The sequence below is a fragment of the Halichoeres trimaculatus genome, unplaced genomic scaffold, assembly GCF_033239565.1.
Source record: "Halichoeres trimaculatus isolate MK-OKI-2021-1 unplaced genomic scaffold, fHalTri1.1 fHalTri1_scaffold_6, whole genome shotgun sequence".
Classification (NCBI taxonomy): Eukaryota; Metazoa; Chordata; class Actinopteri; order Labriformes; family Labridae; genus Halichoeres; species Halichoeres trimaculatus.
Genome location: NW_027437184.1, coordinates 36,892,688 through 36,964,776, shown reverse-complemented (window position 1 = coordinate 36,964,776; position 72,089 = coordinate 36,892,688). Strand labels below are relative to the sequence as shown.

The 72,089-nt window shown below is 41.4% G+C and overlaps 1 protein-coding gene across 1 annotated transcript; it reads left to right on the top strand.

The window, feature by feature from the left end:
- The first annotated feature begins 20,727 nt into the window (after positions 1-20,727).
- On the top strand, positions 20,728-63,525 carry LOC141791846 (uncharacterized). Its single transcript, XM_074672508.1, has 3 exons — positions 20,728-21,125; positions 58,466-58,589; positions 60,289-63,525. The coding sequence occupies exons 1-3, from the start codon at positions 20,886-20,888 to the stop codon at positions 61,944-61,946; spliced, it is 2,022 nt and encodes a 673-aa protein (XP_074528609.1). The 5' UTR covers positions 20,728-20,885; the 3' UTR covers positions 61,947-63,525.
- The last annotated feature ends 8,564 nt before the right edge of the window (positions 63,526-72,089 follow it).

The following is a 72,089-nucleotide window of genomic DNA, read 5'->3' as shown; positions in this document are numbered from 1 at the left end:
AAACTTCAAACCCTAGGTCCACTCATTGGCGGATTATCTTCCACTAGAAGTTTCTCAGGTTTGGGGGTCAAATACCAGCGCCTTTGCAGGAAAAAGCGAAAAGAGGACATAGACAACACAGTAGTGCAATTGATCACAGAAAGAACAACAATGACATGCTGGATGTCGAAATAAGGCTCAGGACACGGAATTACATGGTTTTGTAATCTGAGTTACTCATTTCAGTAATAGTGTCTCAAAAGCATAATGATTCCACAGTTTTCTTGTACCTGCATCAGAGAGTCAGTGTAATGACCCAAAACGCTTTGCAAGGGCGAGAAACACACACAAAAAAACACAATAACATGCTGGATGCCAAAACAGCACAGAAAAGGCTCAGGACACAGAATTACATGGATTTGTTATCTGGATTGCTCATTTCAGTATTAGTGTCACAATGGCATAATTATTCCTCGGTCTTTCCTGAATCTGCATCAGAGAGTCGCTGTAATGAACCAAAAGCGCTTTGTTTTAGCAAGAAAAACATAAAAATGACATATTATTTAAATGAATTTCATTTAAATGAAAGAGTCCACAGTAGTTCTTGTACCTGCATCAAATAATCATTATAATGACCCCAAACGCCCTGAAGAGCGAGAAACACCGCGAAAAACACAATAACATGGTGCATTAAAAAACAAAGCCGAAAAGGCTCAGGACACTCGAAGTGTACTCGGATTTATTCATCATTTTAATGATTGTGTCACAAAAGCACGATTGATTTGCACAGTTCTCGTGCACCTGCATCATAGAATCCAGGTTAAGCACCAAAACGCTTTGCCTTAGCCAGAAAAAACTATTAATGACATATAATTTAAATCAAACTTTAAAGTGCAGGTACACTCATTCGCGATTGTCTTCCCCTTAAATTTGAAAGTTTCTCACGTCTTGGGGTCAGATATCACAGCTTTTGCAGGAAAAAGCTTTAGAGGACAGAGAATGCAGAAATGTGCAATGACCATAGAAAGTACTACAATAACATGCTGGATATGCCAAATCAGCACAGATAAGGCTCAGGACACGGTATTACACGTATTTGTACTCTGTTTTGCTCATTTCAGTATAAGTGTCACAAAAGCAAAATAATTCCTCGGTCTTTCTTGAATCTGCATCAGAGAGTCGCTGTAATGAACCAAAACGCTTTGCGGGGCGAGAAACACCAAAAAACTAGACAACATGCTGAATGAGACAAATCAACACCGAAAAGGCTCAGGAAACGGGAAAGTACTCTGATTTACTCATTTCAGTAAGTGTGTGACAAAAGCACAATTGTGTTACAGTTCCCATGTACATGCATCATAGAGTCGTGGTTAAGCACCAAAAGCGCTTTGCTTTAGCGAGAAAAACATAGGAATGACATATTATTTTAATCAAACTTTAAACTCCTATTCGCAATTGTCTTCCCTTGAATCTGAAAGTCTCTTACGTTTTGGGGGTCAAATATCACAGCATTTGCAGGAAAATGCTATAGAGGACAGAGAATGCAGAAATTTGCAATGACCATAGAAAGCACTACAAAAACATGCTGGATATGCCAAAACAGCACAGATAAGGCTCAGGACACGGAATAACATGGATTTGTACTCTGTTTTGCTCATTTCAGTATTAGTGTCACAAAAGCATAATTATTCCTCGGTCTTTTCTGAATCTGCATCAGAGAGTCGCTGTAATGAACCAAAAGCGCTTTGCTTTAGCGAGAAAAACATAAAAATGACAACAGCACAGAAAAGGCTAAGGACGCGGAATAACATGTATTTGTAATCTGATTTGCTCATTTCAGTATAAGTGTCTCAAAAACATGATGATTCCACAGTTGTTCTTGTACCTGCATCAAAGAGTCATTATAATGACCCCAAACGCCCTGTAGAGCGAGAAACACCGCGAAAAACACAATAACATGGTGCATTAAAAAACAAAGCCGAACAGGCTCAGGGCACTCGAAGTGTACTCGGATTTATAAGCACTACAATAAACATGCTGGATATGCCAAATGAGCACAGAAATGGCTCAGGACACGGAATAACATGGATTTGTACTCTGTTTTGCTCATTTCAGTATTAGTGTTACAAAAGCAAAATAAGTCCTCGGTCTTTTCTGAATCTGCATCAGAGAGTCGCTGTAATGAACCAAAAGCGCTTTGCTTTAGCGAGAAAAACATAAAAATGACATATTATTTTAATCAAACTTTAAACTCCTATTCGCAATTGTCTTCCCTTGAATCTTAAAGTCTCTCACGTTTTGGGGGTCAAATAACACAGCATTTGCAGGAAAAAGCTATAGAGGACAGAGAATGCAGAAATTTGCAATGACCAGAGAAAGAACTTCAATAACATGCTGGATATGCCAAAACAGCACAGATAAGGCTCAGGACACGGAATAACATGGATTTGTACTCTGTTTTGCTCATTTCAGTATGAGTGTCACAAAAGCATAATTATTCCTCGGTCTTTTCTGAATCTGCATCAGAGAGTCGCTGTAATGAACCAAAAGCTTTAGCGAGAAAAACATAAAAATGACATATTATTTTAATCAAACTTTAAACTCCTTTTCGCAATTGTCTTCCCTTGAATCTTAAAGTCTCTCACGTTTTGGGGGTCAAATAGCACAGCATTTGCAGGAAAAAGCTATAGAGGACAGAGAATGCAGAAATTTGCAATGACCAGAGAAAGAACTTCAATAACATGCTGGATATGCCAAAACAGCACAGATAAGGCTCAGGACACGGAATAACATGGATTTGTACTCTGTTTTGCTCATTTCAGTACGAGTGTCACAAAAGCATAATTATTCCTCGGTCTTTTCTGAATCTGCATCAGAGAGTCGCTGTAATGAACCAAAAGCGCTTTGCTTTAGCGAGAAAAACATAAAAATGACATATTATTTTCATCAAACTTTTAAACTCCTATTCGCAATTGTCTTCCCTTGAATCTTAAAGTTTCTCACGTTTTGGGGTCAAATAACACAGCATTTGCAGGAAAAAGCTATAGAGGACAGAGAATGCAGAAATTTGCAATGACCATAGAAAGAACTTCAATAACATGCTGGATACCAAAAGAAGGATCAGGACACCAAAGTACATGCATTTGTACTCTGATTTGCTCATTTCAGTGTAAGTGTCACGAAAACATAATGATTCCACAGTTGTTCTTGTACCTGCATCAAAGAGTCATTATAATGACCCCAAACGCCCTGTAGAGCGAGAAACACCGCGAAAAACACAATAACATGCTGCATTAAAAAATAAAGCCAAAAAGGCTCAGGACACTCGAAGTGTAATCGGATTTATTCATTTTAGTGATTGTGTCACAAAAGCACGATTGATTTGCACAGTTCTCATGCACCTGCATCCTAGAATCCCGGTTTAGCACCAAAACGCTTTGCCTTAGCTAGAAAAACCTATAAATGACATATAATTTAAATCAAACTTTAAAGTGCAGGTACAGTCATTCGCGATTGTCTTCCCCTTAAATTTGAAAGTTTCTCACGTCTTGGGGTCAGATATCACAGCTTTTGCAGGAAAAAACTAAAGAGGACAGAGAATGCAGAAATTTGCAATGACCATAGAAAGCACTACAATAACATGCTGGATGCCAAAACAGCACCGAAAAGGTTATCATTTTAAAGACGCATAATGATTCCACAGTTCTCTTGTACCTGCATCGCAGAGTCGTGGTAATGTACCAAAATGCTTTGCAGAGCGACAAACACCTAGAAAGTACCTATAATTTAAAATCACAATTGAAAATCATACCGTTAGCTCTCACGCAGTTGCTTTTGTTTTTTCATCTGTTGGTTGTCAAGTGTGACAGCTACTGCAGGAAAAAGCGAAGGAGAACAATGATTAGGTGATCTGAATTTCTGCACAGTGATCCTCCTAATAGTGATGACATTAAAACAAATTTAAGATTTTGCAAATTAACCTGAATCACATTGTTTGATTGAACCAAAATAATTTTTAGAGCGAAACGAACTTGTGTATGACAAAATATTAAAAGCATTATAAGATGACACTGATTTGTATCTTTTCCTGTGTTTGCTGTTAGATAAGTGTATGAGTTAAATGTGGTCGCTAGATGGCGCCCTTGATCAATTAACAAATTGAGTACTGTTCTGACTACACCAGAGCACCAGCTGATCCACTTGCTGTCTGTAAGCAGTCTCATCACCGTCCTGGATGAGACCGATGATGGTGGTGTCGTCTGCGAACTTCAGCAGCTTCACAGAGGCGTCTGTGGAGGTGCAGTCATTGGTGTAGAGGGAGAAGAGTAGTGGAGAAAGGACACATCCTTGGGGAGTCCCTGTGCTGGTGGTCCGAATGTCCGGAATGGCCTGCCCCAGCCTCATCTGCTGACTTCTGTCAGTCAGAAAGCTTTAGATCCACTGACAGAGTGCAGGAGGCACAGTGAGCTGGGCCAGTTTGGAGCCGGGGGGGGGGGAACCACAGTGTTGAAGGCCGAGCTGAAGTCCACAAAAAGGACACGTGCACAGGTCCCAGGACGATCCAGGTACTGCAGGATGTAATGCAGCCCCAAGTTGACAGCGTCGTCCACTGATCTGTTTGCCCGGTAGGCAAACTGCAGGGGGTCCAGCAGGTCCTTTGTGAGGGTCCTCAGGTGCCCACCTGAAGACCACACCAGCCGCTCAAAGGTCTTCATGACCACAGATGTCAGCGCGACAGGCCTGTAGTCATTTAGTCCTGAGATGGTGGGTTTCTTGGGGACGGGGATGATGGTGGAGCGCTTGAAGCAGGAGGGGACCACACCCAGCTCCAGGGACCGGTTGAAGAGCTGGGTGAAGACAGGAGCCAGCTGGTCTGCACAGGCTCGCAGACAGGAGGGGGAAGCCCCGTCAGGGCCTGGAGCTTTCCTGTTTTTTTGTCCCTGCAGCTGCCGGGTCACTTCCTCCTCGCTCACTTGGAGGCTCTGGGGGGTGGGTGTGCTGGAGCCCCGGGGTTGAGATGGAGTTGAGATGAGGGGCTCAGTGTCAGTGGGTGGTGGCAGGGGGGGCAGAGTGACTGCAGAGAGGAGAGGGGCAGGTGTGAAGTGGTCCCTTTCGAATCTGCAGTAGAAGGTGTTGAGGTCGTCAGCCATGATACGCTGATATACACCCTGTTTGAGCAGTGTTCATGGAGTGCAAGAGCAGGGCGGCAAGACACCTGCAGTTCACGTGTCAGATTAAAGTCTTAAAAGTCTAATCATAAAGATTAAGCTTGTAGTGGCACTGAATAGGGTTTTATGGAGCACCCAGAGCAGCAATGAAGAAATATATTGTTGTACAGGTAGGAATATGTTTCAGTTAACACAAATAAGATAAATATAGATAACAAAGTACAACATATTGCTAGGTGCCGCTCTGTTGGTTATGGCTGCCTTTGCGGCAGCTCTCTCTTTTCTGTCCGTTTCCAGTAATTTTTTCGTCTCTTATTTTGTAATCTTTGTATTTGGAGTGGATCATTACTTTGTGTGGCTCATTTGTTGGTCAAGGACACCAAACTTTTTGTGGCTTAGTGATATTTTTACTACTTTTGCTCCTGTGTTTGTCTGGAGATCCTACATGTAACCATGGCTGCATTGTTTACATGTGAACTCAGCTGTTTGCAGCCTGTAGCATGTCAACGCTAACTGGTGTAAGGCCTGATGTCTTCCTACAAGGTGAGGAGTAGGAGGTGAGGACTGGAGGATGGTTCTCAGGTGTGAACTAAGAAGTGACGACATGGACCTGTTAGAGACCTAGACCTGTTGGATCCATCGTTATTGGATACGTAAGATCTATCTCCAATAAGATGGACAAGCTATCCATGCTAACCTAGCAATAGAGGGAATTCCAGAGGGCAGAGTAGCATCATGCTATTCACAGACATGGCTAACGAAGCTAACATCAGACACCAACGCCATGTTGGAAGAGCTTCACCTGAGTAGACAGGATACAGAAGACAGAGATGGAGCATGACTGAAAGAAGCTCAGTCCGGACCCTGAGGAGGTGGAGGCTGGCTGAACTGGAGAATGATAGACAAGCTGTCATCATCTTTTTTCTTATGGACCTTTTTGCACTTTCTTACTTTTGTTTTCTTGATTGCTGCTGCGACTTCAATTTCGTTGTACTTGTTACAATGACAATAAGTTCTATTCTATGGTGAGAAGTCAGAGTGGCACTGAAAACATACAGACCAAGAATTGTAGGAACTTATGGATAACAACAACATAATAATAATAATAATAAAAATTAAAAGCCAACCAAAACACCAGAGATTTTACTCCATTTTAAAATGCAAGACTTTAAACTTAAAAAAAAATCTCTGTTATTCTTCAGTAAAATTGATTGAGTCTATGAGAAGTCAGAGTGGTACTGAAAACGTACAGACCAAGAATTTTTTTGGTGAGTGAGGAGAAAAAGGAGGGGTATTTCACCACCTGAGTGGCTGGAGGCTCCTAGTGTGTTGTGATATGGTGCTGCCGTATTGTGATGTTGTTGTGTGGTCGTTTTGTGGTGCTGTGGTGTCGTTGTGCTGTTGTGTCAACGTATGGGTATGGATGGACAGAATGTTTATGTGCGGGTGTCAGGGTCCACGGTGGAGGGCTGGTGAGCTGGGGTACAGATGAGAGGGGGATAGGGGTGGGTTGGGACAGGGGGTTGTGTAAGAGGGACACTGGGTTTTTGGGGAGAGGACTTCTGTGGTCTCCGGTGTCTGGCCGGGTGCGCTGGGGGCTGGCACCGACTCGTGATGGGTGGTGGCCTGGGCTGGGTCCGTCCTCCCGGGTACCTGGCCGAACCCTCCCTCCTCGGGGGTGAGTGGCCCTTGGTCCTACCCCCTGCACTCGATCGGGGGCCCTGCGTCTAGCGGGGCCTGTAGGCCTCAGTCCCTGGCCCCCTGGGGTCCTCCCTCCGCAGTGTCGGGGGGTCTGCCTCTAGCCTTCACGGGACGCCCCCTCCTTGCCTCCTCCTGGCTTGGCGTGCTACCGTCTCCGTGGTGGTCTGTCTGGAGCCTGTGCTCTGTTGTGGCTGCTCGATGCCCGGATATGAGGGCTGTCTCAGTGCGTGTTTGGCCTCTGGGAACAGCGGGGCCACATCTGCATGATCACACCTTGGCATGATCACCTGACCTAAATCAAACCCAATATTCTGTGCTATCACCTGTACCCCTATATGTGTAGGTGAGTATATGCTTCTGTGTATATTTCTATATACGTATATGTACCTTTTTTACAATTGTCGTTGTTGTGCTCACTGCTACTCATGATTTCTCCAGTTCATTTCTCCACAGGTGCTTCTTGTGATTATGATGTCAAAGACCTGAGGATACTGCCTCTTTTCAGGCTCAGTAGCTGGTTGTTTTTTTCTCCTGTCTGTAGTCATTTGTCCAGTTGTTGTGGTTGCTCTCTACTGTTGTTTTTTTGTCTCTCTCTCCCCCTCTGTCTAGTCTCTTCTCTACACTCTTTCCCTTTATCACTGTTTCTTTCCTGATATCACCTTGTTCTGGTTAAGCAGTAACCTTCAAACTTGGCAATATACGGGAGGGAAACTGTATGGATACATGTATGTGTATGTATATATATATGTGCATATATACGTCTGTGTGTGTGTGTGTGTATGTATATATATGTATGTGTATTTATGTATAAAGTATATATCAAAAAACACTAATAAAGAGTACAATTTTAACACTCAAGGGGAGCCTTATACACTAACGGCTCCCTTTGGAAAAGCAAATGTGTTCTGCACAATACGGCAGCCAGACCATAATTCTGTTGTCGTGACGCTGAACAGGACAAGGGGAAAAAAGAAAAAGAAAAAAAAAAAAAAGAAAGCCACCAAATCATCAGAGATATTACTCCTTCATTCTACAGTGTAAGACTTTAAACTTTGAAAATCTCTATTTTCTAAAATAAAATTTCTTGAATGTTTTTTGTAAGTAGTCAGACTGGTACCAAAAACATATGGAACAAAATTTGTGGGAACTTACGGATAACAAAAAAAATTGAAAGCCACCACAACATCAGAGACATTACTATTTTATTTGAGGATCCTAGACTTTAACATTTGAAATTTTTGTTTTTCCACACTAACTGCTTGATATCTTGTGTGTGAGAAGTCAGAGTGGTGGTGGCCGAAAACATACAGAACAAGAATAGTCAAACTAATGGATAACAAAAAAATTGAAAGCCACCAAAATATCAGAGATATATCTTTTTTATTTGAGGATCCTAGACATTAAAAATCTCTGTTATTCCACATTAATCGCTTGGTTTCTTGTTTGTGAGAAGTCAGAGTAGTAGTGAAAACATACAGACCAAGAATTGTCAGAACTTATAGCTAACATAAAAATTTAAAGCCACCAAAACATCACAGCTATTACTCCTTTATTTTAGGATCTAAAATTTTTACTCTGAAAATCTCCGTTATTCTACAGTAAAATTAATTGCTGGTCAAGTCAAGGAGGGGAAGCTCATTTTTTCCAGCCTTCATCATAAATTCGATTATATATTTAAACGTAAATTCTACCCTCCATTCTTCTCAAGAAAATGATCTGTGACCCTGTCGTATCAACCAGGTGTTTTTTCCAGGGATTTTACCAGTGTTCTCTCAATGGCCAGCGGAGCTAGACTGCTAAAAGGGTCTTGGCCCATTGTGTTGTGGGTGTTCGACTTGAGCCGCTTTAAACAGAAGCTCCTCTCTACACCTGCAGGCTGTAAGTGCGAGTGACGGGGGAGAAGCTCGGCAGCTGTAGCTGTAGCTGTATTGGTGAAAAGAGAGAGAATCTTTAAACACAACGCTCGTCGTTTTTAAGAAAGGTAAACTCGCTTGGGATCGTTAAAGCCACCGAATCAGTCCAGAACAACTGAATGTACAACTGAGAAGATGCTCCGGTGGAGGGTTATACTTCAAGATCGCTGACTGGCTCATTTCACTGTCAATCAAAAAGGGATTCGGCCTCTGACAGATCATCCAATCATCATGCAGAAGCCCAGCTTCCAGGCCAGGCCACTGTCTCATAGACCCCAGAGACGCTTAGCGTCCGAGGACCAGACAAAGCCCAGCGTTTATCCAATAACCGTCCAGTTTCCACAGTGGAACAACCAGCTTCTCCGTGAAGTCAGAAGACGCCCAGCGTCTGGCTGTGTTTAAGCACTGAGATGCTGGGATTAACGAGGAGGAGGTCAAGCCAGTTACCTGTGATAGGTAGCTGATTCTGAACAAAAGATGAAGGAATTCATTTTGTCAATGAAATGTACACACAGCAGTACATAGCACCACTTTTTGGGGGCCATTTTAGGGGAAGCTGAGCTTCCCTTGCAGTCTTAGAGCAATTGCCACTGATATATATATATATATATATATATATATATATATATATATATATATATATATATATATATATATATATATATATATATATATATATGTATGTATGTATGTATTAGTGCTGTCAGGCGATTAAAAAAATTAATCTATATATATATATATATCAGTGGGGAACCTTCAGAGAAGGCCTTAAAAAATATACGAATCATATATCTCTCTATATATAATTTCTCATTTAGTTGAATAATATACATTTAATACATCATGTTAGTTTTGAAATTAAGTGTACTGCAAAGTTCACTTCAGTAATGAAAGGGTTACTGTCTTGAAAGATGTTATCTCTGTCAGAGCCCAGTTTGCTGGCTCGTTAAGTGGTTAGGACTTCACGAAGGCCAGGCTGTGTTTTGGTTTGGAGAGAGACAGGAAAATTGACCAATCACGATTTGATTTTTTGGGGGGCGGGACAAAAACTGAAGAGCATAGGCCTTCGTGAAGTCTGAACAGTGGGCAGAGTGGTTAGAGCGGTGAAAGACAGCAGAAGAACGAAGTTGTGGCTAGCTTGTTAGCATCTTTTTCAGTGTGTGCTAGTAAAAATTTCATCTGGTCGTGCGAGTGCTTATGTTTTAATACTTCAACTATCACGGGCACTGTGTAAGACATTGAAGTTTGAATTATTCCTCTCTTTCACTGGCTCAGTCAGTCTCCTCCACCTGAACTCTCTCCCCTGTTCTAAAGAGAGAGCGCTGTCGCGTACACGCGCAGCGCGTATGTGCATCACACACCGAAGACAGACAGAACTTCACAACGACACACGTTTTTATTAAAGTCAGCCTTCTTACTATATGATTAACGCTGCTCTAAACTCTCCTGATTGAAGAGGATGCTGCGTTAGAGCAGAGCTACGTTAGTTTAACTCACGACATGTCAACACCAAAAAAGAAAGATGGAAAACAGCTAAGGCTCTGATAAACTCTTCATCAAGTGCTGCACAGTTATCTGTCTCCGTCTCTGAGGTCTCCTGCAGCGTCTTTGGATCAAACCAACTAAGAGAGAGGGGGTGGATGGTTTTGAGTTTTTTTTCCAAATTTAATTTAGTACACACACACACACACACACACACACACACACACACACACACACACACACACACACACACACACACACACACACACACACGTACTTTAACAAGTTCTCAAGAGCTTATTTGGGGTTAAGGCTTTGCAACCAGCCACTCTCCCATGTCTTGTGATATGTAAGTGTATATTTGTGACATAATGTTTTGGGGCTAGAACAGTAAAGATATGATAGTGTGCGCGCGAAGCGCGCTTCACTGTGCATGAGGTAATTTGATACCTGTTGAATCAGAAACAAGAAATGTTAAGAAGTGTTTCGCTATGTCAGTCCAAAACAAGATCTGGTGACATCTGTGTTTCTGAACATTTTCAAGGTATGAAAGTTTGCGCGCGAAGCGCTTCATTGTGCATGGGATAATTTGACACCTGTTCAATCAGAAGTCAGTACAAAACAAGGTCTGGTCACATCTGTGTTTCTAAACTATTTAATGACCCCCTAATGAGCCCCTCTCACGATTTCCGTGGAAATTGTCTAGTTGCTGTGAATGCAGCAATGCATTCACAGCATATGTTCTTCTGTTACAAAAAAATTTATTCTTCTTTATTCTTCCGCCCGCTTTCTTGGACCGCTAAGGATCTTACAAACTTCAACCGATTTTCACCGTTCAAACTTCAAAACGTGTGTTTCAGTGGGGACAAGGGGGCTATGACTCTTCAGAAACTTTTAACAAATACTTTCCGAGATATTCAACGATTTACGAAATTTCGGTCCCATAGAGATGAATGCGAAATTTTCAAAATTTCCTCTCTTCTGGACATTTTTTCAGCCTGCTTCAAACCCTCCTCATTCAGTCATACATTCAGCTAGAAACTCCATTCAAACTTCAAAATATTCAGCTATCTTTTGGCTTCATTCAGTGGGTTTCAAATGTTTCCTAGCATTCACAGTTTCTTCACAATGACCCTTCAAAGGTCATGATGCATTTCAGCTCTTCGAGCCGTTTAACATTGGTGTGTATTGGACGGAATGTTTCAGCTTAGAGTGGGAGATTCAAACGACAGAGTGGGGAGAGGGGGAAACAAAACCTGGAAAATTTCTGGGTAAACTGCTCTTTTGGTCACAATTTTTGCCCCACATAGGCATATTATATGTCAAAATGGAGGTAGGCTTGTCCTGCTTCTGACAAAGTGGTTTTTAAAGCAAAAGGATGGAGCACTTTTTCACAAAATGGCCAACTGTCATGACAAGTCCAAAAAAAACCCCAACCCATGTTAATTCCTGAGGGGTTTTCTCAGAGATCAGTCAAATTTGCCTCATCTATCTATCACTCTCATTGGTCCATTTCTTGACCTTCATGCATGAAACTTGACGGATAGCTTCCTCAGGGTCTCAGGATTCCTACGGTGTGTTCATTTTTATTCTAGCCCTCACGGTTTTGGCAAGGTGACAGGAGATTCGGACTCTTGCTTTGCCACAAAATCTTCAGAAGATTACAGTAACAAGGGCAAAGTTCTGCACCTGCACCCTTAACAAGCAGGTCTCCGTGGAAACCTTTCATCTCATGCAGCTGTTTAAGTAACTAATCAAAACATCCAGGAACAAAGACATGCATGTGTGTGTTTATTTATCAGTGATCACCAATGCAAAATCTGGCTTCAGATAAGCCTCAGCAGACAGGTTCACATGATTGAACACACACACACACACACACACACACACACACACACACACACACACACACACACACACACACACACACACACACAGGACAGAGAGTATCACACTTTAACAGCATTTGACTTCCATTTCCCTGAGTCAGCTCCTTATTTTGCTAGATTTTTTTCTTTAAATTTAAATTCCTTCCTTTAATTCTTGAATTGATTCAGCCATTCAAATTTTTAAATCCAATTTTAGATTACACTGATTCATGCTTCATGATTATTATTTTTGTCAGAATTGCAAGCACCTTTACACCCTGATTTTAATCAGGGTGTATCACGAAGCGCGGTCAACTTATCTGCGGTAACTCACACCTATCCAGGATTAAGTAACCGTAACAATGGCAATCAGGATAATCGATAGCACGACGCGAGTTATCAACACGGTAACTCAACCCAGGATTGACTCATCAAGAGCCGTGAACGCGCACGTAAAAGAGGAGGGCTCAGAGGCAGCTGACCAATCACAATCATGAGCGACAAAGAAAGCTCCGTATGTCACAGCTGAAGAGCAGCGGCTGATAATGCAGCAATACAAGGAGAGAGGCAAGGGGGAACACGGTAGCAGCGGCCAACCGCAGGCAAAATGCATGGTAACGCATAGCGACTGTCTAAAAGCCTAAGTTACTCATCAGTGGCTCAGTATGATAGTGATCACACTTCTAAATCTCATAAAATAATAAATGCTACTGTGCAAATGACTTGCGTGTATTCCAATTATCATGTCATTCTCAGATGTAATCCTTCTGGAGTCAGAGGAACATGGGAGCAGATAAAAAACAAATACAAGAACATCATCACGTCTGATAAGTCTGTTTCAGGCAGTGGCGATTGCTGCAAGACTACAAGGGAAGCTCAGCTCACCATTAAAATGTTCCCAAAAAATTGGCGACATGTTCTGCTGTATGTAGCTACATTTCATTGACAAAATATGCGCTACAATTCCTTCATCTTTTGTTCAGAATCAGCTACCTATCACAGGTAACTGGCTCCACCTCCTTCTCATTCATCCTGGGAACGCTATGAATTAATCCCTAAATTACGTGAGGGCAGCAGCCAACACATGATGCTGTAAACTTGCTCAGCCGCTCCTCATCCCGGATAGAGTACACGTAGCTGCCCGTGGCAAAGAATCACAGGGCGATGCACAATATCTGTGGGACAGTCAGTGCACCGCTCCTGCAGGTTGCACGGGTAATGTACGGCTCTAATATTTCACAGAGGTAGAATAGTCCGGGCCTTGAGAACCTATACCTCTCTTACAGGGAATCGTCGCTTTGATCGAGTGGATCTAATCCATCTTCAAACACCCTTTCTCTTCGTAACTCTTCTTACAACTTGTGTGCCTCTGTCCACCGGGTTCGGGAGAAAGGGGCAGGCCATCGTTTCTGAGAAGCCGATTGGCCAGTGGGAGGGGCTTTTGTATAGGATCGTATTCAACCTCCAACTTATCCTGCTCCAGAGCAGGGTAGGCATTCAGAGTAGGTCACCATGGTGATCTACTCTGATAAAAAAAGGAATCGAGTATCGGTAATCGAGAGTTAACCCTGAAGTTATCTCGCTAAGACACTAATCCTGCTTCGTGATATAGGCCTCAGCTCTCTGATGGCAATTGGTAAACAATGATCACCATGGCAACATCTGGTTTCAGATGAGCCTCAGCCTACAGGCTTAAGTGGTTAAAAAACTCACACGCAGGACACACAGGATTACATTTTATCTGACTTGCATTTTCCCTCAGTCAGTTCATTATTTCCATGATGTTCTTTCCAAAATGTTCTTTAAAATGTAATTCATTCCTTTAATTTTTTAATAGAAGCAACCATTTCAACTTTAAATTCATTCATCCACTCCATTTATTCGTCCATTCATTTCCTTTCATCCAAGAGTTCATGGCAGGCTAATTCAGCATTCTGCATTAGCAGTTGAGTGCAAGCTTTTCAGGAGTTCTTAAAACAATTTTCAGACATATCCTCAGTCATTCATGTTTAGCATTCTACATTAGCAGTTGAGCACAAGCTTTTCAAGACTTCATTTAACCATTTTAAGACAAATCTTCAGTCATTCATGTTCAGTACTCTGCATTAGCATTTCAGTGCAAGCCTTGCATGACTTCATTCAACCATTTTCAGACACATCTTCAGTCATCCATGTTCAGCATTCTGCTTTAGCATTTCAGCGCGAGTTATTTAAGACTTCATTCAGGCATTTTCAGACATATCTTCAGTCATCCATGTTCAGCATTCTGCATTAGCAATTCAGCGCAAGCTGCTTCAGCATTCTGCATTCACAGCGCAATTTCTTCAGAAATTGCTTTTCTACTTTTTGTAAGGTATTCTAACTTAAGTGATACAACTGTGCAATTATTTTGTGAATAGGACCGTAGGAGAGATTTTAGCTGCAAGTTTGGCTCAAGGTGCCCCAACCCCAGCCTTTTTCAGCCCTTGGACCTACAGTTACCTAGGTAGTGGCCATATAAATCCATTTATTCTCAACAGTGATGCAGTAGCAGTTGACCAGTTTCGAAGGTTAATTGACCAGGTATAACCTTGATGTGCTAGAAATGATGAGCTATAAGAGGATATAGAGTATATTGTGTCAGGAAATACTGTTATAATAATATATTTTTTTGCCATGGTCATTTTATTTTCAGGTTGAGCTTTGAACTGCTTGATCTAGCTGATGAAATCCTTAACTGTGGATATACTGGTGTCCATCTTCAACAGGGAGTCCATTGTTGGGTATGCAATTTTTCCTGTATGCACAAAATGTACATACAGAATGGAGGGTGCCATTAACTGTCTTCTAGACGTTGTCAAGTTTGCAGTCTTTACCATGATTGTGGCCCAGACTGAAAGACCATTTACAGGCTCAGCAAACCTTTGCAGGAGTTTGGAGTTTATTAGCTTATTTGGGCGTGACATCATAACTTTACAATAATCAACTTTTTCCACAATAGTCTAACCTTTGAGACACTGAATTTAGGGTTTCATTATCTGTGAGCCATAATAATCAACTTTTTTAAAAAAATAAATGCTTTAAAAATTTCACTCTATGTGCCATAAATAGATTTACAATTTAGAAATGAGAGACCAAAAAATCAAACTTTTTCATGATATTCTCTTTTTTCGAGATATACCTGGAGCAATGCTACTCAGAACTATGACACACAGTACAAGGTGCTCCTGGAAATTGTACTTACTTAGTACCAGTGCCAAGTTCAGTGTATCTGTGGGATTCTGGAGGAGTCCCACTGTCCACAGTTGTTGTTCTGTTCTTAGGGAGTGATTATCCCAACCCACCCTGAAGACATCAAGGTCCCTTTGCAGATGCGGAAGGAAAACATTCTGGACACAAAAGAGGTGGATGCTATCAGGGGGATCTAGAAGACCTTCATCTTCAAGGCTGTGAATAGTCTCATAGTGCACATTTGTTACAGCCATCCTTGCGTCTCGCCACAGATGTTCTATTCTATTAGAGCAAAAGTACAATTAACTTCAAATTCTCACAGTGCATTTGTTTTTTTTGTTTTTTACCATAGATGATTTTTTTTTTACTGAAAATTATATATAAATGCATAAAGACCATTGATTATGCACACTCTTTCCTGACAAGAAATTGCCCCTGCCACACCCCCTGATAGTGAACATGCATCGTGCTATGTCAGCATTTTCAACTCCTTGGTCTCACTAATCAGACTTTGTGCAGTGCTAACAGCTCAGTAAAAGCATGGGTGATATTCTCTGGCATCTCAACCTGACTGGACAATGTTCTAAAAAGTTGCATTTCCTGGTTGACAACAAACTGGAAATAGTCCACATCGAGGGGCAATTTTTGTGTGACTTGAGAAAGTCTGATTAGAAGCCTCTGAAGAAATTCCCTTTTTAGTTCCTCCTAGAAAAAAAATATCTCCATGCTTCTTTTTCTTTCATCAAATTAACTCTAGAACTTAAAAGGAGCAAAAAGAGGACAACTTTGTGTTGAAACGAAACATGCGCACTGCAGTTTATCTGTAATCTATCCCAGTAGTTTACCTTTTTTTAACTTGCAAACACTTGCCACAAGGGATGAATGGAGCAATAAAATGTTTTGAAGGTCTGTGAAACGTGTGATAATTGGCACATGGAGGGAGCTGACTTATCCACAGTTCCTCCAGCATTTATTCACTGTAAGAAGACAGTAAAACACATGAAATGTTTCCTAAAATTTCCCTTGTACCTCTGTTCCTTCAGCAGTGCTACATGGCACAACTGTGACATCTAGTGGACGAAATAAACAATAAACTTTTTGTGGCTTCAGTGATATTTTTATTATTTTTGCTCCTGTGTTTGTCTGGAGATCCTACATGTAACCATGGCCACATTTTTTACATGTGAACTCAGCTGTTAGCAGTCTGTCGCATGTCAATGCTAACTGGTGTAAGACCTGATGATTTCTGATGAGCTTCACCTGCTATGAGCAGACAGGATACAGGAGACAGAGATGGAGCATGACTGAAGAAGCTCAGTCCTGGACCCTGTGGAGGTGGAGGCTGGCTGAACTGGAGAATGATGGACAAGCCGTCATCATCTATTTTCTTATGGATCTTTTTGCACTTTCTTACTTTGGTTTTCTGGATTGCTGCCGTGACTTCAACTTTGTTGTACTTGTTACAATGACAATAAAGTTCTATTCTATTCTTTTCTGTTCTATTCTCTCCCACCCAACGAACACAATCCCCCGAATTTATATACAGGCACAGCACAGATGAACATGGCAAAACTTACACACAATAAACATAGATAAATAGGGGGAATGAACTGATACAGACAACAGAGCCCCTTCTTTTAGCTAACCCCCTTCAGTCCAGGATGCATCTGCCAGAATACCTAACACATTCTCGGTCCCACATAATCAAGAAACAGAGTCCATATATGATGAAATGTTCCAATTTTCCTTTTGGACCAATATGTCAAATACTCTATGGGAAGCAGGGCCAATACAACTTTGTGCCATTCTGAGAGGGTTGCATCAATATGCAAGCTCCTATTTGTTTCATCTGACGCTTCCCCTGTATCATTTTGCTTTTGTTAAAGCTTCCACTGCATCAGCATGCAATCTCAAATTTATTTTATCTGAAGCTTCCCCTGCATCATGTTGCTTCTTTTAAAGCTTCCCACACATCAGCACGTCATAGCATATTTTATTTCATCCAAAGCTTCCCCTGCATCATTTTTTTTGCTTCTTTAAAAACTTCCTCTGCATCTGCATGCTATCCCTTATTTTATTTCTTTTTAAGCTTCCCCTGCATCATTTCAGCATCCCCTGCATAAGCATGCCGTCCTATATTCTACTGCATTTTGAAGCTTTCCCTGCATCAGTAACCACGCTATTTAGTTTTGCTATTGTAGCATTCCCATGCTCCATCATTCTATCTTTACCTGTTCCATCTAGCATTTCTGCTTTACTGTGCATTTTCGTTTTTATGTGCCCTTTTCATTGCTTACCTCCTATTCGACCTTCTTTATGTTTTCTTTATTGCTTTGTTTCCCCTGCCTACTATTTCCGAAAGATTACTATGCGCCTGACCCTTCTAGCACTCAATTAACAGGGATAGTTAATAAAATCAAACCTTCTTCCTGTCCCACAGATCCAATGCCTCCCCGCTTTTTTAAAGAGGTTTGGAGCAGTATTTGCTCTTTGGTTGAGGAGATAATTAACAGCAGCCTAGCTCTTGGTTTGGTCCCCTCCTTTTGTAAAAAAGCTGTGGTTGAGCCGCTGATTAAAAAGTCTGGCCTTGACTCTTCAAACTTCTCTAACTACAGGCCTATTTCTAAACTACCACTTCTTTCAAAGATTCTGGTGTGTTTTGGCCCAGTTGCAACCTTTCTTGGGTGCTAATAGCATTTTCGACCAATTTCAGTCAGGTTACAGGGCGTTTCATAGCACTGAGTCTGCACTTTTAAAGGTTTTTAATGACCTGTTTTTAATTGCAGATTCTGGTAGCTCTGCCATTTTAATGCTTTTAGACCTGTCTTCTGCTTTTGACACAGTTGACCATGCAACTCTTTTATCCCATCTGGAAAACTGTGTGGGTGTCAGGGGGACTGCTTTAAAGTGGTTTGGGTCTTACCTGAGTGGGAGGTCCTTCTCAGTGAGGCTGGGGGACTCCTCCTCATCTTCTGCTTCTGCTCATTGCGGAGTCACCCAGGGCTCAATCCGTGGGCCATTCCTGTTTGCCCTCTACCTCCTCCCACTCAGGGAGATTTTCAGAAAACATGGTGTCTCATATCATTTTTATGCGGACGATTGCCAAATTTACGTCCCAATAACCAAAAATGGCCACTGCCCCCTGACACCCCTGCTTGACTGTCTGGGTGACGTCAAGGCTTGGTTATCTCAAAATTTTTTAAAGCTCAATGAGGGAAAAACTGAAGTCATCATATTTGGCAATACTGCCTTAGACTTAGGACCCCTTAACACTTATATGCGTCCTACAGTCACCAGCCTTGGCGTCACCATAGACAGTGATTTTAAACTCGAAAAACAGGTCAATGCCGTTTTAAAATCGGGTTTTTATCATTTTCGTCTTTTATCGAAAGTCAAGCCATTTTTATCTTTTAATCTTTTTGAACAAGTCGTGCACGCTTTTATCTCTAGTCGCCTGAACTACTGCAACGCCCTTTACTCTGGTATTAACCAGCGAGCCCTTTCCCGCCTGTAGTTAGTCCAGAACACGGCAGCACGACTTTTAACAGGGGCCTGAAAACATGAGCATATTAGTCTGATTCTTGCGTCTTTGCACTGGCTCCCTGTTAATTTTAGAATTGATTTTAAAATTTTATTGTTTGTTTTTAAAGCTTTGAATGGACTGGCCCCTCAGTACATTGTGGACCTTCTCCAAATCTACATTCCAGCGCGCGCTTTGAGGTCCGAGGGCCAGTCCCAGCTTGTGGTGCCTAAGACGAGACTTAAAACAAAGGGGGACAGGGCCTTCTCTGTGGTCGGCCCTAAGTTGTGGAACGCTCTGCCCCCCCCCACATCCGATCTGCCCCCACAGTGGACTGTTTTAAGGCCCACTTTTATTCTCTGGCTTTTAACACTGCGTGAGTTGTGTGGTCCTTTGTGTCTTTTATTTCTTTTAGTTATTTTTTAGTGTTAAGTTTATTGTTGTTCTCCTTATTTTATCTATTTTATTTGTATTTATTATTCTATGTACTATTTATTGTTTTAGTGTATTCTTGTTTACTGTTACTTATTTTTATTACATTAATGAGAACTGGTGGAGCTGTTTTACGTTTTTTATTATTATGTTTTTGATGCGCAGCACTTTGGTAACGCTCTGTTTGTAAAATGTGCTTTATAAATAAAGTGGATTGGATTGATTGACTTCCTGTGGGGGTCTAAGCGTCAAAGTCTTTTTCTGTACACAATAAATCTTATCGCATTCATTCTGTCTTCTGTTCCTTTATATTAGTCTTTCCTGATTGAATTTTTTATTTTAAACCGCCATGGTTTACTACTGCGCAGACTATCTGATGGGTGTCACTGGCATTCCTCACAAAGCCCCCCCCCGAACTCGGGAGGGTTGTGCCAGAAATTTCAAGCAAAATGTTAGGCGGCACATATGAGAAATTAAGAACAAAAGTCTGATCAGTGAGAAAAAAGACAGAACTGTAAACAAAAGATTCTAAATTCTGAATTCAGTACAAATTTTCCCTCCTCACCCACTAGTGCATCCATGGCAATGCCCCACCCTATCTTAAAGAGCTGTTTACCCCCCAAACCACCACGAGACACCTCCAATCTAGTGACTCAAACTGCCTCCTCAGAACCAAAAACCAAGCTCCACACAATGAGGGACCATGGTTTGTGCTTCACTGCATCCCGCCTCTACAACACCTTTGGTGAACACATAAAAGCCCCACAGACAGTGGATTCATTGAAAAAAACAACTTCTTTAGTAAAGCATTCCACTAATAGAAGACACTGGACACTCTGCTTCAAGCTGGCTCCCTCCTACTGCTTGGATCTAGCAGACCTGTGATGTCCTATAACTCGCTGTTTTATTCGTGTTAATATTGTACTGGGTCCTGAATATACTCTCAATTGATTTCACCCTTGTCATTTTTATAGAATTTCAAGTTTCTATTTGTAGAACTTTGTGATGCAAAGTGTAAAAGTTATAAACTAAATTTGTTATTATTTTTCTTCCTTTTCTTTGTCTTCTTCTTCTTGTCATTATTGTTGTTATTGTTATTATTATTATTATTATTATTATTATTATTATTATTATTATTGTTATTATTATTGTTGTTGTTGTTATAGCCACCAGGTGACGCGCAATGCCCATGACGACTTTGCGGTTCATCTCCACTGTTTAAAAGGAAGATGTTGTGAAAATGTGGATTCAAGTGTTTTTAGAGTACACGCTTTCAAACACGTACTGCTGTCTTTGTAGTTTCTGCTGTTTTTAGTGAAACAGTTCCCAGAGATTAGCGCTGAGAGCAGCAGTAAGACTCCAGCTGACTGGCTGACTGAAGGCGTCAGGATGATTCAACCCCCCCCCCCCCAAGCTGAACCTCGGAGCCTTCACGCAGTCGGGGATGGGTCCGCACCGGACAGCGGTTTGTTCCACAGCTGCAGCCCTCCGCCGCTATCTCCTCTGTAGAGAACCAGCAGAGAAGGACGAGTGGCGAATTCATCAACTTCTTGTTGTCTGGGGCACAGTAGGAGGGGTCCGAGGAAAGTAACTGCTGGAATATTTCACAATCATGTTCGCGTCGTTAGCTCTACCTATGAAAGCGGAGCGAAGCCGCAATAAGGAGCGGCTGGAGGCCAGCCTGGCCGGCCTGTGTGAGTTGGAACTGCTTAAACAGAGGCAGGAGGCTCTGGTGCTAAGCGCCCTGTGCCTCGGGGACTTTCCGGATGCCGGGCGTCCGCCTTGGGGAACGCTGCGGTCGGCACGACGCGCCTTGGATGCGCCGAAAGGCGACGAACCGGATGAGCAACACGTAAGTTGTGTGTTTCTAGACTGTTCCTTATTAAGGAGGCAAACGTTTGCAGAGCTTCGAGGTGTGTTTCTTAACTTTGCATATGAGGGGCTTCAGCGTGATCCCGTTTGCCCGCAGGCAGAGAGGGCACAGATCATTTCACACCCAGAATTTCAGGTAGGCCTACGGGAGCGTGAAATGCTGTCGGTCTCTTCTTTCATCTCTTCATGAGTAGAAACTCTGAGTGTGTTGGTGTGTGTTTGTAGACCATACTGGAGACCATGAGTCTGTCTTTGACCTCAGAGAAGTTATGAAATGCCTCTGAAGGAGCATGTTACCATTTAAGGACAGACCTGGTGGAGCTTTTAGTTCAAGCTGAGCAGGATCGATCCTGCAGACATCCCTCTGGTCTTGAGAAAGAACAGTCTAGATGTTTTAAAACTGAGGTCAGTCTGCTTCATGGAGGCCAGTCCTGACTGACTCAAACCATGTGAGACTCATTTGAAGCAGATACATCAGTCACATACCTTTCTCATTTACCCAGTGTCTCTGTTTGGTTTATTATTATTGAGATAACAATGAAGCTGGTTTGAAGAGCTATTCATGCTGAGGCTTTCAGAGGCCTCAGAGCGCATAACAAAACAGTTCAGGAGTATTACACCTTAAGTCATCATGGCTGAATGTACTATGGTACTTTGTCACTGTAGTTGTTATCCCACTCAGTTCAGAAGCTTCTATTTGATCTGGTCTCTGAGGCAGAGCAGAAGGATGAAGGGATGAGGGTTTGCTCTCAGAGATGTCCTGCTGCTTGCGACAATGACAGTGTAAAGTTTTGTCAGTTCTCAGCAATGCTCCCCCATGAAAACACTCATCTGTCTTAAAGAAATGGCTCCTGCAACCTGAATAAACTGACGCAGATAGAGCTTAGCCAAAATGTATGAAAGGAGACAAACTGAAGGTGTCTCAAATTTGGATTTCTCCACGTTTCAATCCAGTGTAAACTGTATAGCAGTTTGTAAATCAGATATTGTTCAGGTCCTCTCCTGAGTTAGAGCCTCCTGAGTTAGAGCCTGCAGTGTAAGAGTGCTGTGTGGATCATCTGACTCTCCCAAGAGACAGGGCCTGTCTACATGAAGAGTCATGAGTACACCATCAGGCTTTACTAAGATACAAGGCAGCTCAGGACAAAGAAACTATGGAAACAACAACATACCGAAGGAATACAAGCAGCTCAGCTTCAGCACTTAAGATCCTCACTTTGAATCTGTCAAATAATTTGGAAAACTTCATAGAAATTAGGTGTTTGCAGCATTAAGGGAGGAAATACATTTTTTGAGCATGCTGGAGAAATGCTCTGTGTCTGTCTGCCCTCCTCCGTGCTTCTGTCTGCTGTGTTAAGGTGTCGGCACAGCTGCAGGCATGTTGACAGAAGGATGCTTAATATAGAAGGGTGGTCTTATTAAGGTCAGCAGGAATATTGAAATGCAATAATCAGAACAACATTTTAACTGTCATACATAGAACAGAAAATAAGTCAGGGGATTAGGGTTTAATATTTCTCCCAAAATTAGATGGGTAAGATACCAGGAATCCCAGGAAATCCTAGAAAATAGCTTTCTTTTTTGCATCTAAGCCTTTGTGTACCCCAATCCCAAACTGACATTTTTGTATGTTAATTTTTTTTTACATTATTAGGGAAAAAGACCACAGTATATGACCATCAACACAAGCTACCAGTAACAATGGCCGCGTTTCCACCAAGCAGTCAGGGTCAGTTCAGTACGGTTTGGGACGGTTTGGTACAGTTAAGCCTGATCCCGTTTGCGTTTCCACAGCAAACTTTGCCCTCTCATGGTAGGTGGCGTGTAAGCTGAAAGCCGCAGCTGTGAAACAATAGCGTGACGCTGTAGCAGCTTGACACAGTTTACCCCGCTATTAAATCCAACAAAGAAGAAAAACACAGTACTGCACAGATGGAAGACATGCAGCATTTCGTCCTCTCTGCGATAAGCATGTAGCTTTCTGTTACAAAGTACAATCAAGCTTTGTTTCAGATAAGTCTGTGTGCTGCCAGGAGAAATGCAGCCGCTGTCAGGGTAAGTGACAATTCTTTTAGACCAATCAGCAGTCTGCAGTGTGTTGCTCCACTTTCGGAGAGCAGATCGGTTCAGTCTGGCACCCATACGTAAGGGTCCCAAAAAAGTAGGCCGGCTTATCTCGGTTTTTAGGGATCTGTCCTGGGATAAGTCAGTGGAAACACCGCAAAAAGCGTGCCGTACCGAGACGAACCGAACCGGTCTGCTTGGTGGAAATGCGGCTATTGAACAAGTGTGCTGCAACACACTCCAAACCGTGGTGTGCTTAAGCACGATTGCCCCATCACAGTGCTGTTCCTCCGCTGGAGAATATGGGCAACAGTCACACCAGACTTTAGTGGGTATTACACACACGTATGGCCTGCTTACATCATTGTAAAGCATCTGTTTACATGAAGCGCAATCTCATCGGAGTCATCGATGAGACACAGAGAGCACTGCAACAAATTAGAGACTTTTTGACTTATGGTAAGACATTTTGGCCCAACCCAGTCCTCTCACACCCCTGCTTTGTTTAAAATGGTTGTACAGAGGTGTGCTCGTAGCGATCATACGTCATGGATGACATGAGCTGTCCGCGTGCTTGTGCTTGTGCTCATGCATGAAGTAATTTGTGACAAATCACACCTCTTTGAAGTGTGCCAAAGCATGGAAGAGAAGAGAGTTGCGGTCACACCGGCCATTTGAAACATCTTAAGGGCTGAAGCGTGCTTAAGCACGGCACGGTTTGCCAGTGTGACCGTGTCCTTATTGTGAAATGCCTAGCATACTGCCCTTAACGTATAATCGAAAAGCACAGTGTCAGCCAATTTGCAGAAGCAGCAACACGAATGCAGACACCACAACACGAATGCACAAGACACAACACAATAGAAGTTTAGCCACAACGGAAGTTGAGAGGACAATTGTCCTAATGGACACAGAAAAGTTGTGAAAGTAATTCATTATTTTATAACTTCAGCAATGATATATAAAGCTCTAATACTAATGTTATGACATGACTGATTTATAAAGCCAATTATAAATTAAGAAATATAAGTAGAGGAGAATAGTTTTAACACTTTTTGCTCCTGAATCTCCAACTCACTGAATTTTTGTGTCAGAGTTCTCAAACTTTAATGCAGAATACCTGCATTTGTTTATTTTAATTGGCACCAACTGAAACCTCTGCAGAAATATCACGGACCTCACCAGGTGATGTCAAATACATGGTGGTCCTGTGTTTCAACCTACTCCACTACTGGGGTAGGTTGAAACACAGACTGGAGTAAGTTGTAACAGCCAAAAAAACAAACAAAAAAAAACAAACAAAAAAAAAACACACACACACAAAAAAAAACAACAGAGATCACACCCCTCAAAAATAGATTTATTGAAAAAGAACAATCCAGAACAATGTCTCTCTCAGTGACTGACAATAACTCACTTCCTGTTTGACTCAGGAGTTTATCCTTAACAGAATGTATACTCAAACACGATAGCTATGTAAAGAACACAAGTCTAACAAAAGCAAAATATGTGTGTGTGTGTGTGTGTATGTGTGTGTGTATGTGCGTGTGTATGTGCGTGTGTGTCCTTGCCAAGGGACAAAGGGGGTCTTGGAGTCCCTGATGTTTATATGTTGTATCTTGCATTTAGCATCTGGTACGCACCATAGACTGTATAAAACATGGACGGAGTCTCTGCAACGTCACCCGTCTGTTCCTGAAACCGTGAAATGAAGCCAATCTGCAGATGCAGCCACATTCGCTTTGATGCCGGCAGTGTTTTTTTCTTGAGCAGCTACAGGGTGCCCGCTGGTCACATGACCTCAGCTGTGCCTCTGATTGGAAAATCAAACCATCCTAATAACGTCTTAACCGCAAAGATAGGAAAAAAATCACTTAACGTACAGTGTGCCGATAGTGAAATCAGGGTTTTAGACCCAAGCTGTTTTTTGAGCCAGGCTGTATATATGCTTTTTAATGCCATTAAAGTGCGTTTTTATGGATGGGTGGGTACGTGACTCCCGGTCTTTCTGCAGCCAGCCTCAAGTGGATTCTCAATGAACAGCGACTTTTAGCACTTCCGCATCGGCTTCATTTTTACTTACTTGCCCGTACTCACTTACTTGGCACTATAAAACTGCGTTGTCAAGTTCTCACACTGCAATGAAAAGGTAAATTTAACTCTCTTAGTGTTAAATTCAACACTGCTCTGGTGTTTTTGTGGGAACCACTGAGGACATTAACAATTTTCAAAGTAAAAAGTTTAATACTATGACAGTGTCACCCAGTCAACTCTCACAATGTAAAATAACACCACAATGGTATTAAGTTAACACTCAATTGGTGTACATTATTCTTCCATTGGTACCACTATGATAATGACACAAAAACAGGTTGAAGCGGCATTGAGAACAATTTTTTTTTTCTTCAACAGTTCACATAAGAAATGTGAAGGGACATATCCTGTATTCCATATACCTATGGTATATGGAATACAGGATATGTAGTCTATAAACTCTTTACGAGTTTAATTTAACACTGCTCTGGTGTTAATGTGTGAACTTCTGAAAAGTGTTAAATTGACACTTTTCAAAGTGTTAAATCAACACTGCTCTTGTGTCTATATGGAAACCTCTGCACACTTTTCAATGTGTAAAAAGTTAAACACTACATAAGTGTCAGCCAGTCAACTCTCAATGTAAATGTGAAGGAGTGTCTCTGAGCGCTCCTCTTCCCGAGACTCTCTCTCTCCTGGCCGGAGAGCATGGGGACGCGGAGCAGAGCATGATTCATCGCTCCAGTAAAGTACAAACAGAGCTCATAACTTTCTCTCAGCAGGACCGCATTTATGACCCGCGGTCCTGCTTCCACACATGGCTATCCTGTGGTAGGCTGCCGGGGGTGCACACTCGGCTCCTACACAACCCAGAAATGCACACACACACACACACACACACACACACACGAACGCTAACCTGCTGATGAGGATGTGTTTGATCCTGTTCAAGGGGTCAAACCGGGGCACTTCCTGGTCACCCCGTAAGCGTAAATAGCGCTTGGTGGTGCGCTTAACAGGATCAGGTGACCACGGACAGTACCATTGTGGGTTGATTTTTGTCATTTGTCAATTTATTTAGATTATATGAACGCAGTAAACGCCATATGGAGGGCATTTTGGTTCCTTATTTTGTTGTGATGAAAATGTTTTTTGATTAATTTATTTTGAATTGTGAAATACAAAGTTATGTTTAAAAACTGTCTAGATTGTCATTTGGTTTGCCAGGGGAGGGGCTAAGGGGGTATAAAAGGGAGCTCTGCTTATTCAGGAGGGGGTGCTTGACCTAGAAGCATGGTGGAAGGCTACCTGAGTAAGTGCTTGAGAGCTGCTGTAAATATTTGTACATACTGTAAATATTTTTCTTTTGTTTTGTTTAATTTCACCAGAACTGAAATATTCCGACTGAGCCATCATTTTTCTACAAATTTTTAAAACGAACCCATGACAGTAAAATATCAACACCACAGAGATGTTAAATGAACACTAAGTTGGTGTACATTGTTCCTCCATTAGTAACTGTATAGGAGTGAGAAAATTGGACGGAACCAGTGTGCAGTTAACACTTGTTGGTGTTCTTTAATTTCATCTGAAATTTTGTCAAAGAGTTAATTAAAGTTAGAGTTAAAGTGCAATCACTGAGTGTTAACACATTCATGTAGGGCTGCAACTAGGGCTGGGGCATGTATCGAATATACTCGATGTATCGCGGGCCTTGGCACATGAGATAAATAAAACGGCTGTATCGCAATCATCGAGTATAAACAAAAAACTAAATGTTTTCAGACGTGGGAGCGTAATTCTCTTCAGTGATTTGCTCGTTTTACCCTCTGCTGCTCAGCTGGTGCTCCTCTCACAGCGAGCACTACGCTCCCACCCAGAAAAATTCTCCTGGGCATGCGTGTTATGATATTAGGAGAGGAGAAGAAAAGTCGCTTGCATGTCTGATCAGTCTCGGGTTGCAGGTTCCCGGGGCCTGTTTTCTAAAGTGTAGTTGCTTATTTGGGTTTGATTTGCTTCCTGTATGATCCCTGATTCTCTTCCAGCTCTCCACAACGAGAAACAAACACAGAATGTTTTGAACTTTCACTTTTGCTTTTCAGCGCACTCTGTCCCCTCTCTCTGAGTGCGGTTAGGTCACAGCAATCAGCCATGAACTGCTCGAAACATGAGGGCAGATGAGTTTGATGCTATTTTACAACTGAATACCAAAATACTGCAAGCTGGGATATTATCAGAAGACAAACCCAAATCCAATACAGTTCAACCAGACCCCAGGCTAACAGACAGACAGTGTTTCCCACAGGATTTTAGGAGACTGTGGTGGGGAAGTCTCTGACCCTCGGCGGTTTTAATGTGTGTGTACGTTTTAAAGCGCGATGTATCGCCCTTACAGTAAGTGCAGTTTGGGACCATGGACATGAACGTACGCTGATAAATAAGAACTTACAAAGGCATATCAGAAATATTTTAAATTTGATTCAGAAACAAAACCAAAAACTCACTCTCTCACAATATTTTGAACAATTTACTGAACAACATTTCAACAACAGATTATTTACACTATTTCCCGTGATCTGTAATCAGGCTACTGAGACTGTAGCCTACCGTTATTCTCTCACCTGAGTTAACAAGGTGTGTGTTTGAAGCTGATGAGAGAAAAGAGAGCACGAGGATGTGAGTAGGTGAAAGGGAAGCAAAGTGGAAACCCTTTATAATGTTTTAACATCTTAAAAAAATATTTTTTGGGATAAAGGGTCAGAATACGATTCTTCTTCTCTCTGCTCCCTTATCTGGATTTGGGAGTGTTGTGTTTTCATTCTGTTTTTTTTCTACAGTGACTGCAGAAAATAGTCTAAATGAATAAAGATGCCTTAATTTGCTGAGGCCCACTTCATCACAAAATGTAGCCTAAATCAATGCAAGATCATTTTCTGACTGATATTTCCTGATATTGCTGTGTATCTGACTTTGAGAGAAATTCATCTTCTTCCATGCTCTCTCCATCTGTTGTGTTCACCGTCTTACGCTGACTTCACAACAAAAATCGCAGTAGCTCATGGCTACTTAATATGTACGTACTGATTTGCATTGACCATAAATGGTAAAGTTCGGTGTGCTGAAGGCGGGAAAGGAGGCGTGCCCACCACATTCACACTTTTCTCGGTGCAGTGTGATTTATCACGGAGAACAGCGTGCAGCCGTGTGTACGCAGAGTTTGATAGATCTAAAAAGAGTGTTGGTCCTATCCATGTTTTGCCTTTTAGTCGTAAGTGAAACTTAAGAGGACTTTTACTAGGGTGACCAAGCGTCCTCTTTTGCCCGGACATGTCCACTTTTTACGTCCTGTCCGGGGTGTCCGGGCGGGTTTAATAAATTCACGAAAATGTCCGGTGTTCACCGATTTTCTTAGGACCATTACACGCGTCCGTAAATTGACCGCTGCTTGCAAACAATACCATCATGCGCATCACTTACCGAGAGGCTGCCTTGTGGGCAGGTCTGCTCTGCGCGTGCACACACACGCATAGAGAGTGAGAAGATCAGAGAGAAGGCGAGAGAGAGAGACATAGACCGAGAGCGGAGAAGACGGGGCTGTTTAGACAGCGGAGCTGTATTGCACGGAAGATGCCTAAGCGTAAGTGCAGCTTCACAGATGAACTGCAAAAAAAAAATTTCCGACATACCGTCCCGATCGGGACAAGTGGGAGGCGGAGTGAACCGTGTGCATAGCTGGCACATATGTCTCAGTGTCCAACAAAGGTGCCCGGTACCTGGCAATCGGTACCAGTGCTCAACGGTACAAATTTTCGGTACTCTTTTGTAGTTATGTGGTAAAAAATATCAATTTCTTTAACAATATTATATATATATATATATATATATATATATATATATATATATATATATATATATATATTTCAATTTAACATATATATCCTTCAGTATATACCCTTGCAATGCTGTGTTCATGTCCATCATGGAAAATCGACTATTCTTTCACTTCCTCACAGTCACAAGGATGTGTTCAGGTACCCAAACGTGGTACCTTTTGATTTTACATGAATCGGTACTCTGTACTTTTGACAGAATTCGGTCGGTACCTTTAGAAGTACCTGATTCGGTACCCATCTCTAGGTGTAATAGCCCCCCATTCTGTTGAAGTCACTCATGAAGCACTCAAAAAAATCCAGTACTGTGGTGTTTCCACAGACGGGAGTAACCACGGGGCAGTGAAAATGTTAAGAATATAAGAAGCCTGTCTGAATTTGTGCCTCGAGGCCAGTGCCGTTGTCCTCGTTTTTGGAAATCAAAATATGGTCACCCTACTTTTACACGCTGTAATAAATGAGGCCCCAGAGGAAAGGAGAATATGAAATAATAAGCCGTGTCAGCTCGTTGGTATTGTACAGGTGATTGTACTGTGTGCCTGCACTGACTCTGAATGCGCAGTGATAATGAAACTCTGGAACCGAGACGTGCGCGGTGCAGCCGTTCCTCTTCCCAAGAAGGGAGGCAGACAGCGCAGTGAGATACTGTGCCCACGGCCGCAGTTAGCATGGCCGCTAATGTCCAAAAAAGAAGTTATTCGTACCTCAGAGTCAGACGCCCCGCTCTAACGTCGCTGGAATCTGGTTCGCACCAAACCTAACAGGTAAAGGGCGACGTCTATGAGTGTGACCAGTGCGCGCGCACTCTTGTTCTCGCTTGTTTACGTGCGGTAGGAAAGTACAGCTATGTAATGGTCTGACAGAGTGACGGATCGTATTTTTGTCTCCATATGAGACTGTGGCGGGCCGCCACAGTCTCATTAATTAATGGGAAACACTGGACAGAAGTCACCTGAGCCCTTTCAGCATGACTAACATTATCCAGGTAGCTGCTTTATGGTAATAAAGTAATATTATTTCCAACTTTAGCTCATATTGCAAATATAATATAATATAATATAATATAATCAGCCAGTTGAATAAATGTGAATGAATTATTTTACTGGAACTAAAAATATGTAACTATGTAACGTTTGGTTTAAAATGAAAGGTTTGCTAAACTTACCTGATTGAGATTTTTCCCCTTTTTGCATTAAAATTTCAAAAATCCAACTAAAAGGTCTGCTTGAAACATTATACTGATGTAATTTTATGCATCAAAGGGTTAGATTTAACATTTATATAGTGATTTAGAGGAGAAATCAGAATATCGTAATATATATAGTGTATCGAGATGTAGCCTACAAATATTGAGATATTGGGTTTTGGCCATATCATGCAGCCCTAGCTGCAACTATCGAATATCTTAGTATTCGAGTACTCTACTGAAAATTACATCAAGTACTCGAGCACTCGGATAAAACGCATTTTCGCATACTTAAACAGCAATTATTTTTCAAATGGAAATTTGTTTCAAGCAAGTGTAAAATCAAGTCACTTTGGGTGATAAATTTTAAATTCTGGCTACATATGTGACATTTTAACTAGGAATAAGACATTTTTGAAAGATTTTGAGTCTTTGCAGTGTTCAGACTAAAATGATTATCCCTGCTGTATTGGAGCACATATGGCTCCATAACTACTTGATATTTGTACCCTTCTACCCCTGACACCAGCCCAGTTAGCTCTATTATATTATTGTTTTTTTACTCTTCTTCACTCATCAGTGCTGTGTTTTGTAGATTATCTACAACACTAAATCAGTAATCAACTAATTTGCATAACAAGTCATTTGTATGTAATGGTTGTGGATATTAAAGGAGAGAGGAATAACATCGTGTGAGGGACAGAAAGGGTATAATATCACACCAGTGTTTCCCCTGGGTTAACAGTTTTTTTTGGGGGGGGGGGGCTGGCGACTTTGCGGCAGCGGGGGGTGCGAGCGCAGGAGAACGAGTGTGGCATCTTCACGGAGAAAGCATTGGAGATGTTTCTTGTGGTGGTGTGGTTTATTTGTCCTTTATAGGGAATGAGCTTGTGTGTGTGTGTGTGTGTGTGTGTGTGTGTGCGTATGTGTTCGTGTGTCTGTGAACGCGTTGGAGCAGTTCAGCGAGGAGAAATATGAACCCGACGATGTAGAGACGACATCCCGTCATGAAAATTAGATTAGTAACATAAGGTTATTTTATTCCGGTCTGGAGTCATCAAGTGCGTTGACCCTAGCAACACTTCTAGACCCCAGATTTAAATCACTCGGGTTCCGCAGTTCCTCAAAATGCAATGAGGCCATCAGCAGACTGCGGTCTGAATGTGCATCTTTAATTGGACGCACAAATGAGCCCCAGCCTGGACCATCAACTCAACAGCTGTCTGCACCCACTTCAGGCATGTTAGTTAGCATAATTTTTTTGTTGTTGTTTGGAAATCATGTACTAACATGCCAATTTCTCTCTCTTTTTTTAGATAACCTATGGCAAATGTTAGATATCGAAGTGGACAGGCAGACTAGAAACACCACAGCTGATGCCATCCAGGAGGTGCAGAGATACCTGGCAGAGAGCAACATTGCGAGGTCCCAGGATCCTTTGTTGTACTGGAAAAACCAACAATCAACATATCCAAACTTACACCAGCTTTCACTACAATTTCTTTGCACTCCAGCCTCATCCTTTCCGTGTGAACGAGTGTTTTCAACAGCTGGGGAAGTGGTGTCTAGTAGTAGTGAAAGCTGGTGTAAGTTTGGATATGTTGATTGTTGGTTTTTCCAGTACAACAAAGGATCCTGGGATCCTCCAGACCGGAAGCAGTGTCTGTGACTCAACGCTTCAGGTGTTCATGTAGGTGTATGGCTGTCTGTGTGCGCAAGGTAGAAGCATTACGCTCTAGTGCATGATAGAGGATTTTCATCATTGGGATGACCTTTGACCCCGACACTCGCCTCTCTTCAGACAACTCCACTGTAGCTTGATGGAAAGGAGCAAGCACAAGAAGTGTTTCTCCTATGATGGAATACTCATCAGCTGTAAGTGGAGTCAAATCTGTTTTTAGAGAGGCCAGAGACACCCACACTGGTTCCCTCTCATCATGCAGCCTTGACAGCATTTCATATGTGCTGTTCCATCGTGTTGGCACCTCATTGATAAGTTTCAGGGTTGGCCGTCCCATCTATTGCTGCACTTGAGCAAGCTTCTCCTTGGCTGTAGTGCTTGATCTGAAGTAAGTGACAATGTGCCTAGCTTTGTGTCTGATGGATGTAAGTGTGGGGATCTGATCACATGATTTTCTAACAATTAAATTGAGACTATGTGCAATGCAAACTGAGTGCCGGATCTGGAGCTGTCTGGTGGATGCAATCATGTTTGGTGCAGCATCAGTCACAAGACACTTTACTTTATTGGTTATGGCCCAGTCCTCCATCATGCCCCTTTTGACTTGGGCCAAATTGTCAGCAGTGTGACTTTGTGGAAAGTATTGCACTCCTAACACAGATGTGCACAACTGCAAATTGTCATTAATGTAGTGACAGGTAAGAGCCAAGTAAGCCTCCATGTTCACAGAAGTCCACATGTCGGCTGTTATACTCACTGCCACAGCTTGCTGTACTTCCATTTTCACTCATTCCCGTTCCTCCTCATACTTTTTGGCCACCATTTGTTTGATGGTCTGAAAATTACACAAAGTCAAACCATGAGCTAATCATTATATTTAAATTAAAGATTAAATAAACTGGATATATCAACCACTACTTAAGATAATTTCCACACAAACCTTTCTGGTTGGCAAAACATACGAGGGCTCAAGGACCTTAACCAGTTCCCTGAACCCTTCACTCTCCACAATGCTGAGGGGCTGGCAGTCCTTCAGGATAAAGTTAAAAACAGCCTCATCAAGCATCTGCTTTCTGGAGGCTTGATGGTTAAAAAAGAAGTCAAGAATAAATTAATAATAATTACTTATCAATAAGGCAACTGTGTGTACATTTTAGAGTGGCTGTATACCTGAATTTATCCTGGGTGTATCAGGGACTTCACCCTCATGCCTGGCCCTGTAATGCCTCAGCATTGAAGATGTGCTTTTATTTAAATATGACAGTTCAGTCAAACAAATTCGACATTTAACCTGCAGAAAATAATATGAATAGTAAACTTAGAGTTACTTTGAAATTAATTTGAATTCAGATAGATCAAGTGGAAACTCTGAGAGTAACAGGATAAAACAAGGATGTTAAAATAAATACCTTATTTTCCGTTATGACATCAAAATGGTCCCACACGCCGGAAACCTTCCTCTTTGATGGAGGCTGTGCCATAATTATTGACGGATTGTATGACGATCACGTCAGATGGGATCAGAAATTTGTTTGGCCGACACATCTCGTTGACAGATGTGCTTCCTTATAAAGACAGTTTGGCTCGTCAGTGTCAATTTGAAACTGTTCCAGTATCGGTCACGAGACCTTCTTAAAGCGATACGCGCACCGACACGGGGTTTGCTCTATGAGCTCGACGCATGCGCCGACGCATCGGTGTTGCCGGACCTATCACTACTGTGCACTTTAAACTAAATAAAGTGATTTGATCAACTAAAGACTGTGTGATTGCTTGAAATTACTTTGTACTGTGATGGAAAATATAACTTACTTCTAACACAAACAAACCCGGGATAGTAAGTGCTGCAATGTTACAAGGACAAAAGTAATAATAATAATAATGCATTTTATTTATATTGCACTTTACATTTACACAATCTCAAAGTGCTACAGAATAAGAATAAGACACAAATTAAAAACAAATTTAAAAGCAATTTAAAAACAATTAACACACCTTAAAAATCCTATCTAAAAATAGATTCTAGGAGTTAAAACTGCCAACTAGCTAAAAGCTTTTTCAAAAAGATGAGTTTTGAGATTTCTTTTGAAATCTTCTGAAGGCTGTGGGGCCCTCAGGTGGTCAGGGAGGGCGTTCCACAGCCTCGGGGCTGCAGAGAAAAAAGCCCGATCGCTCATGGTGTGGACCTTGGTTCTGGGGACCTTGAGGGTGTTGGTGGCAGCAGAGCGAAGGGTACGTGAGGAGGTCTGGGGGGAGAGAAGTTCCTGCAGGTAAAGGGGGGCATGTCCATAAATGCACTGGTGGGTGAGAAGGGAGGCCTTGAACTGAATTCTGTAAGTAATCGGGAGCCAGTGAAGGGATTTCAGGATGGGGGTAATGTGCTCGTGCTTACGCACCCTCATTAGGATCCTGGCAGCGCTGTTCTGGATGTACTAAAGCTTCTGGATGCTCCTGCCAGAGATCCTGATGAGGAGTGCGTTGCAGTAGTCCAGCCCGGAGGGGACAAAGGCGTAAACAAGCTTCTCTGGGTGAGTGTTGGACGGAGTTTTGCAATGTTCCTGAGGTGATAGAATGACGTCTTACAGAGCTGTTTGATGTGGGTGTCAAAGGTGAGTTGAGGGTCCATTTTGACACCCAGGTTGGTGACAGATGCAGAGAGGGGGATGTTTTGGCTGGAAAAGGTGATGCTGGTGATGGTGGAGGAGTGGAGCTGATGAGGTGTGCCACCTAGGATGGCTTCTGTTTTTGAACTGTTTAATTGTAGGAAGTTGAGTGTGATCCACGCCTCTATCTCCTCCAGGCAGGTGGACAGTGTGGATGTTGGCTGAGAAGTAGGTGAAGTGGGGGTAGTCCTGATGTATAGCTGTGTGTCATCAGCATAACAATGGAATGATATCCCATGTTTGCTGATGACGTTTCCAAGGGGGATAAATGGAAAAGAGGGTGGGGCCCAATACTGAGCCCTGTGGGACACCGCAGGTGACGCTGTGGGTGTGGGATCTGGCTTTGCCCAGGGCGACATGCTCAGTTCTGCCAGTCAGGTAGGAAGTGAACCAGTGGTGAACAATATCTGATAATCCAATGGTGTGGTTCAGGCGGTGGAGAAGGATATTGTGGTCAACCGTGTCAAAAGCAGCTGTTAGGTCCAGGAGGATGAGTAGGGAGGGGGAGCCGGTGTCTGCTGCCATCAGGAGATCATTGGTGACCCTGACCAAGGCGGTCTCTGTTCTGTGGCCAGACTGGAATTTTTCAAACAAGTCATTGTCTTTGAGGTGATCCTGAAGTTGTGCTGCAACTATTTTCTCCAAAACCTTTGACAGAAATGGAAGGTTGGAGATGGGTCTGTAGTTGGAGAGAACCTCGGGATCCAGGGTGGGTTTGTTCAGTAGAGGTCTGATGACAGCACATTGTAATGCGGATGGGACAAGACCAGCCACGAGGGACTGGTTTATGATTTTGGTGATGAGAGGAGAGATGGCAGAGATGTTGGCCTTCAGCAGGTCTGTTGGGAAAGGGTCCAAGGAACAGTCGGAAGATTTCATTTTCTTGATGATGTCCTCCACCTCTTCCTGTGTGATGATGAGGAAAGAGCAGAGGGGCTGGATAGTCTCACATGGAGGGTCTGTGTTTGGAGGCAGAGACACGGCTGCGGTGAAAAGGTGTGAACGGATGTTTTTGACTTTATCCCTGAAGAAACTGATGTGCATGTTGCACCTCTCATCTGTGTCATCACAGTGACTGGGTGAAGGAGGTTTGAGGAAATTATTTATTGTTGAGAAAAGTGTTTTGGAGTTGCCAGGGCTGTTTTTGATGATGGTGGAATAGTATCTGGACCTGGTATTCCTCAGAGCTTCAGCATATACCCTCTCATGTGTTCTCTGTATGCCTGCTTGTGAACAGTCAGTCCAGAGGCCTTGAACCTTCGCTCGAGGATGCGCCCAGTAGTCTTTATCTTTCTCAGCTCACAGGTGTACCAGGGTGCTGAGCGGGAAAATGAGACTTGCCTGGATTTAATTGGGGCATGAAGGTCCAGAAGACTGCTTAGGGATTTGTTGTAAAAATCCACCGAGTCAGCGACAGAGAGGAGATCAGTGAGGCTGGAGGACAGAAACTGCAGGTCCAGGGTAAAGGCATCGATTTTTATATTTTTAAGATTTCTGAATAGAATCTGTCGCTTTGGCTTGGTGTAGGGGGTGGGAAAAGGCAATTTCAGTGACACAGTCATGTAATCCGAGACACCAAGATCATAGACATGTAGGTTATTGATTTGGGCAAAGTGGGAGATGACTAAATCAAGTGTATGTCTTTGGGAATGTGTGGCAACGTCAACATGTTGTTGTAGGTTGAGGGTGTTAAGCATATTAAGGACGCTGGCAGCAGAATGGCAGGATGGGTTGTCAACATGGATGTTTAAATTGACGAGAATTATGAGGTTTGCAGAGGAAGTGCAAAGTGATGTGAAAAAGTCATACATTTCTGGAATGAATGCAGGGTTGGGTTTAGGGGGCCGGTAGATGAGGAGAACATTCATGGGATAAGGTAGCTTACATTTAAATGCAAGGCATTCACAAGAGGAGGTTATGGGCAGCATGATGGGGAACAACTCCAGGTCTTGTCGGTGGATGACTGCTAGGCCACCTCCATGGCCAGAGCTGCGAGCTGCCTCAACAAAGCTGTAGCCATGAGGACAGGCCTCACTGAGGGCAGCATAAACCTCAGGTGGGTGCCAGGTTTCTGTAAGACACATGATGTCAAGATTTTTCTCCCTGATGTGCTCTTCAATCAGAAGGGATTTATTGTTGATTGACTGAGTATTGAACAGTTTGATTAAAGTAAGGCAAAAATTAACAAATGTGCAAAGTAACTTTTAAGGAAACATTTGATGCTTTAAGTGACAAGTGGGTTTAATAAAGTAGGGGTCCCACTTAGTCACAAGGGGTCATTAACATATAAAAAGGTTTTAAATCTAGTTTAAATTAACTTGCCATGTCATACGCAGCTTTAATCATATTAAACATAATTATCCAATATCAAGTGCGTGTCAAGTCCTGCCTGAGATGAATGAGAAGGTGAAGAAAAGTCTATGCAGATTTGTGCAGAAGGGGTTAAATCACAGTGTTACTGTGGGTTCACCTGAGTCTGGGGATGCTGAATTCATTATATTTGTTAGTAGGGATGGACGATAACTTTTTTCTTGAACTGATACCGATAACCGATAACTTTCAGCTTCTACAGGCCGATACTGATACAGATAACCGATAACACACGCTCTCGAACATTTATATATTAACCTAAGATTAGGGGTGTCCCGATCCGATATTGATATCGGATATCGGTCCGATATCAGCAAAAAAACAAATATCGGATTACATCAGAATGCGTCTTAAATCTCCGATGTAAGCACTCCGATATAAGCAGTCCATTCCAGACTCCGCTCCTGCTCTTCTTTCCAGCGTGCCCGGATCCAGCATGCAGCAGATCACGTGATCACAACAGTGTTCGCTAGCGCTAACTAGGAGTAGCAAGGAACGGGAGCGATGTTGGTCGTGTGGCAGTATTTTTTGTTAAAAGCAGAGAAAGATGCTGCAGCCGAGTGCAAGACTTGTCATGCACAAGTTTCTCGTGGTGGCACAGAACCGGGGAACACAACCAACCTCATTGCCCATTTGAAGAAGCATCACAAGGAACAGCATGAGGATTTTTGCAAGGCAACGGAGACGAAGAAACAAACACATGGCCCTCCCAAACAGTCAACGCTGTCCGAGGCGTTTGGAAAGCGTGACAGACTACCACGGGACGGTAAAAAAGCAACAGGAATAACAGAAAAGATAGCCCAGTTTATTGTGCTCGATGACCAGCCCCTGTCCGTGGTGAGTAATGTCGGGTTCAGACGCTTAATGGAGCATCTTGAGCCTAGCTACATTATTCCAAGCCGCCACTACATCGTGGATAAAACTATACCCCAGATGCATAAAGAAGTTCAAAAGTGTATTGCTTCACATGTGGAGAAAGCACATGCTATTAGCTTCACCACTGATATCTGGAGTTCAGACCATCGTCCGCTGTCCTTATTGAGCCTGACTGCGCACTGGATAGATGCCGAATTTACACTGCGGAGAGCTGTGCTACATGCACGCGAGTTCAGAGGGTCACACACGGCTAATGCCATCACAAACGCCATGGAGGAGATGCTGCGTGACTGGAAGATAGACAAAAACAAGGTCCATGTCGTTCTCAGAGACAATGCTGCTAATATGAAAAAGGCTATGGATCTGCTGGGTGTGCCAAGCTTAGGGTGTTTTGCACATACTCTTCAGCTTGTAGTCCACGAAGGGATCTTGTCACAGCGAGCTGTAAGTGATGCAGTTGCCAGTGGAAGAAAAATAGTGGGCCACTTTAAACATTCCCCTAAGGCTTACTCAAGTCTTGAAGACCTTCAAATAGAAATGAACATCACCCCAAAACGTCTCCAGCAGGATGTCCAGACACGGTGGAGCAGTACAAAGTACATGATTGACAGCCTCATTCATCAAAAACGGCCACTCCATGCCTATTCATCTGAAGAAAACAACACCATGCCAGCCCATCTAACAGCAAACCAGTGGGGGCTTTTAGAGAAGACCTCAAAAGTTCTGACCCCATTTGAAGAGCTAACAACTAATATCAGTGCCGCCTCTGCTACTGCAGCCGATGTTATCCCCTCTGTCCATGTCCTGAAAAGGTTTCTCACTAAGGAGAGTGAAGATGAGCACGGGATCCAAACTATGAAAGCCACCCTTCTGGATGCAGTCCACAGACGTTTCAGTCATGTGGAATCTGAGCCCCTTTAGGCAGTAGCCACGCTGCTGGATCCACGCTATAAAGACAAGTAAGGGTATTTACAATGTATTGTTACATTTATTTAGCCTAATCTGATGTAATTGAAAAAAATGTACTGTTTAATATTATAATGAAAAATTATTGGATAGCTGAAGAAATCATTATGAAAATATATATTGCACCCATAGTGATATGAAATGATGAAGAGTGTTACAGATTCACTGTTTACATTATCATGACTGAATGACTATGTTTCTTTCTGAGCATGAATGTGTGGGAGCTAGGTGCAAAAAGCTCTAAAATATACATTGTTATTCTATATTTTCATGTTAGGTACTTCACAAGTGCGGACAACCTAGGACATGCAAAGGCAGCATTCAAGGCAGCAGTGTTGAAAATTGAAGAACAGCAGAGGATCACACGCCCATCTGAGGAAACTGCATCTGAGCCAGTGAGGAAGACTCCACGGATCATGGAGGGTGGTAGCAGCAGCCTTGGCAGCATCTTTGATGAGATACTGGAGGAGAGCAGCACAGACACAGGTCCTTCTATGCAGATCACCCCAGGGGCAATCTTTGAAATGGAGAGCTACCTCTGTGAGGCCACTATTGAACGTAAGAACAATCCTTTACATTACTGGAAAGCCAACCAAGCTCGACTTCCCATCCTGGCAGCATCAGCAGCCAAGTTCCTCTGTGCTCCCTGCACAAGTGTTGAGAGTGAGAGGCTCTTTAGCACAGCCTCAATTATCATTGAGGAGCATAGCAGCAGGCTGACAGCACAGCATGCTGAAATGCTTATCTTCTTAAAAAAGAATCTCCACATCATGCTTGGACTGGAGGGAATGGAGGTGGAGGGGTAGGGAGGGTAGTTATCAGTTTAGTTAGCAGACTGATTATTGTTTTTTGCTCTTGTTATCAGAGTGACATGTTTGTTTTGAGATTGGAACTGTGAACTTTTAACTTTGAGCAGCTGGACCATGGACAGTATTGTGGGTTACTATTTTTTGCCTCTGCCCTCAGTTGGTCCCACCATACACTTACACTAAAAATAGCCAAAGTGAGCTTGAATAGTTATTTTGTACTTTTAAAGTGTAATTTGTTTTTATTTATTTTTTTAGGTTATTTTCTGGGTCTTCTAATTTATTCTTTATTTTATTCAATTACTAGTTGTTCTTATGTTTAATGTAAACATTTCTGTTTCCCATTGGTTAACAATAAATGGGTCAATTTTTCCTGATACCTACTGTTGTTGACTACGGTTCTTTGTTTGAATAATATCACTTAATCAAGCCTTTTCTAACATGACAGACATACTACAAAATAAGTAATAAAAGTATGCATGCTTAATGCTGATATCGTATCGGATTAATATCGGTATCGGACAATACTCATATCGGTATCGTATCGGAAGTGAAAATGTAATATCCGGACATCCCTACCTAAGATCATGACGTGAATTCTATAAACAAAACCAAAGTACTATTATAATTGCAGCTACTGTGTACAGTGTAGTGCTTGTATATAACTTGAGTTTGTATCCTATATATTTATTTTCTACTTGTTTGCTGGTTCTATTGTTTGGTGCAACTGCTGCTGGAATCTGAATTTCCTGGTGTAACTGTCCTGAGGAATTAATTAAGTTCCTATCTATCTATCTATCTATCTATCTATCTATCTATCTATCTACCTATCTATCTATCTATCTATCTATCTATCTATCTATCTATCTATCTATCTATCTATCTATCTACCTCAAAGGACTCTGGCTTCTGGTTTGATTCAAATGAATATCTTTTCACTACAGTAAATGAGGTTCACTTATTTTTTTCTGCAACTTAAATGTCGTAAAAAATTAATAATAGAGACACCAAAATTTTGCAAAACCTCTGAAATTTGGATAAAAAGTTTTAATGCTCTCATGAGGTGATTTTTCAGAGAAGTTTATCACAAAATATGCAATGGAAACACCTTTATACCATATACTATACTATACTATACTATACTATACTATACTATACTATACTACCTTTAAAAAACATGTCACTTCATCATAACAACGCACCTCCCTCACCTACACGTATGGACTCTGGGGTTCATACTGTAACAGCTCTGATGTTAGTTCTATGTTCAGTGCAGATGTTTGTGTTTTTGACCGTCAGTATGAAAGCACCATGGGGGTCAAAGCCAGAGAGCAGCAGGAGGGAGGGGCGGAGGTGTGTGTAAGATATCACTCAGTGTTAGAGTGTGTGAGCTGGAGATGATGATTTTCATTTGGTGTTTTGTTCATGCCTATAAAGATGGCACATGTTCTGACCTGACATATTCAAAACAAATTAAAATTAAAATTACCTTAGCCTGTGGGTCATGTCCGGCAAATTTATTGGATTTTTCAAAAGTGTGTAAGTCCCAGTGGATTCGTTGCGGTCGGCTATACGTTATTAGCGTCTTTAGCGTCCTGGGTGTCCTCGTGCTTTCAAAACTCTGTCGAAGCGACGGTTACGTTTCAGCAGACTGATTAGGTTTAAAGTATTGAAGCTGCTCCCTTTTCCTCCTCATGGAACTTTCCTGGAATAACTGTCTTCTTCAGAAACTTTAAAGAAGTCCCACACAGTTGACTCCATGTTTTCTGTTATGAAGCATCAACATGCTGTGCTGTGTTGTGATGCATTTAGGGTGTGACGGAAAATCACGGTTCCCACATTTGCTGGTCCTTTTCGGCCTTTTTAAATTTATATTTGCATTTTTTATGTGTAACGTGAAAAAATACTGTGGATGCCAATTCAAGTCTGTAACTACAACAATATGACCGAGTTAATGAGTCTTTTCCGACATGAGGGGGAACTCTTACATTTCTCAATCAGTAAACGTAATTTCTTTTTTTTGCCAACGCCTCTTGAACGCATCACTCACTGCAGGCCGTTCATGTCTTACAGTGAGAGCGAGACAAAGATACACATGTTATCGGGGCCAGCCGCCGTAATATCGAACCGATAGGAATGACGTCATAATTTCCCATTGTCGGCTTGATAACTATCGGTCCGATAGTTATCGTGCATCCCTATTTGTTAGTAATGATTTGTATTTCAATGTGTTTTTATGGCATTCCGTCTCATTGAGGCTATCAGCAAAAGTGCTTCTGCAAATCAGACTGAGTCAGTGTGAAAATTCACAGAAGGAATTAATAGGCTTAATAATGGGAGCTTTGGGAAAATCTTCAACTTCACTGCCAGCGAAAAAAAATGTGCCAAAAGTCTAGGGGTATTTTTATACTCAATGGAAATATTTTGATGTACTTGTATCTACAAGTGTCCTAAAATGTTTTTTGTCTTGCAAAGATTTTTTTGTTCTTGTAAGAATATTTTTTACTCAAAGGAGGAAGAAGATGTGTTTTTATGCAAAGCACACGCTCTTTGCACACAGGGCAGGACAAAAAATATCTCTGATATGATATTTGCAGGGAACCTTGGCACTCATTTACTGCAGGAAGTCAGATGTATGGCTCCTGAGTCTCTACTGTACTATGTTGCAGGTGATGGCTGAGCTGGTAAGTGTGTTTGCATAACTTGGATTGGAGGCAAACGCTGTATATAGAATAAACAGTGTGGTTCAGCCTTTTACCATTGTGTGGTAATGAAGCCAAAGAACCCCCTGTTTGAAGGTCTGCCATCAGGCGAATTTGCAGCATGAGTCTGCCCCCTAGAGAATCTGAGCAGAGACCCTCAACAGAGCTCTGCCCATACAGTGTACCAATGTGGAACCTTATGCAGCATCTCTACTGGGGGTGTAATGATCCATTGATATTGATCGGTACATCGATTGGTTAAGCAATGATCCCATCACATAAATGGAAAGTCGAAACATTGATCAACATTGTGATCTTTAATGTATGCCTTTATTTTGAAATCCCCACACGCATGTCCGTTTCCGGCCAACAGCAAGTCGTTCTGAAGTTTCCTCTCAAGCCTCACGCACTCAGCGTATGAGACACACATTTGAACCTTTTCACTCTCTGACTGTGATATTTCTCCTGCTGTAAAATGTACTGTTTAGCGCCCACTGAGTCACACCGCTGTGGACGAACGTGTAGCAAGATGCTGTTAGCATCACAGAGCTAAAAGGGAGCCAGACATATCAGCCAATCATAGAATAGCTCTCCTGTATCCGGGTAAGATACGGTCGACTTGACTGCAGAGGATGCATGCTGCACACACGACAGGAGTGCATCATCACACGACTGCAGTGAGTTATCTTTTAATTTTATTTTGCAGCACACTGATTCATGAAATTTCATAGTTAAAAAGTAAAACAGCGAGAGCTTAGTGTCATTCCTCCTCCACATCGACTATTACACATTGAAACAAAGTCTGATCACACTGACACACAAACTGTGGTTATCAGGCATCACAGTAAAAAAAAACAACTATCAATGTTAAGTTAGTTAAGTTGATAGTTCTAATTTTGAACAATAGAAATGTTTGGGTTTAATTAAAATCAAAGCTTCACATTTTTGGTTTGATAGAAAATGGTCAAATGTTGGAGGTCAATAATAAAGTTTATGTAATCAGTCATTTTTAATTATAGTGTTGCATCATTACTTGATATAATAATCAAAAAATACAGTGTAACAGTAAGACTAATTGTGGGGGCAAAAAAGAACCTTCCCTGAATTTAACCAGTTTTAATTTTAAAACATAATTAGATCATACAGATGGCTATAATCCACTACAAACTATCATACCCAAAGGTCAGCACATCGTTCCACATTTCAGTAATAAAACTATCAAAATTGTTTTGTATTTCTTTCTTGCCTCAGGTGAAATGTTGCTGATTGTGTTCAGCGTGGACATACCGTCTTAAATCTATCGAAGACCCCTAAATCGCATTGTATCGTATCGTATCGTATCGTATTGTATCGTATTGTATCATGACAGACTTTGTGATATCTGCAAATATCATATCGTTGTCCAAAGAATCAATATTGTTTCGTTTCGTTGTGAAACTGGTGATTTACACCCCTAATCTCTACACATTTAAACTTTTTTCTGGCACAGCAACCAAATTCCTTCCTTGAATCAATAAATTATCTTTACTTAGAAGTGAAACGAAAGATTACATTAGTGATGGAAAAGTGGAAATAAAGAAGATAGTGAATAGTTTTACTCCTTGATTTTTGTATCAATCTTTTGTTTTTGCCTTCTCATCTTACATTTACACAACAATAGTTGAGGGACCAATAGTTGAGGTTGCTTCGAAGTGCTGGCTGCACTGGTTCCTTGTTGAGGGCTGCGATGACAGTATTATATCACGGTTTTCTAACAGGAGATAGGGAATTCTTTTCAAAACATGATTGTTTTGAAAAGACTATTATGTGTGTACGGATGGGTACCTTTCACATTTGAAACAATACGGTACTAAACAGTACCAATTTTTGGTACTTTTGTGTGTGTTTATGTGGTAATAAATATACATTTGTTTAATAACAACTCAAAGTTTTTCGATTGAACATATTAATTTCTTACTGTATAAACTTGCAATGCTGTGTTCATGTCCAGCATGGAAAATTGCCTTCTCTTTCACTTTCACAAGGATGTGTTTAGGTACCGAACACAGTACCGTTTGATTTAACAGAAATTGGTACTCCATACTACAGATGTTATTTGGTTGGTACCTATAAAAGTACCTAATTTGGTACCCATCCTGATCTGTGTCATAAGTGTACACATCCTGCCTAGCAGGTGGAAAATGTCTATTGTGTTAGAAAAAGGCCTTTGCCTTTGAAAGAGTAGCTTATCCAATTTCAAGCTTAAAGTGCACTATACTTGCGAGCAAACCGGGTCTGAGGAATGAAGAATATTTACAGACAAAATACATTTCCGCATTTTTAATTTTTTCTATACTTATTATTTTTGTTCCACATTTAAAACACAGTGGTTTCTTTTAAGCCCTCAACAGCAAACAACAGGGCCAACAAGATGAGCAGTAAAACTTTAGTGTATAATCTTTAAAGCAGGGGTGTCAAACTACTTTCCACCGAGGGCCACATCAGCATGTTGGTTGCCCTACAAAGGGCGAGTTGTAACTGTAAGACAGTATAAAATGTAGCTACAGGTAACCAAATGCAATGTTAAATAAATGCAACCACTCCTCAATGTTAAATAACCCTATTTTTTTACTTACTTATTCAACACATAATTATTACATAGATTTGCATAGACGTAAAAAAATATTTTTGCTTGTTGCTCTGTTGTAACAAAAATCTTTTTGTCAGATTATGAGACCCACATGACTACACCAATCAACAATCAAACTAACCATGTGAATAAGGAAGAGTCACAATTAATGACATTTGTTCAAAACTTGTCATAGTTGAGAGGTGCAGGGTGACAGTTCAACCAACATTATGAGCTACCAAGAACATCTGTGGCAGGTGTAGAATCCTACACAAACAAATGGCTGCACACAGCCTTGCAAGGGGCATACATCCAACTAATGAGAGATTATGTGATTACAGCAACATTTGTCTAATTGAACAAATTACCCGGCAAAAACAAAAAACATTGCTACACATAAAATTTAGTATATGTAATAAACTCAAAATAACAACATAAGGGTTGTCTTATTTCACAACTATATTGGTCAAGTTTTTCAGTGAAGTTGATAGGGAGATGTTGCCTGTCCCTGAACACACCAAGTGAATGCCCTCTTCACCATTTTCATCAATTGATCATGTTCTGTAAATAAACACAAAACAAAAGCAAGGATAATCATTAAATTGCATATAGTTTACTTCTTTGGCTGAAATACATTTTATTATATTTAAACAGGTTGCAGATGCTTTTTGACTAGATGTCTGACACCTTTTTTCCATGGCCAGTTTCTCAGTGTCTGGTTTTAGTTCTTGTGCTGTGGCAATCCTTGGAACAGCATGGAGGTTGTTATTAGTGATGTGTGATCTCTGCTTGTTTTTCATCACAATCAACCTTTCTCTTTCTGGATATTTTTTGATCATTGTTTTGTTTCTCAATTCCACTTGTTCAGAAAATGGGAATAATGTGAAAACACTGCAATCTTGTGGCGAGATGCCATCACTTCGCGGGAAACACATTTGGAAGGCAATGTGGGAAACGTAGTTCATGGTTAATTCACTGTTTTGACCTGTCCATTATAAGACAGTCAGATCTTAAAAAAGTTATGGCAAGCCATATAAAATGGCGTGGCGGGCCACATTTTGCTAGTGGGCCTTGAGTTTGACACGTGCTTTAAAGGGTGATCTAATCACTTTTAGGATGCCAATAAATTTGTTTGCATTGCCAATAGAGTTTTCCTAAATTTATGTTTTTCGCATATTTTCTGAAGCCTGTAAGGTTGTCTAATGATGCCTAAACTCCGTAAAAGCTTGGCAAAACGTATACATTTTGTTGGCAGTGGCACATGTTGTATGCATAACAAAAGTAACTAGGGATGCACGATAACTTTTTTCTTGATATCCATTAACTTTCAGCTTCTACAGGCCGATACCGATAACCAATAACACACACTCTCAAACATTTATATATTAACCTAAGATCATGATGTGAATTCTATAAACTAGACCAAAATACTATTATATTTGCGGCTACTGTGTACAGTGTAGTGCTTGTATATAACTTGAGTTTGTATCCAATATATTGTTTTTCTACTTGTGTGCTGGTTCTATTCTTTGGTGCAACTGCTGCTGGAATCTAAATTCCCTGGGGTAACCTTACCAAGGGATTAATGAAGTTCCTATCTATCTATCTATCTATCTATCTATCTATCTATCTATCTATCTATCTATCTATCTATCTATCTATCTATCTATCTATCTGTCTGTCTATCTGTAAGGACTGGCTTCTAGTTCAATTCAAATAAATATCTTTTCATTAAAGAAAATCAGGTTCACTTATTTTTTTTCTGCAACTCAAACATCATAAAAAATTAATAATAGAGACACCAAAATTTTGCAAAACCTCTCAAATTTGGATAAAATGTTTTTATGCTCTCATGAGGTGATTTTTCAGAGAAGTTTATCACAAAATATGCAAAAGTAACGCCTTTATCGCAAACACGTCACGTTATAATAACAGCAAACCTCCCTCACCTCCACATACGTTTTACAAACGGACTCTGGCGTTCATACTGTGAGCTCTACTGTTAGTTCTGTGTTCAGTGCAGGTGTTTGTGTTTATGACCGTCAGTATGAAGGCATCATGACAGCTGTGAGTAAGTCAGAGTCAGAGAGCAGCAGGAGGGAGGGACAGGGTGTGTGTGAGAAAGATCTCACTTAGTGTGTGAGTATGTAGGGCTGGGGGATATATCGAATATACGGCATTCAGTTGAGGACTGTTCAAGTATGGAATGAATATCCTATCTTAAATCAAGAGCATTTTAAATTGATTTGAGAGCAGTGTTATATTGATTTCACGATCAGATTTTGAGATATTGTCTCTCAAAACTCTGCTCTTGCGCTCAAATTTGCTCTGTGCGTGCTCAAACTGTCTCCTCGTGCTCAGTTATAATGTTGTGCGTGCTCAAACTGTGTCCTCGTGCTCGGTTATAATGCTGCGCGTGCTCAAACTGTGTCCTTGCGCTCGGATATAATGCTGCTCGCGCAGATTTCCTGCGCTCACACTCAGGTTCTTCCTCTCGCGCCAAGGGGATTTTTGCTCACAGATCTCTGTGTGCGCTCGAAATTTTTTGTGGATCAACCAATAGGAGGCTGACTAGTATTGACCAATCAGATTATCCCTGTTTGTTTATGGGTGTGTTTGCTGTTGGTCACGGAGCGTCACATACGGGCGGGCACTCTTTCAACCTGATTTATCAGCCCCTGACCTCCAGGGCAGTAATAAATGTGATTTCTATATTTTTTTGTCCAGTGTTTAAATCAAATATAATTCAATAAATACACAATCACCCGTGTTTTTAACTGAAATGTATACCCATAGCTGCATGACACAGTGCTCTTTGCGGTGTGTTGGTGGAGAAAACAGTGTCACCATCATGAAGCTAGTGAGACAACAGCTCTCATAAAAAGGGACCGAAAGAGTCAAGAAAATCAGGCAAGTTGTTTTGAAGTCATTTTAATGAAAACTATATTGGGCTGTGCACTGAATATTTGATCAATACATCGCAATACATCGAGTATACTCGATTTATCCTCCAGCCCTAGTTGATGCCGCTTGAACGCAGCACTCACTGCAGGCCGTGCGTGTCTTTACAGTGGGAGTGGGGCACCGCTGCACTGACAGAGATACACATATTATCGGGGCTAGCCGCCGTAATATCGGGCCGATAGGAATGACGTAATAATTTCCTGTTATCTCGATAACTATTCGATAGTTTGATAGTTATCGTGCACCCCTAAAAATAACTGAAATTTTTTTGGTTTTGATGCAACAAGGCTATAAAGCTTGTTAGACAGGTAAAATCCATAATTTAGTCGCACCATTGTCTATGCGTGTCAAAGCTTGTCAAAGCGTGTGAAAAAGTAGTAGCTCATAGCCTGCAAACTACAGTATTGCCGTTTGCTTCAAAATGTTTACTTTGATGCCACTACTTTTTTTAAAACTTTAGTTGTATCATATTTTAGGTTTTGGGCTTTAACCATAAACACTAACCCATAGCGATGTATGTACTTACCTCTAGTACTCCACAACACTGGCTCGATGTCACTGGCCTTAAAGGTGTAAGCACGTTTATTTTTAAAACGGCTGTGGCAAAAAAGTTGGGAGGAAAAAAATTCCCACATAGCCTAACCACTACTTGGACTAAATTATGTGTAACAATACTGTAAAACTCCTGTAATGTAATTCTTGAAGATTAAACAGGCCAGCAGACCTTTCTTGAAAGATGTTATGAGGAGGATCTCTTTTAACTGCACTCCCTTGCCACCTTTTTGCCTGCACACTATCATAAATTACTCTTAGCGAGGCTTGTGTTTGTTTCGGAATTAAATGGTGGTCATTTAAAACAAATTTTCTTTGTTTAAGACAACTTTTAACTGGATACAACGTGCCGAGGTAAGGTATCTATCAGTACAGTTACGTAGCGTCCATTACGTTACGTTGAAATGTGACATCAAGCAAACATTATAGTAGCCGGCTATATATTGTGACATCAGCAGCCTGGTGCTCGGACATATCTGTAGGCAAACATGACAACAAGCCAACACTGTCAGTTTAGTAGCCAGTTATATACAGTGCAGCTGGCAGTCTGGTGCTCTGAGGGCTGGGGTAAACAATTATTTTCAAAACGTTTAATCAGGCGATTATTTTATCGATTAGTCGACTAATCTAATGATTAATTGGACTATTAGTCTAACGATTATTTTTCTGTTGTTAAATTATTTAAAAACCACAATGTATCCCAAATAAATGCCAAAACGATCTCTCTCATAACAGAGTTTATTGAACAACACTTTTTTGCACAGCAAAATGCAAAATATAGAATAAAATTATAAAAATAAAAAGGCCAGTCTGTTTACTCTTATAGTCCAATAGGGCTGCAACTAATGATTATTTTTGAAGTCGACTAATCGATCGATTATTTTTTGAATTAGTCGATTAATCACGGTTATTTTGTGTTTCAACCTAATTAGGCCTTTAAAATGTGCAGACCTTTATAATTCAACCCTTGGATCTCACCTAACGGTCAGCCCTGTCTTGTGTTTGTTTGTTTGTTTATCTTTATTTCATTCATGATGACATAAAAGAAATATAAGTAGCCTACTGTACAAAAAATAAATAAATCTCGAAATGAATGAAGCAGGTAACAGGGAAATTAAGTTGTTGTACTCAGTGTTGGACTCTTACTAGTGACTTTAGGCTTGTTTTCTAATGTTTATTTGCCTATTAGGGTTTTCTTTGCTCTCTGTATGATCCTGCCTGACTCTCTCCCAGCTCTCCATGACAACGCGTTTAGTTGTCTTTCTCTACATGCTCTATTTCGCTCATGCACACTCCGCCCCTCCTCCTCCCCGCTGAGTGTTATCAGTGCTTGAGAGTGAGATAGAGCTCCTTCAGATAAATGTCCTCTCTTTCAAAAGTTAGGGGAGTTTTGACACTAGTTTGTGACTCAGATCCTGAAAAACTGTCTGTAACAGAGAGTAAAGGAGACTCTCCAAATCACGTTTTCAGACGCTAAACTCCTGGAGCTGTCAGGCTGTCCAAGCCGGAGATGCAGAGCCTCCGTAAGCGCACAGCGCTCTCTGGGAGTGGAGATTTTTCCTCATCAATATTCCTCATGTATGAACTTAGTGATCTTTTCCCAATCCAATAACACAGCACCTCATACTGTGAACTGGAGTTACAAATGAGTATTACCCCCTGGTATTTGATTTCACCATATGATAACGACAATAAAACAAGAATATGACGCGTCAACTATTAAAATTTGTGTCGATGAATTTTTATCGTCGACTAGCCGATTTTGTCGACTTATCGCTGCAGCCCTATCTGAGACATGTCCATAATGCATAACATTAGTAAATCTCGGTTAGCTATGTCCTGCCAATCATCAACCAAGCAGAGCTAACATAACCTCACTCTTCATTTTATTGATAGACTCTCAAGTTTGAACAGACCACTGTAGAACAACTGCTGCATGTTGGTTGGAATGAACACTTTCACTAACAGTTTAGCCCCTGAGTCATAGAGTGATACAGCCCGAGCTAAAGGCTAATTGGTCTTTAGCCCGGGCTGGGGCTCTGGGTTTTATCTCATCTCACCTCTAAACCTCGTCAGCTGGCATACTATGTCACAGAGACCTAGACGTGCTTGTAAATCAAGCCAGTCCTGGTCGACCCGATTGGGGAGCTAAGAAGTAGCAATTTAAAACAATGTGTTACCGGCAATATTGATGGTTGATAATGTCATTTTAAAGTGTGGATTAGGATCAGGCATATATCTAGAAGGAAGCCTTTTTCAAGATCACTTTAAAACTCCTCACAGCCCCTCTAACTTGTAATTCAGAGCCTTACCTATCTTATACTACTCTTTTATTAAAATCCTGACACAGTGGCAGTTTAGTCAACAACGCAGAGCCACTGATGGTTTAATATTTCTTACAAAAGTCAAGATGCCACAGAGTATGAATTGGTATTATGGTGATGGATTTAAATTCCTGTTCAAGCACGTAAACCTCAACGTGATATAAATAAAGGAAAGTGGCCTGTGTTCCCCTGTTGCTTTCTAGAATGAAACAATGGGCTCTAATTTCGTAGACCAGGCGCAGGCGCACCTGCCCTGCGCCGGCCTTCGCCGTGCGCACAGGGTGTGACCGGCGCACTTTGCAAGTTTCCCACAGTGCCAAGAGAGGCGCAGTCTAGGCGCACGCCTTCCTCCGTGCAAATGGCAGAGAGGGAGGAGAAAAGGCGTGAGTGGGTTTAACACAGCCGAGCGCTGTTTTCACTAATCAAATGAGCGCCTCTCCTCGCCTTTAAATGCCCTGCGGCCGAGGCCCAGCGTCTGATTGGTCTGACTGATCTACAGCACCGCGGCGAGAGTGCTGGTAGCGGAGATGGTCAGAGCGGCTGTGCCTGCAGCAGGACAGTGGAAAGCGGGGCACACCGGAGGACACGAAGCGCGTCACCTTTTGGGCCAGCTCCCGGGACAGATTTAATCTGTTCCTTTGTCTTTATTCGGAGTAAAAAATTAAGAGACAGTAACACAGCTGGCTTATCCATTCAGAATACTTTTGATCCACCTGCACTCCTGGTTAGTCATCGCCAAGCAGAGCCTTTGGTGATATACTGTATACTCTCCCAGTGTCTCCACCTCATCCTCCTTACAATAATGTACTCCATCTTTTTAGATCACGTTAAAAATAAAGACTAAAACAGAGAAATATGGGAAATCACGGGTAAATCCTGAGTGACATACATTTATTTTGTCTCTTTTTTTCTTCGTCTTTTCTCTCCCTCTTTTCTTTGAATTAAATGAAATGAGAGAACCAAATATATACTCAGTATCAGATGTTAAGGCTGTTTATTGTTTATTTGTAAGATGTGCATCAAACTTCCAGCTGCCAGGTTAACTTTCCATTATGACAAACGGCTTTAATCTGACATCAGATGTGACGGGACAGTTAATATAGATATAAATGTATATGCTGGTTCAGACAGTTACATTAAATAGCGATTGCTGTGATTGTTTAGTGCATTAAAATGTGCCTAACACTCTGGAAACCTGCCTCTGAGGCTTTCATGACATGTGCGCACATGTGCGCCTGTAACCAAATTACAGCTGCGTGGGGTGCGCTCCGCCTTGCGCCGAGGATAGACCAGGTTGGAGCTGGCGAGCTCTCAGCGCACCTTTTTGGCACGAAATTGTCACTGCGCCAACATGAATCTGCTGACACCTCTCCCTGGTGCGCCGTCAACTCCCCCTGGCGCGCTGTCACACCCATCTCTGCGCAGACGGTCTACCAAATTGTCAAATTGGCAGCGCGCGGCGGTGCGCCGCACGAAATTAGCACTGCGCAGGCTGCGCCCGGCTTGCGCCCCCTGCGCCACAAAATTAGAGCCCAATAACTCAGAGCAGTAACTGCCTGGTATCAGGTCCTTAAAGGTTTTTACTAGCTTAAAAAAAGTAAAAGCACATAACATCATGACACTTTGGAGAGCCTCAATGCCTTAATCATCAATGTCAGATTTTCTTTTGTTCATAGATCGTGCTCCATTTTAACCCCAAAGGAAATGAAATCATGGTTTGATACAAGCTTGAAAAAATTCCTTTTTCCAGCAGTGCAGTACATGTCTGAATGACATATTTTAAACTGAAATCTGTCTCTATGTCACTTAATGCCTCCTGTCAATGCCAGCAGAAACATTTGCCTAGAATAAGTTCCAGTCATCTCTCTTTTTAAAGCTTCTCTAAGGAACGAACAGAACACAGAGTCTGTGTCTGGGATTTACACTGACATCATTCTTTCTCACAGCAGTGTCTGGCTGTTTTCCAAGCCGCCTACTACACTACTAATACCTGCTACTTTGGCCGTAATTCAGTCTTTAGTAGGCAACATATGAAAAGGATGTCCTGCTGATCCATGAAAATTTCTCAGTATGCAACAGAGTCTACCTGGGATACTGATTTCCACAATGTACAGTGCACACTTTGTCTATGCAGGTTTCTGTGAATTACCACCATCTACTGGAATAAGTCAGCATTATAACTAAAATATAACAACACTGACATTAGACAGTCCGTGAGAAATTGAGTGAGGCGAAACAAACACTGGTAAATCTTGTCACTTACAGTTATAAAACAGCCATTTACTTCTACAAATTCATTAAAGCCCATATAAACCACTAATTCACTTTTTCAAACCATTCATGGATTATATAGAATTCAGTTTAAAAATAAAATATGATGATTATTCTGCATTATGATCGACAAAATAAGTAAATTGTTGAGATCTACCCACAGTATGTTTTGACATTTATATTAAAGGCAAAAAGAATAACAACAAAATCTATTAGCTGTATCTCCACTTTCCAAAACTGAAAGCCAAAGTGGCCTACTACAAAATAAACCCAATAGAATAGTTAGACTACATACTAAATGCAAAAGCAGTAGGCAGTATGCAGTAGGTGAGACCAGGTATGGTTGCAACATTTAACATACAGTTGTCTCACCACCAATTCCACCAATCAGGGATAAGATAAGAGTCATATGATCATTTCAATATCATTTAATCTTTTCGTCAATCATTTCATTACCCACTTCCACCCTGATCACACAGGAGGACTCTGACTCAAAAATTCAGTGAGTTAGACAACCATACCCGGCTCCTATGTACAGTTTGGAAGACAGCCTCTTGGTTATTTTTTTAAACTTCTTTTTACATAACACAACAACAACTCTGTGTTATGGATGCATGTGTTACTGCTGTTTGAGAGGCTTCACGGAGAGAAACAGACTGAAACTTATTCTTGACAAATATTTCTGCTGGCATTGACAGGAGGCATTAAGTGGCATAGATACAAAAAAAGCACAAAAAACAAAAACAAAAACAAAAAAAGGTCAAAGCACTTGCAGCAAAGTTTCCGGACGGATACCATAAGATTACAAACACTGTAACACAGAACTATATGAAATAACTGTAAAAGTACAGGACATGGTTTGGTGGTGACATGGTCAAGACCATCTGCTGTAGTTCAAACCTAACATCAGGATGGGGAAGAAAGGTTATTTAAGTGACTTTTAATGTGGCATGGTTGTTTGTACAAGACAGGCTGGTCTGAGTATTTCAAAAACTACTGGTCTACTGGGATTTTCATGCACAACCATCTCTAGGGTTCAGAGAATGGTCTGAAAAAGAAAAAATATCCAGTGAGTGGCAGTTCTGTGGGTGAAAAAGACTTGTTGATGCCAGAGCTCAAAGGAGAATGGCCAAACTGATTTAAGCTAATAGAAAGGCAACAGTTACTCAAATGACCACTTGTTACAACCAAGGTATGCAGCATCTCTGAACACACAACACGTCCAACCTCGAGGCAGATGGGCTACAGCAGCAGAAAACTGAACTGGGTGTCACTCCTGTCATCTAAGAACAGGAAACTGAGGCTGCAATTTGCACTGGTTCACCAAAATTGGTCAATAGAAGATTCAAAAACGTTGCCTGGTCCGATGAGTCTGGATTTCTGCTGCGACATTCGGATGGTAGGGTCAGAATTTTGCGTCAACATCATGAAAGCGTGGATCCATCCTGTCTTGTATCAACTGTTTAGGCTGGTGGTGGTGTAATGGTGTAGGGGATATTTTCTTGGCACACTTTGGGCCCCTTAGTACCAATTGAGCATCATTTAAATGCTACAGCCTACCTGAGTACTATTGCTGACCATGTCCATCCCTTTATGACCACAGTGTCTTCATCTAATGTCTAATGTCAGTCATCTTCTGATGGCTATGTCCAGCAAGATAACGCACCATGTCATAAAGCTGGAATCATCTCAGACTGGTTTCTTCAACATGAGGATGAGTTCTCTATACTTAAATGGCCTCCATAGTCACCAGATCTCAATCCAACAGAGCACCTTTAAGATGTGGTGGAATGGGAGATTGGCATAATGGATGTGTAGCTGACAAATCTGCAGCAACTGTGCTATCCTGTCAGTATAGACCAAACTCTCTGAGGAATTTTTCCAGTTTTTTTTGTCTGTTGTTATCATGTGCTTCATGCTGAGGTGTTTTTTTTCTTTATCTCAAACTACGCCCCCTCTGGGACATAGTCTGGAATTGACCTTTTTTTACCCTCTCTGTTCCCAATATTGTCATCTTACACTCAACAAAAATATAAACGCAACACTTTTGTTTTTGCGCCCATTTTTTATGAGATGGACCTAAAGATCTAAAATTCATTCATGATACACAATATTACCATTTCTCCCAAACATTGTTCCCAAATCTGTCTAAATGTGTGATAGTGAGCACTTCTGCTTTGCTGAGATAATCCATCCCACCTCACAGGTGTGCCACATCAGTGAAGCACAAACATGCTGTGCCCCCTCCACAGCAGAGTCTCATATCCACAGTGTGCCCTCAATTATGGTTACAAGGGCTCTTACAATAAAAACGACTTTGCTGCTAAATAATAGGAAAATAGTGAAATTTTGTGCACAAACTGATGGAGGACAAAACAACCACTGACACTCCAAGGAAGTGTTTCCAGGAGGAGAGCAGTATGTTTTGTTTGGAGTTTTTTTTTTTTTTTTTTTTTTGATTGTCACTGATTTAAGAATGATTCATTACTTTTTTTGTTCTGTTATTTCACGTAGTTCTGTGTTACAGTGTTCGAATGTAATTTTACAGTATCCGTCTGAACACTTTGCTGCCAGTGCTTTTACAGTTTTTTTGCTTTTTTAACAGTGAACTTCAGTATTTTTACAGTTATATCAAGTAGTGCTGTATTTTAAGGGTGTTTGACTGTAATTTTATAGTACCCTTCTGGAAACTTTGCTGCCGGTGCTTTTACAGTGTTTTTTTTTTTTTTACAATATATATATTTATATTTTTAACGGTGTAGGCCTGTGCTTTTACGGTTATTTTATGTAGTTCTGCATTTTTACAATGTTTGACTGTAATTAATGGTACCTGTCTGGAAACTTTGCTGCTAGTGCTTTTACCACTTTTTTTGTTTGTCTTGTTTTATTACGGTGCATTATCACCAAGAGTGAGGAGGGAACATGGTGCAGCTATATGCTGTCATTGGCATAATACCTAAGAAATATCCAGAATGTTATTTTACAGATAATTTCTGTAATTTTACAGGAATAAGGATTGTTTTTTTACAGTGTAAAATCACTGAAAATACATGTAAATTTACTGGCATTCGGATGTTTTATAAGAACACAAGAAAATCTGTTATAAAATTACTATTTCCTGTAAAATTAGATCTTTTTTAATAGTGTATTTAACTGAAGTAGCAATGTGTGTGTGTGTGTGTGTGTGTGTGTGTGTGTGTGTGTGTGTGTGTGCGCGTGAGTGTACGTGTGTGTGTGTGTGCGCGTGAGTGTACGTGTGTGTGTGTGTGTGTGCGCGTGAGTGTACGTGTGTGCGTGTGTGTTTCTGTGTGTTTCTGTGTGTGTGTGTACTTACATAAGGAAAAAAGCCAGTCAGTGTGGTCTCACACAAGTAGCTACTTTAACTCACACAGAGCTCACTTTATGCAGTTTTTATGTCTTACGTTCACACACACACACACACACACACACACACACACACACACACACACACAATCACACACACACACACACACACACACACACTCACTCACAGACCGTGCACTCTTTCACAGAATGAGAGAAGTAAAGAGAGAGAGAGTAGTGAGTAAGTGTGTGACAGTCTTTTGATGCACAGATGGAGTTATGAAGGAGGCATGTTGGCTGGTGGCGCAACGGTTAGCGCTGCAGCCTGACAGCAAGAAGGTCACTGGTTCCATTCCCAGCTTCGCTGGTGGGCCTTTCTGTGTGGAGTTTCCATGTTCTCACTGTGCATGCATGGGTTCTCTCCAGGTCCTCCACCTTCCTCCCACAGTCCAAAAACATGCTCATCAGGTTAATTGAATACTCTAAATTGTCCGTTGTTGTGAATGAATGGCTTTCTGTCTATGTGTAAGCCCTATGATTGACAGGCGACAAGTCCAGGGTGTACCCTGCCTCTCGCCCAATGACAGCTGGGATAGGCTCCAGCGACCTGCGACCTGCACAGGATAAACGCTTTAGAAAATGAATGAATAAATGAACGTGTTGGCTCCTCACTCAATCTTGTGATGACAGTAGGGCTACCACAAACATCTATTTTTCAATTGGTTATTTTTTTCTATTAGTTGACTAATCACGATTATTTTGTGTTTCTACCTAATTTGGCCTCCATTTTATATCAGTGGCTGAGGAGGAGAATCCAACCTGTGTAACTCACCCCATAGTGATCTACGTGGATGTCATATCACCTCTCTAAACTCTGGTGCAGTCTGAGCACTGGGAGTTACAGCACACATAGTGTCTCTCACACAGCCCGTTTGAGATGCAGCTGTCATGTCTCTGTAACACCCTGCTCTCTGTACACAGGGCAACAGCTTGGACTGCAGGGTTCTGTCAAGCTGTCCAAAACTCCCATAACAGGGTGAAAGACGAGTGGAGACAATTGGCTGTACTCACACTACTAAAGAAATGCTACTTTAGTTTTCTATATCCAGGTAAAAGTGTAAGAACTGTGCATAGGTATTTTAGTGCCTTGTCAAAATAAGGTAAGGGTGAAAATAAAAACAAGCTTACCAAGCTTATTACCAAGTTATAAGCTTGGTAAATTAAATAATCCTTTTAAAAATTCTCTTTGTCCAAAGCCAACACTATAGTTAAAAAGAGCAGAGTCTAACCCTAACCCTAACCCAAGTCTTTCATACATCATTGAGGGAGCAGATAGAACAGGTCTGATAGTAAATGTGAGGCTTGATTGAAAAATTTTGATAATTTTAAAAGGAAGCTGTATAGCTGTATTGACCACAGGATTTACTGTAAAGATGATTATTTCTACTTTTCCGCCACTTTTCCGACTGCCAAACAACGCAGCGTCATTTCTTTCTACCTCTGTTGCTATGGCGTTGTGGATTACCAGCATGGAGAAGTTCCCTTTTTCCTGTATTGCGTCCCTCCATGTCGTAAATTCCGTGGGGTCGGCCAGCTGAACCTTGAATATTTAGGGGCTTGTAATGTAAATTACGATTGTTTTCAGCTGCTACATTTTTCAACAGCTGATCAGGCGTACGCCGTGATTGGCCCTGGTATGCACATTTCATAAATCTCATTTGAATGTCACTGTAAGCTCGTTTTTACATCCCGATCTGTGCCAATTTCCACACAAGATTGATAAATGAGGGCCCTTGTGTCTGGCTGTGGGAATGATTTATTAAAGGATTGTTTACACTGACTTTGTGTTTGTGTGTTAAGTTCTCTGGCTGTTCATTACAAGTGTAAGCCACTCCTTGTAAAGATGCCGCTGAACAGAGAGTTGAGGTTGAAGCAGGTAGAACTCTTAAACATTCCAACTTGTTTCTTGTTCTGAAAACTGTCTCTGTCTGTGGTTAATACTGTTGCTGCTGTCCTGCCCCTCTCCCTGTGTGTTTCAGAGCAGCCTCCAGTGCACTCCGTGGGGCTTAAGGGCATCTTTAGAGCAGCGAATAGCTGAGCTGAACATAAACACTGAGGTTATTTCGGCATATCGCCAGGCTGAGGACATCCTGCTCGGTTCAGGTAAATCATTACCCCTTCTCTCTAACAAAAATATGAAGCAAATGCCACTTCTTGATAAACCCTGTGGGCTTATCTTTATCACAAAACTCTCCTTTGTTACAGCTCAGCGTCCCACCAGCAGCTCACATTTGAACTTGTGAATCCTGTAGTATTTTTCCAGTTCCATCAAGCTAAATTTATGGGAAGGTTAGCTCCTCTTTTTTAGATAGCATAAGTTAACTTCTCTACACAGAGGATGGAGGTGAAGGCCAGGAGCGACTTACAGCAATGATCAGGAGCAGCCTCTCTACTGCCTTCTGTAGACATTGTGGTCATTTAGGATGTTCTCAGGTGGGAAACTGTGGTAGCCAACAAATGCCAATGGTGCTGCAATGGCTGAAACAATGTGCTTAATAACAAATGTGTGTCATATTCAGAAATGCTGCACATTCAAAAATGGTTGAAACACACTGCAAAGAAAAGAAAGAAGTAAGACAAGTGAGTTAACATCACACACACTGCATTTACCCCAAACATGCAGCAAGTACCGATATGAAACTTAAGTAAATAAAACACACACGCAAACTATCAGAAAACTACTGCAAACACAGAAGCGCTGCAAGTCAAGCCTTGGATGGAAATGCTCCAGCCCCCCCCCCCCCCCCCCCCCGAAAGTTGAGTCAATTTTATTTTCCATATAGCGTCAGATCACAGCAGAAGTGATTTAGAGTTACCTTTCTCATAAATCAGGTCTAAACTACTAAATGGCCTTATGTTATTCATCTAATTTACATGCCAAGAACTACACGATGCAATATGCATCACGATACTTGGGTGACGATACCTTTATATTACAATATTGTGATATATTGCGATATTCTAAAAAAGTTAACTATTTGATTGAAAACAACTTTTTATATCATTTAGTTTGAAATCATGAAAGATGCAGTGTTTCATACATACACTGAAAAACATAAAATGTGTCAAGTTTGTCGGGTGAAAGACATGTTCGACTGGTGAGACTGATAAATGTCACTTGATGCAACAAATCTTACTCCTTAAAAATCTAATATTGCGCAAAAAATGACAAATTATTATTTTATCAGTGTACTAAACTGTAAAAATTAAACTTGAAATTATTCAAAACTTACTGACCCAAGAATGGAGAGAAAACTGATATTTGCTACTTTAAAAATCACATCATCAAGTTTAGGAAAAGATACTTTGAATAAACTTTGAGGTTATATTTCTTATACAGTTATTGGAAACATACAGCGGAGTAGCTATTTGTTGCCATTTATCAAAGTGGAGGTGCAGAAGATGTATTGTACTTCCAACTCACCTAAAATATAAATTTTTATTTTAATAGAAATATTGATATTGATATTAAGAGTTGAAATGTTGATATTAACAGGTCAAAGTATTGCAGTATATTGTTGCATCAATATTATTTTAGACCTCTAGAAGTGAACAGATATCACAGAACAGTGATATCTGTTCACTTCTAGTTTAAGATATGGACTGTTTTTTGTTGATGGGGCTACCCACCTTTTTTCACCAGCTCTAATCTTCTGCTTTACCCCATGTTTTATGCATCCAAATCATATGACTAATTTATGATAAAAAGTTAGATATTTAACTGTCTTTTATTTGGGATGAAAAAAGAGAGAATTACTCAGTGTTAACTATCACAACATTTCTTTTCATTCCTCTCTGTTAGGCAAGGTCCCTGGAGCCAAGCCAGATAGATCCTCTGAATTAAGTCACCATCCTGGAGTCCCTTGCTCCTCGGACCCTGAAGGAACGGTCAAGACAGTGACAGAGGAAACGTGCCAGGCTGACCTGATTAAAGAGGGACCTGCTACAGGTGCTTTTGTAGAGATGAGGGTTGTTGACACAAATCAGGAAGACTTCCAACAAGCACAGAAAGTGGAGACTTATTTGATTGGACTGATTCAGCGCAGGGCCCTACCCATGAGACCTTTAAAACCCCGCACCAGCGTAGCTCATGATTCCCGGGCTGTCACTGTAGTGAGACAGAGCAGTTTCTGCTGCAAGGAGGAGCAACATTCTACAACACAGGTGTCTGCTCAAGACATCTGCCCTCCACCCCAGTGTTTAAACAAAACAACTGCATCCTGCCAGTGTATTAATAAAGAGTGTAATCTCAGGGCAGGGCTAACTGTAAACCCCCCACTCCCATACCACCACCATCACCTCCAGCAAAGTGATCAGAAGCAACTAGGGCTTTATCATAGGGTCAGGCAGGCCTCCATGATGAATACTTCCTGCTCAACCATGCTGGATTATTCATCGTCCGGAGTGCTCCAAGCCCATCCAGATTCAAGCAACAGTGAGCCTGAATCACCACAACAATACCACAGCAACCCTTCTCCTCCAGCTCCATCTACTTCTCCCCAACTGCCTTTACTTGATGAACAGCTGGTCAATGCTGAGTATATTCCAGCCCAGCCCTGCAGAGCCTCCAACAGAGCTTATGCTTATCATCACTCCAACCCCAACAAGGGCTTTGGGGTGTACAAACCCAACCGAAGCACTTGTTCTCTTGAAAGAATAAGAAGCCATCATCATCAAGAGCAGTCACCAACAGCTTTTCAGAACCAAGCCTCTAGAACCAGAGGAGGCCCAAAAAAGTGTTGCTCAAATGAAGACAAAAGTGGTGCCAGCAGGAAGCCTGGAAAGAAGGCACGTTGGTCCCAGTCAGAGAACAGCTTGCAAAGAGCTTCAGAGCGCAAGTACAACACAGTGGAGAGGGACGGGGGAGGAAGTGGAAGTGGTGGAAGGGGAAGCCGCAGCAGCCAATCAAAGAGCAAGAAACAGCAGCAGCAGGGAGGAGGAAACTACCGACGCTGGCTTTCTACCCAGGAGATCAGCCAGGATGAGGCTGACCAGACACCCTCACAGGCTCCTATTAAGGGCTCCTCAGCCCCAAACCAAAGAGATCACTGTGGGAGACGCACACGCAAATCCCGCACCACACATGCACCATTTGCCTACCAACATGCCCACCACTCCCACCATCATCACCATATGGATAACTTGTTAGAGAAGAACCCTGTGCCCCTGTGTCCTCAGCCCAGTGAGAACTACCCTCACCAGGTTCAGGGAGAGACTGAGTCCAGCATGAGTGAGGCAGACTCTCCAGACTCCAGCTCTCTGTCCAGCGATACAGATGAGAGTGGTGGTCTGGTTTGGCCCCAACAACTACCCCCTCATCTTTCCCTACCATCACCCTCGGCCCCACCTGGGGCCCCACTGCAGCCAAAGGCTTTTGTCAAGATTAAGGCCTCCCATGCCCTGAAAAAGAAAATTCTTCGCTTCAGAACTGGTTCACTGAAAGTGATGACCACTGTTTGAGGAGACAAACTTCTTTAATTTAAGGAATATGAACTACATAGCTTCAGTCAGTGGAGGACAATGGACCAGAAACTAAAACTAAACTTGAAAAAACCCTCCAGAGTGGAATTTTTCTAAAAAGCCTTGGCCACAATTGCCACTTAAACAGCAAGCAGCAGAAGCTTTTCATCCCGATCATGCTCAATATACCAACAATGTCTTTAAGATCACCATAAGCTTGATTTTACTGTAACCAGACCAGGCTGGGTTGACTTTCTGTCTGTGTAGCACAGATCGCGAACCAGACCAGGCTGTATTGGCTCTATTGGCACAGCACAGAGCTATGAATCGGCTGAGCTACTGCATGACTGCAGATCTGTAGGGCTGTGTGGTCAGAACCAGACAGAGCTACAGGCAGGATTGCATAGTTTCAACCAGACAGCCAGAGAGCTGCATGACTGTGTGATTTAGTACCAGACAGAACCACAGGAATGCACAGCTGTGTGGTCTGAAGCAGAAAGAGCTGAAGGTCTGTAAGTCTGTAGGGCTGCAGGGCTGTAGGGTTGTGTAGTCAAGATCCACTCATTATTAATAATAAAGCTGCCTCTCACACAGCATGCTGAGGTGAATTGGTGCATTCAAAAATCTGCCATATCCTCTCTGACTTTAACAGCTGGTCTGTAGTGAGTTGGCTTTCATGAAGGCATTGCACCTTCTTTCTTGAATCCAGTTGTTATTGACTCTGAGTCCCTGCCATTAGCTAACAGAGACAGCTCTCCATTCAACTATTTTACTCTCTGGGCAGTGGTCCCAAATGATTTAATCTAGCTGAAACCTTGATCTAAACTGAGCTCATTCTCAAGAGCATGTGTAGCACCTCATCTGAAAAGTTCTTTCTTTCTTTCTTTCTTTCTTTCTTTCTTTCTTTCTTTCTTTCTTTCTTTCTTTCTTTCTTTCTTTCTTCTTTTTCTTTCACAGAGCCGTTATGCGTCAGTCATTTACCTTTGGACAGCTGGTTTTGTTGCCAGGCTGTTAGTCCTGTTTTATACAACACAGCAACTCTGTGTCTGCTGGCAAAACACATTTTCTGTTACTCTATGTACATTTCTCATCAAACCCTTCATACATGCTAAATCTTGTGGGGCCTGTCGTGCAGAGGCAGACCACAGAGTTATTTTTCTCTGACATGCTGTTATTAAAATTTCATAAATAAGTTTAACCAAAGACAAACAACCAAAGAGTGTTTAGGCACACAAAGTATTCTTGTCATGTCTTGATATGGGGAAAGTGGTCGTGTTGTCTTTAGTAGTTGTCTGCTTCCTGTCAGTGAATCTTTGAGATTTTACTGTAACAGCAGATGAACACCAGTAGAAGACAGTGACTTTATATGAAAGTCTTTGTAAAATGTTTTTTAGAGACTGTTGGTAGGAATTCTAACTTGGGTTAAATAAGGTGAAACGTGCTTGCCAAAAGAATGTATTAGCCCTTTCAATGCTTTTTTCCAGTATTACATTTAAACTCACTCTGAACCTCTATTTTATATGACATGTATTTGACTAAATCTTTGACATTAAATTTTTTTATCACGTTCTAAACTTTATTTGCCTTTTTTAAAACCTCTCACATCTAGTGCTGCACGATTATCGCAATCGCAATCGCAATTAAAGTATTATTCTTTAACAGACAGTTAAAGAAGCCAAGTCCTGGACCCTGTGGAGATGGAGGCTGGCTGACTGGAGAATGATAAACAAGCTATCATGTATTTTTCTTATGCACTATTTCTTATTTTTGCACAATACACTTTCTTATTTTGTTTTTCTTGATTGCTGCTGTGACTCCTGAATTTCCTCCCGGGAATGATATTATTATTATTATTTACAATTCTATTCTATTCTATTCTATTCTATTCTATTCTATTCTATTCTATTCTGTTGACTGCCAATGCATGCAATACTACAATATAAAAATGGAAGTCTTGATTTGAAGTAATGTAACTTTTTGAATAATCACTCACCATTTTTCTATTTAAGGTTTCCTTGGTATTTTTCTGTATCATATCAATTTGAAAGTAACCTTGATGTAATAATCTGATGTAGCTGAAAGAAAACCAGTTCAGTTTCTGTTTGAATTGTGAGTCTGACATTTGTTCCCAACTGCTCCTTTACATTTTAAGAAAGTGGTGTTATTTAAGTCATTTTTGTTGCTATGATGTTTTGTAACCATGAGTAAGGAAGGGACACAGTGGATATGAGAACCTGCTGTACATTGGAATGTTTTGTCAGGACAATCCAGCTGCAGACCTGCACTCTCAGCCAAATCTCTTGGAAGCTCCTCCTCCACTGTCAGAAGGAAATGATGTTGAGATATGAAGTAAAAAATTTTAAACGAAAGTTGCCTTTAAAGTTATACATATATATATATATATATATATATATATATATATATATATATATATATATATATATATTAGGGCTGTCAAACGATTAAAATTTTTAATCGAGTTAATTACAGCTTAAAATTTAATTAATTGTAATTAATCACAGTCCAAATTATTCCTAAAATCTGATTTATTTTTCTGTAAATTATTTTTAGAATGGAAAGAAATGACACAAGGCAGATATATACTGTACAGCAACATACTGTATTTTTTCATTACAGCCATAAATTCCAACTGAATGACATTAATATTGATCAAGAACATTATTTATTTCTTAGGCAGTATTCTATTTTCTCTTCAAAATCAATACGATTTTTTCTTTCTTTCTATCTGTCAGTAACAGGACAGTATTTTCAAACTAGCTCTTCTAACTAGCAAAACAGGGCCCCTTTTTTTTCTTATCAAGAATTCAAAACTAGAACATCAGGCTAAATCTACCTGCTTTGTGCTTTACCATATAAATCAAATATTTCTTCTGCTGTGTCTGTGTGTACATTTAAATGTGGCCCTCTTCTCTACTCATCCTCTAACCAGTCGCTGAGGCAAACCAACTTATTCACATTTTCTGACAGTAAAGCTGCCCTCCTCTTGTTCACAACATGACCAGCTACTGAGAAGATTCTTTCACACAGAACAGAGGTTGCAGGAGCAGATAGATATTTACGAGTCAGTGGGGCCAGCTTCTCGTGGGCTCCTGCATGAGATGACCACCACTGCATGGGAAAGTCCTCCATATCAATGGTGGGCTCTGCTCTGTACCTGTGTATGGCTCTGTCAGGCTGTACTTCCTCCTCAGATTCAGAATCTGACCCCAGCTGTAGCAGAAGGTTCATTTTCTTCTTGGGTGGCCCATCTTCAGTCTGTTGAGATCTTCTGGGTGATTCATCTCGCAGCATTCCTCCAAGTGTGGTCCACACACCCTCTCTCTCTGTCTTGGGCAGGCTCTTTAAGTCTTTATAACGTGGATCCAACGCCGTTGCGATCTTGAGCCATTCGAGGTTGATGTTCTCTTGGCGAGAGGTTAGGTTGTCCTTGATTTTCTCTTTGAATTTCACGACATATGCAGGGTCCACTTCAGACACTTCCATTGTATTCTGCAAGTGGCGGAGGGCAGGCAGTACCATGGAGCAGGAAACATAGGCCTCTCCACCCAGGAGCTCAGTAACATACCTGCAGTGGAAAACACACCCCCACACAGAGAGAAAGAGCGAGAGAGAGAGAGAGAGAGAGAGAGAGAGAGAGAGAGAGAGAGAGAAGGAAAGATAAGTAAATTACTTGAACACAACTTGTAAGCTATATTATTCATTTGTTTCATTTAATTTCAGCCTGCAGTAAATGGTCACATTATATTGCCTATCCATTTTTATCAATTTGATGTCAGCCTACAATCTACAATATGTAATCACTTTATATCAGTGGTTCTCAAAGTGGATTTTTGGTCTAAATTTTCTAAAGTGTACAATTTGTAGGCTACACTATCAGAGTTAAGAGGAGACCTTGAAATTTGACAGTTTGAGAATCACAGCATTAAATGTCATGCTTACCGACAGGGCTGTAGTAGGGTCTCAAGTTTGTGGATTTTGTCCCATTCTGCTGGCGTCAGCATAACAAGTTTATGCTGCTGTTGGCTCAGGGTGGCTTTTATTGCAGCTTGATTGCGTGACAGGCGCTGCACCATTTCCAACGTGGAATTCCAGCGCGTTGTGACATCCTGGATCAGTGGCTCCTCCGTTTCTTTTCGTGACTTTTGCACTGCTATCAGCTCCGCCAGGTTCGCTGGGCTGTGTTTGAAATGACTCACGATTTTGCGACACTTGGCCAACACAGTGTCAAACCCACTGTCGGTCAGACTCACAGTGATGCCTCTCTGTATGATGTTGGCGATACATGGCATGTGATCGTATGGTAGGATGCGAGCCGCGGCAATCATATTATGGGCGCTGTCCGTTTCTATGATTGTAATTTTCCCCTCGATATCCCACTTGCGTGCAACAGTTTTGAACTGTTCAGCACATGCCGATGCAAAGTGGCGTTCTTCAGTTTCCATTACAGTTACTGTAAATGAGACTAGTTCCCATTTTTTAGTGATGTGATGTGCAGTCACTCCCGGGTAATTAGTGTTACTCACTGAGGTCCAGTGGTCTCCTGTCAGGGCGACATATTCCGCTTGCGATAAAGCGTCTTCTTTTTTCTTTTTCTCGGTCTCACACAGGCTGTTGATCCTCGTCATTATTGTGGCTCTGCATGGTAGCTTGTAGGACAGGTCGAGGGATGCTACTCTTACTGTTTTAGCGAGGCCCTTGTCTTCAACAATGCTAATAGGTCTGCAGTCTTTTGCAACCAATTCAGCTATTGTGTTGGTTAACTTCTCCTTGGTGGAGTTGGTCATTGGCCGGCGTTCAGTTAGCGTGGTCTGTCGCAGGCTAGCTGTAGCTTTTGAACTTGAAGCCCCCGGATGTTTATGCTCGAGATGGTACTTCAGGCTAGAATAGCACCGGTGGAACTGGAAGTCCTTCCTGCAGTGACTGCAAATTACTATCCGCTTATTTATGGTCCCATCTGTATTCTTCTTAAACTGGAATTACCCGTCCAGAGGGCCAACCTGCTCTTCCTCCATGTTCACATTCACCGCACACATGCATCCGCTCTGCTCACTGTGCGTCACTGCTAAGTGGCTAAGTGGTATTATGGGATGTATGGGCAGGTCATTCTGCGCATGCGTCAAATGCGTTAATTTTCTTCACGGCACTAAATCTAAAAATTAATTACCGCCCGCTAACGCGATAATTTTGACAGCAGTAATTTATATATATATATATATATATATATATATATGTGTGTATATATATATATATATATATATATATATATATATATATAAATATATATATATACATACATATATTTATATACATACATATATTTATTCATTTAAATTGAAAGTGATATATATATATATATATATATATATATATATATATATATATATATATATAATACACAACCTTATTGCTCAGAAGCAATTATGTAATAGATGTAAAATTAATAATTTCATTTAAAAAGAAAAAAACAAAACAAAAAAAAATGTTTTAAAGTAATGATTTTAATTTGAGATTAAAGAGTTCATATTTTTGTAGGAAAGCAAAACAGTTTAAAATTGTATCTACAATGTTTTAAGTTAAAAATGTCTAATAATTATCACATTGATTGATGATGTTATCTCTGTGATCGATTGGTTTTGTCTTTGTTTGGTTGTCTTTGGGCACTTCCTGTTTTTGCCAGGAGCTTGTTGCGCGCGGCCTCTCATTACATTACTAAATGAAAGCCAGCAACAATTGGTTTTCTTTCATTCCTCCTTCCCCCGCTGGTAAAATAGTTTATTTTAATTCATCTTTAAAGTTTGAAATGGCAGTCTAAAGTGTTATTGTGCATATGAAAGTTTTATGTTCATTGAATTCATTACATTACTGAATGAAAGCCAGCAACAAGCGTGTTTTCTTTTGTTCGTCTGGTGTAACAATTACCTTTGGGCCACGTTCATGCTTAAATTCCGGAGATTTACTGTATGGATCTTTTCATTATTAGACATCTATTAAAGGTCTAGTATACACTTCTAAAAGGCTTTAATTTCTGTACCACTGGTAGATTGATCGTAGACTAGACGTCTAATAGACCTTAAAAATAAGGTCAATGGTTTGTCAATGTTTTAATACATTAAAAAAGTCACATTGGATGGTTAATATCAGTTATTGACGTTATTTACACGGTTTTATGAATTATTTGAATTAAAGCGCTCTGTATCTCAGTACTTTTGTTTTTTTCTTCATTACTAGCACCAGCAAAAAGAAAGACCGAGAAGTCTCATGTCAATATTCATCCCAAAGTTCCTCATCAGAGGAACAAAAGAGGAAAAACAAGAAGAAGACCAAGAAGACCAAGGGGAAGAATCAGAAAGAAAGAAAAAAAGCAACGAAAAAAGAAAGTTTTAGTGATGTTCTTTAATGTTCCTCTACTATTTTCTGAGTTAAAAAAATATTGTCTGTGTTGCAACTATGACTGCCACTACAGAAGTTAAAGCCAACAAGTGTCCACTTTATAAAGTCCAGCCCAGTTCCAGATGATGACCAGTGGTTACAGGCCAACAAGTGTGCACTTTATAGTCCAACCCTGTTCCAGATGTTGACCAGTAGTTAGAGGTAAAATGCTGGGCTGTTGCAGTGAAACTACGGGACAGTTAGACAGTAAGCAAAGACAAGTGTGATCTCAATAGCCGGGTTACTTAAAAGGTGAATTACTATGTGAGGTCTCTGTGTGTTTAAAAAAATAAAGATTTTCTATACGTCTGCATGTCTTGTCATTATTTTGTGAAACACATGCTTATCAATACATTACAGTGTTTAAGTTCATCACTGGTCTACATTATCTGTATTCATACTGATTCTTAAGGGCAAGTTGCACATCAAGGTTTGCACAGCAAAAGCGTGTGTCCAGGAAAATTACAGTCCTGATAAGGTAAGACACGGGAAACTACACAGTGAGCTTAACTACCCCATAGATACCGCAAAATGTCATGGTACATGTGTGAGTTACCCCAACAGTTGAGGAAACTACACTGTAAGAGACGGGAAACTACTCTGTAAGACGTGGGTCGTAATCTAAAGTGCTACCGCTTTACTTACTGTGTAACTACCCACTACTTTACTGTAACTACTGGTCAACAACTGGAACCGGGCTGGATTTTAAAGTGCACACTTGTTGGCTTTACTTACTGTGTAACTACCCACTACTTTACTGTAACTACTGGTCAACAACTGGAACCGGGCTGGATTTTAAAGTGCTCATTTATTGGCTTTACTTACTGTGTAACTACCCACTACTTTACTGTAACTACTGGTCAACAACTGGAACCGGGCTGGATTTTAAAGTGCACACTTGTTGGCTTTACTTACTGTGTAACTACCAGCTACTTCACCTGAAACTACTGGTCAACAACTGGAACCGGGCTGGATTTTAAAGTGCACACTTGTTGGCTTTACTTACTGTGTAACTACCCTCTACTAGTGTGCATTTTATACTCTAGTCCAGTTCCAGGTGTTGACCAGTAGTTACAGGTGAAGTGCTGGGTTGTTGCAGTGGAACTGTTGAAGCTACTGACATCTGTGTTTCTATGATGAATAATGCTTGGACACTTTATCCACACAGATACTCCGGTCAGAGAGTAAAGGCAGATACACAGTTCACAGTTCAGTCTTTTATGTATCCTTTTAGAAACAGCATTACAGCAACGGCCGGATGCATGGAGATTGAATGAACGAAGAGGATGAATAATGTGTGTGACATCAACGTCCAACAGCCACTTATCAGTAGTGCATCTCAACAGGGTTGGCAGTGTATGGTATCTGAAACAATAAATAACAGAAGGTGAATCAAAGACAGTGTCTACCAGACGTAAATGATGCGCCCACTAGCTGTTTAGCATTAGCAGTGCAACGTAAGGGAAATAAGAACCAAAATTCCTGCCACATAAACAAACATAAACTAAATGTTCATTCCTCACTCAGCACTCCTTAAAGATAACTTGTAAGCTATTGAAGTACTTACTTCCTCAAGAATGCATCACTGATAACTTATAAGATGTTTTGAAGATGCTTTTAAACAATCGCGGAATCTCCGTTCGGGCTATACAACTTTTAGGACCCCAGGCTGCCCGCATAAAGGCATGAACGCAAATACGCAAAATCCTAAGGACCCCGGTCTGCCCTCTAAGTTGCCTGAATAAAATTATATACAAAATGCTTACAACACATCAACGAAGAACAGAGGCAATTTATAACAGAAAATACTGGATAGTTAGCCAGTAAGCAAAGACAAGTGTGATCTTAATGGATCAGTAACTTAAAAGGAGAATTACAATGTGGGGTCTCTGTGTGTATAAAAAAATAAAGATATTTTATACGTCTGAATATCATTATTATGTGAAACCCATACTCATCAATACATTACAGCTTTTAACTTTATCATTGGTCTACATAATCTTTATCCATGCTGATGAGGAAGTGATACATCAAGGTTTGCATAGTTAGAGCATATGTCCAGGAAAATTACACTGTTTTGGTAAGTTCATGGTAAGACACGGGAAACTACACTGTAAGACTCCAGGACTTACACTGTAAGACGCGAGCATAACTACCCGATAGATACCGCAAAATGTCATGGTACATGTGTGAGAGTTACCCCTACAGTTGAGGAAACTACACTGTAAGACTCCAGGACTTACACTGTAAGACGCGAGCGTAACTACCCGATAGGTACCGCAAAATGTCAAGGTACATGTGTGAGAGTTACCCCTAAAGTTGAGGAAACTACACTGTAAGAGACGGGAAACTACACTGTAAGACGCGGGCTGTAATCTAAAGTGCTACCAAAAAGTTTTCTGTCTATGGCATTGTTAAAGCATATATTATACTTCAAAGAATGTCAATATGGTCTAAGCTTTTGAATAACTGATTATGATTATACATCTTGAACGTGCTGACTCCAGTCCAGTAGTTGGCGCAATACCATGTCATGGTGCAAGCCAAGAAGATGTAGACATCCATGTTTGTGAGCAGTTTGCACGGAAGTAGGTCGTCAAACATAAATGCTACTTACAATTACGATATAGTTATCACAGTGTAGCTTTAGCATGATTCTTAAATTGCCTAAACCTTAAAGTTATGTCCCATTATCATGATAAAATGTGATTTTTTCTGTCTTTTTCCCTTATTGAAGTCATGTCAAGACCAAAGAGACGTGTGCCCCAAAGGTACAACTACAAGGCCGATTCTGGTGCAAAAGACAAGGAAACAGGTCCCGGGACAGGTAAGGAGAATAGACAGTGGTGCTGCAATGGATCATCATTGATCCGCGATCCGTTCGGATCGATGGAATCGGTTCGGGACACACGTGACCGGCGGATTGATTTCTAAAAAAAGCTGTGTCCTCGTCCGCACACATCTTTTGAAGAGCGGAGAAGGGAGGTGTGCAGACATGGCAAGCGGAGGAGTGGAGGAGCTTCAATGCCCCGCGACACTGGCCATACACACCATGCTGTGCTTAAAGTGATACTCCAGGATGGAACAAGTTGGGTCCTATCACATGGTTTAGGGCAGAAATGACCCCTACAGCAGTGTTTTTGTGCAGCAGAATCCCAGGGCGCTCGCACCAAACACCCTCTCCCTGCTCGTCAGCCAGTTTCCCCTGCACTCAGACGAGGCCATATTGTACTTGACCCAAAACACAAATAAACAGACTCCCACCAAAAAATCTGATATTGGTCTGCATTTACGCTTTATTTATTGAATTTTCAGTGCGTTACTTTCACATAAAAACACAGCTAAATAAGGCTCTAGTTCTCATCGTGTTGTAAAACGGCGCTACCTCCGCTGCAGAGCCACAGCTGGCTACGAGGCGCTCGCCGCTCAGTGTATCAGTCCGCGCGTGCGGCGTGCCAGATATAAACAAACACAGATAGTCTGCCAGGACCATAGACTGTAAAAAAAATGGACGAAGCGTCGCTGACGTCACCCCTGCGTTCCGAGACACGTTTTTGAAGCCAATCCATGGCTGCGGCCATCATGGAAATGCAGCCTTGCGGTGGAGCCAGGCTCCGGTTCAGAGGCGGAGTCTGGGCGGGCTGAATTGTGGTTGGGCGATGAAACCGCGCTCATTTAGCTCGATGCTACGGC

Coding starts and splice junctions, on each gene's coding strand:
- LOC141791846 (XM_074672508.1), top strand. CDS start 20,886: ATGTTCGCGTCGTTAGCTCTACCTATGAAAGCGGAGCGAAGCCGCAAT. Junction 21,126..58,465: donor ACGAACCGGATGAGCAACAC/GTAAGTTGTGTG, acceptor TGTGTGTTTCAG/AGCAGCCTCCAGTGCACTCC. Junction 58,590..60,288: donor GGACATCCTGCTCGGTTCAG/GTAAATCATTAC, acceptor CCTCTCTGTTAG/GCAAGGTCCCTGGAGCCAAG.